The sequence below is a fragment of the Triticum aestivum genome, chromosome 3A (assembly GCF_018294505.1).
Source record: "Triticum aestivum cultivar Chinese Spring chromosome 3A, IWGSC CS RefSeq v2.1, whole genome shotgun sequence".
Lineage (NCBI taxonomy): Eukaryota > Viridiplantae > Streptophyta > Magnoliopsida > Poales > Poaceae > Triticum > Triticum aestivum.
In genome coordinates, this window is record NC_057800.1 from 9,672,036 (window position 1) to 9,743,894 (window position 71,859).

The 71,859-nt window shown below is 44.8% G+C and overlaps 4 protein-coding genes across 4 annotated transcripts; 2 read left to right on the forward strand and 2 right to left on the reverse strand.

The window, feature by feature from the left end:
• Positions 1 to 3,672: 3,672 nt before the first annotated feature.
• Positions 3,673 to 6,733, reverse strand: LOC123059793 (pentatricopeptide repeat-containing protein At1g63070, mitochondrial). Its single transcript, XM_044482280.1, has 2 exons — positions 6,583 to 6,733; positions 3,673 to 6,159 (listed from the first exon to the last, which is right to left on the reverse strand). Exon 2 carries the CDS (start codon positions 5,989 to 5,991, stop codon positions 3,805 to 3,807), a length of 2,187 nt encoding a protein of 728 aa, XP_044338215.1. The 5' UTR covers positions 5,992 to 6,159; positions 6,583 to 6,733; the 3' UTR covers positions 3,673 to 3,804.
• A 2,874-nt stretch (positions 6,734 to 9,607) lies between these two features.
• On the reverse strand, positions 9,608 to 12,045 carry LOC123059795 (rust resistance kinase Lr10-like). Its single transcript, XM_044482282.1, has 3 exons — positions 11,271 to 12,045; positions 10,907 to 10,930; positions 9,608 to 10,774 (listed from the first exon to the last, which is right to left on the reverse strand). Exons 1-3 carry the CDS (start codon positions 12,043 to 12,045, stop codon positions 9,696 to 9,698), a joined length of 1,878 nt encoding a protein of 625 aa, XP_044338217.1. The 3' UTR covers positions 9,608 to 9,695.
• Positions 12,046 to 12,214: 169 nt separating this feature from the next.
• LOC123059794 (rust resistance kinase Lr10-like) lies at positions 12,215 to 15,669 on the forward strand. Its single transcript, XM_044482281.1, has 3 exons — positions 12,215 to 13,154; positions 13,228 to 13,403; positions 13,487 to 15,669. The coding sequence occupies exons 1-3, from the start codon at positions 12,415 to 12,417 to the stop codon at positions 14,551 to 14,553; spliced, it is 1,983 nt and encodes a 660-aa protein (XP_044338216.1). The 5' UTR covers positions 12,215 to 12,414; the 3' UTR covers positions 14,554 to 15,669.
• A 10,910-nt stretch (positions 15,670 to 26,579) lies between these two features.
• LOC123056583 (protein FLOWERING LOCUS T-like) lies at positions 26,580 to 36,094 on the forward strand. Its single transcript, XM_044479934.1, has 5 exons — positions 26,580 to 26,777; positions 26,885 to 26,946; positions 29,585 to 29,625; positions 29,820 to 30,045; positions 35,689 to 36,094. Exons 1-5 carry the CDS (start codon positions 26,583 to 26,585, stop codon positions 36,092 to 36,094), a joined length of 930 nt encoding a protein of 309 aa, XP_044335869.1. The 5' UTR covers positions 26,580 to 26,582.
• The last annotated feature ends 35,765 nt before the right edge of the window (positions 36,095 to 71,859 follow it).

The following is a 71,859-nucleotide window of genomic DNA, read 5'->3' on the forward strand; positions in this document are numbered from 1 at the left end:
CCCAAAGGGAGCTTGGACGATCCAGGGCTAGGCGTGTCGCTTGTACCTCACCGGAGGTCGTGTGGTCTGTCTGACTCCACAACGCCGTGGCGGAGGCGCAAACCATTTGTTGGCGTGCCGACTCGGATGTAAATGTCCGTAGTTATGACCCGATCGATGGGAACGCTATGGTGTGGCGTGCCCGCCGTGCGAGGCAGAGGGCGTGGGAGGCCGTGACAGCCCTCGCGGCAGAGGCGAGGTGGAGCCCTCGAGGAGATGAACCCCGGAGAGGAGGTAGCGGACAGCGCGAAGCTGGGTGGCTGCCTGAGCGCAAGGCCATCCGCCACAACAGCAGCCACTGAGGCGTTCGGCCGCGATGAGTGAGAGAACAACGCCTCGAAGGTGAAGCAGAGTGCGCCGCCCGGAAGCCAGCGATCCTGCCAGAAAGAGGTGAAGCACCCATCACGGAGCTGCACGCGCATGATGGCCCTGTAGGTGGGAAGGGCAGCCTTCCGTTCGGGTCGTCCCATTACTGAGAAATGTTTTCTGGGCCGTCCCGTTACAGAGAAATGTTTTAAGAAGCTTCTGGAACCTTCCGTTTGGTTTTAGGAAGGTGTAAGAAGCTTTTTTCTTTCCCTTTTTTTTCTGTTTTTATTCTCTTTTATGTTTTATTATAGTTTTCTAGTTTGATTACTTTTTTCTTTTATTTCCTTTTTTACTCAAAAACTCTTCAAAATCAAATCAGAATTTCTAAAAATTCATGTGCATGTTTAAATTTCTGAACATTTTCAAATCTGTGAAAACATATCAAATTGGTGAACATTTTTTACTTCCATTAACATTTTTGATTTTAAAAAAAAACAAATTGGAAAACATTTTTCAAATATGCAAACAGTATAGGTATTTTTTGAACATTTTTAAATTCATCTTTATTGCTTAACTTTTTTGAGCTCGCAAACAAGTTTTCAATTACTCATGAAACTCAATAATTCACAAACATTTTTCAATTTCATGAACATTTTTTTAAACTCGTGAACATTTTGCATTGTGTAAATATTTTTAGAACGGTGAATATTTCATGTATTCCCAAAGATTTTCTAAATTGTGAACTTCTTTTAATTGTGTTTTGTAATTCGTAGACAATTTTTAAATTCATGATCATTTTGAAACACAAATATTTGTGAATTCACAAAGATTTTAATATTCGTATATAAGTCAACTCGAATAAAAAATTATGAATATGTTTTCTGTTATTTGTTACTATATAACCAGCGCTCCGGCGAAGATAACTTGCGCTGGCAGATCGCTTGCCCGTTTTCACTGTGATGGCCAGGTCCATCAAGGAGGAGCTGTAGGCGAGGCTAGCCGTTTTTGCTCGCTTTAAGCGATACATAGCATCACGTGTGAAAAGGCAGCCCAATAGCACACAGGGGGCGTGTGGTGGGCCAGCCAATCTCAGCTTCAGGTTTCTCTGGAGCATTCCCAAATTTCTGCGTGCGTCTTTTTTTCTTTTGGTTTTTCTAATTTCAGTCTTTTTTTGTTGGTTTTCAAAAAACACAAGTCTTCTTTATTTAAGAAAAATTACCATTTCATAAAAAAGTTGGAAACTTAAAATTTTTGAGAAAAATTATGGAAAGACATGAACATGCTAGAACTTCTGTGAACAATTTTTATAAAATTTGTGAACATTGTTTAGAAATTTATAAACATTTCTCGAAAACATGATTTTTTTTTAAATTTTGGACCAAAAATAAAATTGTGAACTTAAAAAATGTATATTAATAAATAAAGGGAAAAAACAAAAGAACATTCTAGAAGGTTCCCAAAACCATTAAAAAGAACAATCAGAATCAGAATCCCTGGTAAGCTAGCTGCATGTGAGTCCATGAGGGACGATGATTGATTGGCTTCATAGCCTTTCATGAGCTGCTTGTCCATTGGATGGCTTTTGATTTATGGCGTTCACTTTTTTGGACCTCGGGTTTGTCTAGTTGAGTACCAATTTGATATGCAAACAGTATCACCATTTCTCCATACCTGCAAGGAGGAGGAGCATGTCAAATGGTAGCAATGCACATAAATGTTATGAACAAGCCAGGAAAGGTTGGCACTCTGGAAATTTGAGAAGGGGCAGAAGCACACAAATATATTCGGTTGCCATCAATAAATCTTCCACACCTTTGTGTAAGCACCTCATGAGCACAAAACAGATATGATTATATATTCCAGTCGTTCCAGAAATTACTCAATTGACTCTAATCACAGTAATCATATTTACATACATAGACAAAACAAGTACTGACTACATCCATGTTACAAGGAGGATTAAGCAAAGAAGGGAAATGGAGAGAAGTTAGGACTCACCTCCTGAGGGGAAGAGAAGGAGCAGCGTCGACAGCAGCACCTATAATGCAGGAGGCGGAAGCTGCGGATAAAAAGGAGAATGCCCCTGTCTCCACCCGGCTGCTTCCCTGGTCGTTGAGGGTGCTAGGAAACAGTGGCGTGACAAGTGGCAACCACGGTCCTCGTTGAGCGAGAGACGAGCAGGTTGCATGGGTGGGGAGGAAAAATGTTTGTATGTGTTGGTGTGGGCGTGGCTTCCTTGGTTTGGGAGCAGGATGAAGCTTCCTTGCTGCTCTTCCCTTCGTCTTCTCCTCATGAGCGACCCGACATGGATAGCCCCAGCTAACGCCCCTTCTCTCCTGGTTACTTGCATTAATCAATCCATCCACGGGCTGAAGCATTTCAACAGAAGGGTGGTATCTGAAGCTTGATCAACAGTTATCTGCGGCACCAGATGTTTCTTTAGATGCACTGAAAGAAGTTCCATTGTTGAATATGTACAAGTGAGTGTACACCTAAACAGTGCAGATGATGCTAAATGGAGACAGATAAACAGCAAGACCTGTCTCGGCATCTTCACATTCTGAAACCTGCATACTAACTGAACTTTCAGCATCCGCAGTCAAAAAGCTACATGACTGAAAGTCTGCTGACCCAAAAAGCTTGTTTCACGCGACAGAAGCTTTTGTTTGCACCCTGATATCATTTCACCTGAAATATGAGAGAAGGAAATTGATTATTTATAACATCAGACTAATCTAGTAATAAAGGCACCACAAAAAGGTCAAGCAGAAAGCTATTCCCCTATAAGAAAAATGTTGGGACTTTTCGGCAGCAGAATGTACTTCTAAACAATCATTAGAATTTATGTGAAGTTCATAACAGAATGATCAGTGCAATAAAGTCCAGGGCAGCTTACATCATGCATATTTTTGAAACAAAAGCAGAGCAAAACTAAGAATAACATCTAACGATACAAATCAGATTTAGGTTGTCGTATTTTTACAATATCTAGCATGCGATAAATTGATGCCCTGCCTCTTCATCTAACTTGAGGAGTATCTTCCAACAGTACAAAAAATAGCTTTGGTTTTTCCAGCTGAACACCTAGCCTTGCACAGAAAATTGTCAAAATCAATCATAAACTTGTTGCCTAGCAGAAAAAGAGGCCCTAATAAGATAAATCTGACTCAAAATGTGCATTTTTATATGCAGTTGGCAGTCCTAATATCCTACTTGATTGTTTGCATGAGCCAATATCTAACCTGTAATTATCTATCACACCATCCAGGTATTGAATAGGATGACATCATCAACGTGAAAACTTTGACCTGTTTCTTCCCTCCCTTGTCCAGATGATGGCAGTGGCGGAAGCAAAGGGAACAGATCGAACTAATACTTGATGCAACAATACCATGAGGCTCATCACCTTATGGAATAATTCTGTTGACCAAGTTACTGTAGCTCTGTGATAACCTATGACTATGATACATCCTTATCTTCCTGAGAATCACCAAAATCATCCCCATCATTACCAAGGCCCAATATACAGCTCAGCTTGGCATCCGGCGTAATGCCTGCCTGCAGCATACTGTTGTACATCGCCATAGCTTTTTTCTCATCTCCAATTTTGAAGTATCCAATTATGAGGTCTGTATAAGTTACTACAGTAGGTGTAAGCCCCTTGTTTATCATTTCTTCCATAAACAACTGTGCACCATCCATCGCAAGCACTTTACTGAAGCCACCAATTAAACAAGTGTAGACAAAAGAATCTGCTGACAAACCCTCTGTTTCCATCTCTCTAAAGATTTCCAGAGCGGCCTTCATGTTTGAGCGCTTACAATAGCACGCAATCAGAGACGTATACAGAATTCTGTCTGGTGTCAGCCCCTCCCCAATCATATGCTTAAGCAATGTCATAGCTTCAGGAAGTTTATCATCATGGCACAAACCATTTATGAGGCTGGTATATGTAAAGATATTAGGCTTTGTCCCCTCATCGACCATTTTATAATACAACCTGAAAGCCTCCTGCAGATCCAAAGCCTTCACAAAACCATCGATAATAATACTGTAAAGCACAGTATCAGCAACATAGCCCCTTTTTATCATGTCTGCGAAAATACCCCACACGTCATTAGGTTTATTGACCTTGCACAGGCCATTGATGATAACTCTGTATGTACAGAGGTTGGGGACAACCCCAAACTGGCGTACTTTATCCAGGAACAGGAAGGCCTCACCAATCAGCCCTTCGTTGCTGAAGCCGTGAACAAGAATTGTGCAGGTCACGATGTTGGGGCATATCCCATCACTGACCATGAGCTCAAACACCTCCAATGCTTCTTTCAGTTGCCTATGCCTACAGTATGCATATATCAGACTACTGTAATTGTAAGCATCTGGAACAAAATTATGACGAACCATGTCATTCCAAAGGTCGTAGCAAATCTCTAGATCTAGATGTTGACAACAACCATGAAGAACGATGCTGTAAACTATGTGGTCATGCTTGAATCCTTGATCTTTCAGCCTCTTAAAAAGCTCAAACGCCAATTCAACCCTTCCAGCTCTGCAAAGACCATGCAAAAGCGAACTATAACTCACCAGATTAGGAGTGATTCCATTCCTTGCCATTTCAACAAGCATGTAATAGCCTGTCAAAACATCCCCTTGTTTACATAAGCCATCAACTAATATGCTGTAGCTGTGAACATCTGGGACAAACCCACACTTCTTCATCCCATCAAACACTTCTATGGCCTTGTGAACCTGACCGTCATGGCAGAAACCATGAATAACTGCATTAAAACAATAGCTGTTGCAAGGGTAGCCTCTCTGACACAGCATTTGAAGGAAGTTCCATGCAGATTTCACCTGTTTGGCACGGCAAAGCCCATAGAGGTAAGTGCCATAGGTTGCAGCATTTGGCCTCACACCTTCCGTTTCCATTTCAGAAAGAAGCTCTAGAGCTTCCTCCAGGCATAACTTATCTCCATGTGTATACATACTCATCAGAACTGAATAAGAGTAGACATTTGGTGAAGGACCAGAACTCTTCATATCTTGAAACAAACTCCTTGCATACATGATCTGATTCCTCTCAACTAAGCGCTTCAGCAAGAAGTTGCATACCTGCAACTCAACTCCAACCTTCTTGGCCTCGACATAAGTGAGGAGAGCATCCTCAAACATCGACAGCTCTACAAAAACCCGGATGATTGTGGCATAAACCTGTACCAACGTCATCGACCCACCCAAATTGCTAGCCAACAAGGACGCCAACTCAAACAACTCAGGCCCGGCATTCCCAAAGTGGTCGACGACGCTCTGAATCAGGCACCGGACCTCTCTAATCCTCCGTGGCAAGAACGACTGCATAAGCAACGCAAACAGACCGATCGACCGGGGTAGCCCATACACCCTGACACACTCCCTGAAGCTGATCTTCCTGGCATCATCCCAGCTCGATGTCCGGATTGCTCGTGTGATCACAGGATGAAAATACTGGCGTCTATCCTCATTGCCAACAGAGCGCTGACTGGGTTCCTCCTCCTCATCATCCAAGCTCTTGGCGCAACAGGCCAGAGAAGAGAGGCGTGGATCCAGGGGTCGATGTCTGTTCAAAAGGGCTCGACGCAGACACCCCGGCACTGCACGGCGCATAGACGAGGGACGCAAACCCCCTCCTCCTCCTTACACTGACCACGCCATTCGAGTAAGGGTGAATCCACGCAGGAATCACACCTCATGGACCAGGCTTCCTTAATCAGCTTATTGAGAGGACAGCCCAAGAAAGAACAGCACAAGCTTGCGAATTCGCATCAGAATATCCTGCAAGAAACGATAAAGAAAACAGTCATTGCTGCAGCTGTTATCCTGAATCTCAAGCCTCAGTTGGGGCAACAAATCGAAGCCCACCAAGCACCATAACAAGAACGAAAATGGTGGGTGATTCGCAGAGTACAGCCAGTGGGAAGCGAGAACAAGCACTCTAGTGTTTAGAACACTGCCGGCACGGGGGCATGGCAGAGGGCAGCTCCACGCCCCCAAGATAAACAGCTAACCGGCTACAGCTGACGCTAATGGGTAGCCAGGCGGGGGCGTAGCATAAGCAAAGCAGAAAGATTGGCATGTAATATGAGCTCCATTGATAGCAACACAGCCAAGTAGATAAATTTGGGAGCGGATTGGAGAGCTTGAGCAGGTCAGGGCGAGAGAGAGAGAGAGAGAGAGAGAGAGAGAGAGAGCACGTACGGGTCAGCAGCCGGCGGTGGAGCCGCGACGCTGCGGGGGAGGCGGGGAGTCGGCCGGCGTCGGAGGTGGAGGTTGCGCCGGCGTCGAAGAGGGGATGGGGAGGGCGCCGCCAGGACGGAGGAGGGGGGAGGGAGAGCGAGCTGCTTTTCCTGGGAGGGGCCGGGCCGCGGGATATCCATGGCCCAATGTAAGTAGTGATTTTCTTGTTCCCCTCGAAAAAAAAGCACTCTAGTGATTTTCTTGTTCCCCCCTTAATAAAAAGTAGTGATTTTTTTGTCTGAGCACACACAAAATCGCCAGCGCCATTGCTTTAACCAAGCACAAAATGGAGTCTACCATGACATCTTTAACACTAATCAACGACCATATCCCTTAACCCTAAACACGAAATCGCCACGGCCATGGCTTTAACCCTAGCTAAGCACCGGATCACCACGGGCATGGCTTTAACCCTGCGCACGAAAATAGCCACGGCATGAGCTCGCCTTGTCGCGTCTGGAGCCGAGGGGGAGCTCGTCGTCGTCGTCATCATCGCCTCCTTCACCGGCGCCGAAACCCTAGAAACATGATGAACGTGACTAGATGAGAATTCCCATGTGTCCTTGAGAACGCTTTGCTTTATATAAAAGAACTTTCCGGCTTGTCATTTGTTGTAAAAAGGATTGAGCCACCTTGCTGCACTTTGTTACTATTGCTACTTGTTACTCGTTACGACTTTATGAATTACCTTGGAGAGAATACCTTACTGAAAATCGCTTATCATTTCCTTCTGCTCCTATTGGGTTCGACACTTTTACTTACCAAAAATACTATGATTGATCCTTTATACTTGTGGATCTTCATCAAACCCCATGACCCTTGTTGATCCCACACCATATGGAATTTGATCAATAAAACTTGATTAATAACCCCTGAAAAAGTAAAACGGGCGCGTGAAGCCCTAAATAGGGATCACCACCGTTAAGTGCTCCCAGAACACCTGATGTGTAGGGGAGAGGCGACTTGTCTTGCTCATCATGAGATGAAAGAACCCCTCGCCTCTGACGCCACCTAAACAAGCCTTCCCATCACGGGAGAGGGTTGGCTCCTAGCACACTTTTTGAATTTTTTGTTTTATTACTATTATTTATATTTTTCAAATGGAAATATATTTTACTTTAATCTTAAAAACGTTCATTTATCATTTAAAAATATTCATGCGGTGTAAAATATGTTCACACTGCTAAAAATATGTTCTTAGCATTCGAAAAGAATGCTCACGGACTTCGACAAAAGTGTTTGTGATGTTAAAAAAAGTTTGTACGATGTAAAAAGTATGTTTTCATAATTTCAAAAATATCATCCGTGCCATTCAAAAAAATGTACATGGCATTTCAAAAAAATGTTCACGTGTCTCAAAAATATGTACTCAACATTTATAAAAATGTTTATAAAATCTAAAAAATTGTTCATGTAGTATAAACAAATGTTGAATACCATTCAAAAAATGTATGTGACATTTTAAAGAAATATTCAATCATTTCAAAAGAATGGTTCTAACATTTCAAAATATTAATACAATATGAAAAGGCTTTTTTATCATTTATGAATAGTAGTTTCAACTGCTTAAAATGCCATCGCTCAGTAGGCGCATGCTAAAAAATGCCACTAGACACCATTACTGCCAACCCAAAGCCCGTTTACTATGTTACATGGCCAACATCCTCATGGACCAACATGACAACTCATCTTACTACCGTAAAGTGTGAGTCCCACTCGATCCCCACAATTTTCTTAGTTTCCTCTAAATTATTCGCTTGCTTGCTTGCTGACAAGTGGGGCCAACCTTATCATTATGAGATAGAGAGAGCTGACATGTGGGTATTTCGGTCATATAACATGATCAATGGATTTGACCTGGCATTAGTGATGTCTGATGGTGTTTTAGCAAACATCTAACGAATGATGAAATTTCAAGGTGCACTTTTTAGCAAGCATCTCATGAAACAATACAATTTTTATGCGGTTGTCACTTCTAATGGCAAACTGCATAGTGAGACACAACTAGCGGCCTAAATGATAAAATCTCTATAAAAAAGTTCACATAGTTAAAGTAATGTTTCATGTCATTAAAACAATGTCCAATGTGTATTTGAAAAATGTTTGACATGTAGTACTGATATTTGAGAAAACGTATAGGATATATTTGAAAATGTTCCATGCGTACCAAGAAAATGTTCCACTGTGTACTATATGTACGACGTGTACTAAAACATTAGACATGTGTTAAAAATAAAAATAAACAAAGAAAAAAACTGAAGAAATGCTGAAAAACTTAAAAAAAACAATAAAGAAAGACAGAGAAAAAAACTTGAGGCCTACTTGGATCTACACCCGTCCCCTTCGGCCCCACATTTCACAGAAGAATAAAAAAAGAGCTGCTTTACTCCCGTCCCCTGCCGCCGCCGGCCGCCCCGCCATACTCCCCGACGGAGCTCCGGGGGGAGGCGGCGATCTAGACCGCCCCCCGCCCCCCGCCCCGGACACCCTCGCGCTCCCATGGCGCCAGCCGCTCTCCCGTGCCTGAGCATTTTCTTCTCCCGCAGCCGCCACCGCTGCCGTCTCCGGTAGCTCGCCGCCGCACCGGGAAAGGTAAACCTCCTCCTTTCCCTTTCTCTCGTGTGCATTACCATCTCGTGTGCCTACTTAATTACCTTGGCATGAGTAGGATTCCTTCCGAGCAAGGATCCGGCAAGGAGACGAGGACGAATTTCAGTGAGGCTGAAGTCCGGCTAGTACATGGTAAGCGACAACTATTTACCATGGCTTGTACACTACCAGTTTGCAGTCTGTTGTGGAATCGGATGTCATGCCCTGGTAATACACTACATGGTGACAGTAGCAAATTAGCTAACTGTAAGTCGAGCGGCAATTTCTGAAACACGGTGTGCCGACCACCACATTGCAGACGATTGCGATGTTTCATATGAAGGGATGCCGTACAGTTTACCATTAGACTGCTTATCGAGCTGAAAACCAAGTGTCATACACAATACAATAGGCATTTATTACTGCAGCAAATTAAGTCTCAGTGTCCAAAAGAAATACATTCAGAGTCGCAGTGAAGCAAATCTCTAGATTTGCGGCATGGGGTGGCCCGGAGACGAAACAAATGGCTTGGGGGGCATCGTTAGACTCTGCAAGGTTCCTGTCAGCATGTTCAGCACTTTCAGCATGGACGGGCGATTTTTTGGGTTCCACTGAATGCACCAGAGTGCCACAATGGCCAGCTTTCTTGCTGTATCCTTCTCTTCTTGCGTCATGTCCCTTGATGATTCCAGTTCTTGCTCCGTGCTTATTTTCTCATATATCCATTCTGGGATGTAAACCTCGTTTTGGTTCTCAATCCATGGATCTGAGTTCCTTCTTCCGCTAACCATTTCCAGCACCAGCATGCCAAAGCTATAGACATCGGACTTGCTGGATATTCTCCCAAAGTTTCGAGAATACAGTTCTGGTGCAATGTAACCCATTGTTCCTCTAGCTGCAGTCAGTGTGACGATGCTATGGTCCCTTGTACACAGCTTCGCAAGCCCAAAATCAGAAATCTTTGGACTAAATCTGTAATCTAGCAAGATGTTGTGAGGCTTGATGTCAAAATGGAGGATCCGCTGATTGCACCCTTGATGCAGGTATTCTATTCCCCGTGCAATGCCTGATGCTATGTCCAGCATTTTATTAGGTGCTAATAGCTCTCGATAAATATCTGATTCATGTGCGAATATATACTTCTCGAGTGATCCGTTAGGCATGAATTCATAGATAAGAGCACGCCTTGTTCCTTCTGAGCAGAATCCCAAGAGACGGACCACATTAGCATGGTGGATTCTACCAATGGTTGCGACTTCATTCATGAATTCTTCTCCATTGCTCTTTGAATTCTCCAGCATCTTTACTGCCACAGGTACTCCATTTGCCAGCTGACCTTTGTATACGCTTCCAAATCCACCCTGACCCAGTCTATCTTTGAATCGCCTTGTTACTTTTTTAACTTCAGAGAATGTGTACCTTGTTGGTTTTGATGTGCCATATGCCTTGAGAAACATTTCGATTTTCAAACGCACCTCTTCATCGACCTTTGATTTTAGGGATCGATAGAGTGCTGTGGCTGCCGTCAACAAGAGAACCACAAATGTGGCTACCGATGATGTTGCTGAAAAACAAGAATGCAGGCAAACAGTGAGTTATACTTGGACTAAAACAATCTTGCTTTCATGTCTTTCCTCTTATATATGGGTAAGATGCAAGAATAAGAGTAATATACAACAAAATGTATGCATAATACCTGCAATGACTTTCACACGTGAACCTGCATGTAGGAAATAAGCGATTTAGATTTTTTGTGCAAAATAATACTCATGCCTGAACAAAGTGATACTTTTCTAGTAAGAATTTAACTATAAAATTGGGTTACTTTTAATGTTGTATATGCTATCTGTATGGGGGAGTATCAGAACCATGCGAGTGTGAAATATTTACTGGACTCAGATATGCTGGTAAACAGAGACATATTTGCATATATAGCAAAGGTTGGATAAAAAGAAGTGGTCTTTATTTCGATCATTTAGGTACTCTTGTCAAAAATATTTAAGGCATGCAATTTATTCAGAACAAATCCTTCGATGCTTAAGAATTACTAGAAACAATACCTTGGCGCTTGCAGAATGCTTGCCTGCGTTGTGAGCTGAATCCGCAGGAATGCCCGTTTCGCTCGCAGTCTAGACAAATGTCGGTTATGTTAGGAACTGACCAAGTCAAGGTTGTCTCACCAAATGCAATGACCCTTCTGGCTCTTTCAGTGAATAACACATCATTGATATCATAATCCCACGGCGTTGAAATACCATTTGAAACCACTTTGCAGTCTAAGGGAAGAATATACATTGGTTCACTACCGTCCATCAAATATATGAACTGGCTTGTGTTGCTCAGGCAAGAGATTGGGCCAACAATACTGTCCCCCATACCTGGTGTCGTACCGGCCTTCTCTGTTGGTATCAACTCTCTTGAACAGCGTACCAGGATTGCAGTTTCACCCCCGTAACTGTCAGGTATGTAGACACTAGTTGATAGATTGGTGGCAGAGATCTTCTGAAGCGGGCACCTAGTCCATGATTCTTCAAGCGGGATGACATTCAGGCCACCAAATCTGTAGTCAATTGCAGTGACCTTGCATAGTCCAAGGATTGGGTGAAGTAGGATGGTATCTGCTTCCATTGAGCATGCTAGCTCCAAGCCAGGTGCTCCACAGGATGGGGGGCTGGTTGCTGGGCGGAATGGAAATCGGATCTCTATTGTGCCCTCTTCGCTGCACCTGGATGGTGCGCAGTTATGGAAGAAATCTCCATCACCACTTGCTGTGGCTCTGTTGATTCCATAGTTAAGAACAGAGAACAACAGAGCTACAACCAAAGCTTCAAACATTTCTGTGAAAAATGAAGATGAGGAGGAAATGAGATGAAGCTGTGCCTACAAAAACTGAGCTTCTTTTGTAATGTTGAAATCATAAAGAAGAAATATCTTGGCTACCTTGAATCAGTTGGACGGATTCCAACCTTTCTTCCTTATCTTCCTGGATGTTGCCTTTGACAAGTCAAAGCCTATCTTCCTGTACACTAGTTTGACTAAGAAAACCAGCAATCAGGTGGCACACCAGGCTTGACTATTCTTCCTCTTGTGTCTCCATCAATCCATATGCACCAGAAAATTCGTATATTAATCTGAGACCATATTAGCCTTCTTCTTAACTCTAGTACCAGCTTCTATGCCTGATCCTGCATCTGTAAAGCTCTCATGACATACTCCGTTGCATTTCCACGTTCTGTTATACTCCAAGCATTAGCAATCTCCTCCACAGTTTCAGTTTTTCTAACAAAGACTGGAGCGGAAGATACTCCGGGGCAAGCAGTTTGCCCCTCTTTCTCCTGTGGGCATCTCCAAGACATCCACCATCCTTTTCGATTGCGAGGGGATCCACCTGGTTGTGGTGTTCAAGAATACGAGCTTGTTTGTAGCGATGACCAGGCTATAATTCAAGTCAATACGGGAAGGTACTTCGTCACCAACATCTCCTACCCCGACTCTGTTTTCTGGGTTGTTGATGCCAGTTTGGATAATAGCAGCTGCCCTATTCCTGAGAGGAATCAACATCCTTATATCTATGGATTGAGATCAGATTACATGTTCTTGTTACATATGCGTACGGTTAAATGGGCTGCCTTTGTCAGTTGTTCAAGGATGATGAAAGATAATCTTATTTATAAGCCTGTCGCTTGCCGGAGTACGAACACTTCTTTTGTTTATGTGTTGAGTACCACGCAATCTTATCTGGTTCAGAATGTTGAGCCTTCATGTGGATACTTGGCCATGACTCCTTTGGGAAGCTGGGGTCTGGGGCCAAATGATTATTCAACTTATGATTATGAAGATATTGTAAAATTTATGAGGGATGGGTTTGCTTTTAGATTTCCTTTCCCAGCTCCAGAATGGACATATCCTTGGATCCTCAAGACATGCCTGAAAAATTCAAGGAGGTGAGTCTCTATGCTCTCTGGTTGCATTTTTCACCTCAAATGGGTTTGTCTTACCAAAAAACTGTTTATGCAGCGACTTCCATGAACAGATGTCTAGTTCAAGCATCCAAAATAAGATTTCTGTGATTTTTGCCATCGACGTGCGTTTCTTGGGATGTGTAAAAAACAACTCCTTGTCTGACTACACTAAATTATATTGGGCTGTGTTGGTCATAGTATCTGCGATAAGTATCATGAAGCTCATTATCGGTATGACAGAATCATCTAATCCTTATTATTACAGCTCCATAACTTTATACATGTAACTCATGTCTGTAATCTTGTTTATGCAGTGTTGACAGTACTATCCAGGTTAGTCTTTGCACCGTTGTCCGTATTGATCTTCCTTGCCTACAAGTACTGGAAAACAAAGGTAGTAATTGACGCAGTTGAGAAGTTCCTCCAGATGCAACTAGCCCTTGGCCCAACAAGGTTCGCTTACACAGACATCACTGCGATCACTAGCCACTTCAGAGACAAGCTGGGCCAAGGAGGCTATGGGTCCGTGTACAAAGGTGTGCTTCCCGGTGACGTCCATGTTGCCATCAAAATGTTGGTCAGTTCCATGTCCAATGGAGAAGAATTCATCAGTGAGGTGTCCAGCATCGGAAGCATTCACCATGTCAACGTAGTGCGTCTGGTGGGTTTCTGCTCGGAGGAAATGAGGAGGGCTCTTGTCTATGAGTACATGCCTCATGGATCTCTTGAGAAGTACATCTTCTCGCCCGAGAAGAGTTTCTCCTGGGACAAGCTCAATCAGATTGCTCTGGGCATTGCCAGAGGGATCGACTACCTGCACCGAGGGTGCGATATGCAGATATTACACTTCGACATCAAGCCGCACAACATCCTGTTGGACAGTGACTTCACCCCAAAAATCGCTGACTTTGGGCTGGCAAAACTGTACCCCAGGGACAACAGCTTTTTGCCGGTGAGCGCTGCGCGGGGAACAGTCGGCTACATAGCTCCTGAGATGGTGTCCCGTAGCTTTGGCGCCATATCCTCCAAGTCTGATGTCTATAGCTTCGGGATGTTGCTGCTGGAGATGGCTGGAGGGCGGAGGAACGTGGACCCACAAGCGTCAAGAAGCCAGACATACTACCCGTCATGGGTGTACAATCAGCTGTCTCGGCAAGAGGCTGTTGGTATCCATCAGGTGGAGAGGAAGCTGTGCGTCGTTGCGCTTTGGTGCATCCAGATGAAGCCAGGCGATCGACCGGCGATGAGCGAGGTGATAGACATGCTCGAAGCTGGCATCGATGGCCTGGAGATGCCTCCTGAGCCCTTCTTCTGCGGGGACGAGTACGCTCCTGCTGCAGATTCTTCAGTATTATCAGAGATAAGTACATTCTCAGAGTGAAATACCTATAAATCGTAGTTTTGGACCAAATTTTATCCTCTACCCACCTCAGGTGCGCTCAGCAAGTCAATATTTGTTTTGGAAGGTTTGAGAGTGTAAGATTATCCTTGGTTAGATTTGGACCTACCTACCACAGAAGGTTCTGTTGTGTGCAATGTGAAGAAGATACTCTTTTTTCTTAATACGAAGAGAAGACGTTGAAAATGATGATGCAAATTGTAAATGTGAACCTGGAGAGAACCGCTTTCTGTAAAATAATGATAATCCCGTTGGCGCTGTTGTTACTGTTTCTGTACAACATCGATCACATTCAGTTGAATATTTGAATGGCAGCGCATTGTGGGATGCTGTAGTATTTGTTTACTAAAGTGTATTCTTTTATGGGTGTAATTGCACAAAATTTGCATGGATTTGTGGTGTTCTTGGCAGGAAGAGATGGCGTGATGATCATGCCGGGGTTTCATATCCTGCGAACGGATATGAAATGTTCTGCCGGGGTTTCATACCTTCATCATTTGCACTTACCTTAACTGAAACTCCATAGAAGGAGCATATCATCAACAAGAAGAACCAAAGGAGAGGTTACTGAAAGCTTTGCCATTCTTCTTATGCCCTGCTTGTTATTAAGTTACACACTCACACAACCTGTGGCGTCGCCCATAGGCTTCTCTCTTCCCTCCTGCGACGCAAGGTTGATTTGCCTCTCAAACATTCACACAGAAGGATCGGAGCTACTCCTAGCACATGTTAATTAGGAAGTTCAGGAACTCTGTTTCAAACAAAAGTTCAGACAATGAGGCAGGGATATATATAGGCAGAGTGCTGTGCTGTGCTGTTTGTTGCTGGTTCAGAAAAGATCATAATCTGCCCTGTTTGTCGTCGTCGGTCGAGGTAGCTCCGGTGAAGGGTCGGGAGCAGCGGGAGCAGGGTAAGAGTGAGGAGGGAGCAGCAATATCTTCGCTGCTGCTGCTGTTTCGCTTTCATCCCTCTCAAGTGTTCTGACATAATAGAGTAGCTACAGAACCGGTAGCGTGCAGTACGCCACGGCAGGACACAGTGGTCCGGCGAAGTGGAGGCCTGGTGAGGGTCCCCGGCACGGCAGGGGAACGGATGCCGTGTCGACCTCCCAGTGACTTCTGGCCTGCAAAGTTGAGATCGTCATCGAAACATTCAGGAAGAAGAACACAGAGCTACTCTTGCACAAGTGCTAGCTACAGAACTGGGCTACTCCATCATGGTTCTTGAAGCAGAAACAAAGCATGTCGCCTCCATCCTTGAACTCTCAAGTGTCAACTGAACCTCTGCCAAATCCTGTACACGTAGTTACAAACCTATCCGCCTTTATTTTTTCTGAATTTTGCCATGATCTGGTCTAACATCAAGTAAGGCGCATTTTATGTAGCTCAAATCCTGACCGTCGACTTTGTTGGTCGCGGCAATGGCAGAGGCAACCTCAAGTGCCAAGTTTGCTCCAAATTCAGGCATGACACGCTACAATGCCGCAACCGCTTTAATCATGTGCTCCAGCCCGAGGATCATCGTGAGCGTTCCGGCGACGCCGCACCACTGGTTTGTACACTATGGACATGAACTGGTACACATGATTAAAGTGGTTGCGGCACTATGTCTGAATGAATAGGGACCAAACTTGGGACTTGAGTTTGGTTCTGTTGATGCCGCGACCGCAGCATCTTGCCTCTGTTACCAGCTCAAACACAATGCTTTTTTGTGAGATACCCCGTAGGGATTTTCCTTGTATTTTTACATGGATGACACTTGATCGTTAAGGTTACAATTGATTATAGGACAAATCAAACTCTACAAATAATGTCTTATCTAGGCATCGTGATAGATACAAATCACAACAATATATGTTAGGTCGAACTCAATTGATTCGATTAGGACCACGCACATTAAAAGTATTTCTCCACGTGATTTTTTTGGTAATGCTAGTCTAATAATAGGTTTTCTAGTAACCCCTTACCAGATCTTAAACAATTGTAGTGAGATAAACAATCTACATGGTGCTAGCAAAGTTAAGTGACCAAAATAAACCACAAGTAATGAGTTAGGGCTAGAGATAACCGGAAACACCAAAGATGATGATGTATCCCGATGTTCACTTCTTTGAAAGAAAACTAGTCACTGTTGGAGGGGTGGGTGTTACCATGAAGGCACACCAACACCATGAAAGCTGACCCTCTTCTCGTTGAGATATCACCAAGAAGGTGATTCCCAACCACTGGTAGTATACCTCGAGGCGGACTCCAAACCTTCACAAGCGACGGGAAAAATCACAAATCATTTTCTCACCGAGGACACCTACCACCCAGGAGTCTCCAATCTGCAAGAGTAACAAGATCCATCAAAGAAACAAGGGGGAATCAACTCTTTCTTTGGTGGGAGTATAGATCAGGCACTTGTCTTTCAGTCCCCAAAAATCAACAAGTTTAAGTGAAAGGGGAGGAACATCTCTGAAAAAATTGAGTTACAATCAATGAAGAAGTTACCACACATCCTGGTCATGGGAAGAAGGGGGCTATTTATAGCTAGCCCCAAATCGAACCGTTACCACACATTTCTGCATGGTCTGAAAGTTTCAGGCAGGCCCTGAAGTTTCGGGTCCTGAAAGTTCTGGTGAAGCGTAGATAGTTAGCTTCCTTTCAGGGACGCCGCAGTGAGCGGCGCTATAGCCGGAGGAGAGCCAGATGCGAGCAGTTGAGGAAGAATAGGCGAGTGGTTAGTATAGTGTATGAAACCTTTTTAGCGTGTTCATGCAAGGGAGTCCACGTAGCATGTGGGCATGCTCAATACGGTTTGCACGGTTACACGAAGTCCCCATGCTCAATACGGTTTGAACGGTTACACGATGTCCACATTACCCCAAGGAAATCAAATATATATATATATATATATATATATATATATATATATATATATATATATATATATATAGGATATACATGTGATGTTTTGTTATTTATGATTCATGGTTGCTCCTAGTTTATTCAATCCCCAAAGCTAGGAGCCTTTCAACCAACCAGTTGCTTCCCCATCCGCCCGATCTCATTTAAGTGTGTGATCTTGACCGTCTAATCCATGCAATGTATAATCCCTAACGCAATATTGTTTTCTACATATATTCAACATCATCGCAACATTTTTCTTCATGGTGCACAAAAAATGGGCACAATTTAGGCACCTCATATAGCAAAATAATAATAATAATCAAGGTGTCCATTGCAACAAATCCCCTTTCCTTGCAACAGCATTTGAAGGAAGTTCCATGCAGATTTCACCTGTTTGGCACGGCAAAGCCCATAGAAGTAAAGTTCCATAGGTTGCAGCATTTGGCCTCACACCTTCCACTTCCATTTCAGAAAGAAGCTCTAGAGCTTCCTCCAGGCATAACTTAGAGCATCTCTGGCCATTGCCCCCCCCCCTCCAGGAGGCATAAAAATCGCCGCCTGAGGTCGAGCCGGCGGTATAATCGGCTCTGGGGGCGGTTGGGCACCCAACTGTTGCCCCAGGCGCCGATGTCGGCCCATTTTTCGGCTCACTTTCGGCGAAAAATAGCCCAATATCAGCGCGAATCAGCCCATATTCGGCGTGGTTCGGCGTGAATTCTCAACATAAATAATTTTTTTATCACATAGTTCATCGCAGAAAATCAATAAAAGTCAAATAGTTCAACAAAAATAGTTCAATACAAATTATACGGTTCAACAAATAAAAACTCATATTTCATCACACGTCGAGCTAGGCGTCGTCCTTGATCCTCCATAGGTGCTCCACCAGATCCTGCTCAGTTGTTGACACCTGTGGGTCTCGGATCTCTTGACGCATATTGAGGTAGGCAGTCCAGGTTGCCGGTAGCTGGTGATCAACTTGGGTAAGAGGACCCTGCCTGTAGTATGGTTCAGTGTCAAACACTGACTCTTCCTACTCGCTCTCAATGATCATATTGTGCAAGATGACACAACAAGTCATGATCTCCCACATTTGATCTTTCAACTAGGTCTGAGCAAGGTATCAAACAACAGCAAATCAAGATTGGAGCACACCAAATACTCGCTCGACATCCTTCCTACAAGCCTCCTGAACCTTGGCAAAGTGGGACTTCTTGCCTCCTGGCACAGTGTTTGAGATAGTCTTCACAAATGTTTTGACCATCTCGGATAGATGCCATCAGCTAGGTAGTACCCCTTGTTGTAGTGCCGCCCATTGACTTCGAAGTTCACCGAAGGAGAATGACCTTCAACAAGCTTGGCAAAGACAGGGGAGCATTACAGCACGTTGGTATCACTGTGAGTTCCTGGCATACCAAAGAAGGAGTGCCAAATCCAAAAAGGGTCGAGCTGGCGAATTTCGGCGTTTTGGGGGCGCAACTGGGGCGTTTTTTGTGCGCCGACGCGTAAAAAGTCGCCGGGGGGGGGGGGGGGGGGGGGGGGGAGGGTTGTTGGGGACGCGGCTGGAGTTGCTCTTAGCTCCATGTGTGTACATGCATACTCATCAAAAGGGCTCGACGCAGACACCCTGGTACTGCGCGGTGCATAGACGAGGGATGCAAACCCCCTCCTCCTTACACCGACCATGCCATTCGAGCAAGGATAGATCCACACAGAAATTGGCTTCCTCAGCTGATGGAGAGGACGACCCAAGAATGAATTCGCGTCAGAATCTCCTGCAAGAAACAATATTGAAAACGATCATTGCTGCATGCAACTGTTGGCCTAAATCTCAAGCCTCGTCTAAAAGGACTCACGCACACCCTACCCCTATGAGCATCTTCGAAAGACTGAGCTGTCACTGACGCCTTCGTAGTCAACGAGAATGTCTCCTCCCATTGAACGCGCATCATTGAAATGCCTAGAATAATCAAGGGAAATACAAGCGCCAATGTCAAGTTTAAAACTTGAACTCTGAAAGGTAGGGGATACCACTGTCCTCGTAACTATCTAACCACATGTTGGTCCTTAATTATATATATTGCTCGTGGAGGATGGTTATGAGTTGTGAATTTATTTAGTACTTGTTGAAGTACCATGCGAATTAAGCTAAAAGCACTATTCCAGAGCTTGTATAGGAATTTCTTAAGCATATCAAGTACATCATAACTTGTAAAGATATAATTATTTGGGTCATGGTTCTCTATGTATTCATCTTTGAGTTATATTGCAAGTGAAATGGATCAATTATTTTCCGATTGTTCCATGCTATTTTTTTGATACATTTGAAATTTGATATGCATATATTTATAGGTGCAATCGGAATATGAAATTTGGTATGTATTGTATTCATAGGAGTAATCAAAAAAAGTCCTGTGGCAAGGGCGTTCTATTAGTAAGAAGTAACATGTCAATAGAAAACCTATAACTACACCACTGTTACTAAAAAATGATGTATAGAAATATTGTTAATGAGTGTGATCCTAACCGAATCAGTAGAGTTAAACCTAACAGATATTGTTGTGATTTGTATCGATAGTGATCCCTAGATAAGACATGACTTGTAATTAAAGATTGATTCGTTGTGATCCTGTAATCAATTGCTACCTTAGCGATCAAGTGTCGTCCATGTATAAATAAAATGCAAATCCCTAGCAGGCATCTCACAAAAAAAACATTGTTTTTGAGTTGGTATCATAAACAAGATCCAAAGTTTCCCTCTCGGCACGATGACACAGAGCATTGGTGATGCAATATGGATGGCCAGCGAGGTGGCAGGTGTGGCGGACAATGTGGTCATGGCCGCGGTCCCGACAAGTATAGAAGCAACCTCAAGTCCTAAGTTTGATCCATATTCAGACATGGCGCCGTAACCACTTCAATCATGCGTACTAGTTCATGTCCAAAGTGTATAAACTAGTGTTGGCGGCATCGCCGAAACGCTCATGATGACCATCGGGATGGAACACATGATTGAAGCGGTTGCGGCATCGTAACATGTCATGCTTGAATTTGGAGCAAACTTGGCACTTGAGGTTCATTCTGCCATTGCCGTGTATGCGCCCACCATGGCCACGACAGCCTTGTCTTCACCTCTTCCACCACGCTGACCCTCCATATAGCCTAGCTTGCTGCTCGCGGGCAAGTTTGGTGCTGATGAAGAGTACATATAAGTTGCTAAATCTGATGGGCTCGTCGCATGTTGTGATTGATGACACCAGGGTCTCGAATTCTGGACCTGATCAATGATCATGTACCACCAAGGAGGCGTTCATGCAGTGAAGTGTCAACTAGACTACCCTAGTGGTGGTGCGCTGCATCATCTGGCCAAAACGGGTGTCCTGACCATGTTACGAGGATCTCGACCAGAGCAACATCCACAAGGGTTATGGCAGGAATGACCCGATACATACCGCCAATAGAGCAGGTTTGTCTATTTTCCCATGGTGGTTACTCAACTATTCGAGGCTCATCTAAACCAATATATGTTTGTAACATCCCACATGTTCCTTGTGCTAACAGACCTTTAGTATTCGTGCACATTTTAGTTTATGAGAATGATGTTTTTGCTTAGTTTCACCTCCATTTGTTTTATCATAATAAGGACGAACAACAAGATATTGTGGTGGTCCACTGGCAAGCTTCAAGCTCTCGTCCTTCCTGTCTAGTCCTTGAGCTCTCTCCCAGTCCGAACTCTTGCTAAATCTATGGCATCAAAGATTACGTCATCCGTCCAAATGTGTCATTGAGTCAGCCCTTCGGTTAAATAAATTTGCACGTGCACCTCTCTTGATGCATGTTAACGTGCAAAAGTTTACAATTGCATTTTTGTGATTCAACTCAGGTTACCCATGTGCCGCTTGAACTTATTGGCTTACTTGTATGGGGTCCTGTGATTACTTTTATTGGTGGTTTCAAATATTGAGTTTCGTGGATGATTTTAGTTGTTTTACATGGATCTATCTTCTAAAATGCAAATCTGATGTCAAGCAAGGCTTTTATACACTTTCCAGTAGCATGTTGAACGCATGCTAAACACCAAGATTGAGGCCATATAATCCGGCGGGGGGAGGGGGCTGCAATTGTCTATCTAGGTATTTCAAAAGGAAATATATCACACATCATGTATCATGCACTCACATGTCGAGGTTGATTTTCACTTTGGGAGAGAGAAAGTAGCTATAAGAGTTGTTGAAGTACGATTTGTTTCCTTGATATATCAAGTCGTGGATGTATTCACCAAGCAGAGCCGACACTGGTCTCAACCTAGTTGATATTGCGCCAGGGAGGGAGGGGGGGGGGGGGGGGGGGGGGGGTCAACGAGCATGAGCCTAACCAAAATCGGTGGAGTTAAACCAAACACTTTTTTTAGCGGGTTAAACCAAACAGATATTGTTGTGATTTGTATCTACTGTGATCCCTAAATTAGATGGTATGTGGATAATGATTCATTGTGATCCTATAATCGATTGTGACCTTGGAGATCAAGTATACCCCACGTATGAGACTATGAGTACAAGGGAAATCCCTCCCGTGTATCTCAGCATGTAACCAAAATTGATGGAGTTAAACCAAACAGTTTTTTTAGCGGGTGTGGAGGTGATCTGTCATTTTCTTTTTTGGTGGCTGCTATGGTGGTGCCAGAGGCAGGTGACGGGCGTTGGTGTCAAGCTCAGAGGATTTTCCAGTCTTGTTTGTAATTTTACATATTGGCTGGTGTTCCTATGTGCAAAGGCTAGCGTTCTACTGTCTTTTTAGTTTTGTCAGGCTGGTATGTACGTGGCTTGTACTATGATCTTTATGATATAAATGAGACATGGATTACCATGCAAAAAAAATCAAACCATTTTAGCAGGTTAAATCAAACAGATATTGTTGTGATTTGTATCTGTCATGATCCCTAAATTAGATATGATATGTGGATAATGATTTTTTGTGATCCCATAATCAATTGTAACCTTGGAGATCAAAGCCTCGATGTACTAAAACCCTACTGTGTATCTCACAGCAATACTTTGTGCTTGACTATCGGATATTCGGTTAAATTATTGGACTTGTTTCGGAGACCTCGCTACAAGAAAATAAATACTTCAACAAATTAAATTTGCACACTAATTAAAAAATATGAACCATTTTTGTTTGAAGTCAAGGGGAAAACAACACGGGGTAGTCTAGAGTGGCCAAGGGAATATAATTTTTTTAGGGCAGCCCAAGGGCCAGGTAATAATAAGTCAGAGCTACTAACTAGCACATCACTTGCAGGCCTATGGCTTGGATCCCGGTCACAGCTAACGGTCAGGATTTGAGCTTCATAAAATTTGCTGGACAAGGCCTTATTAGATGCTAAACTAGGTCACGGCAAAATTCAGAAGAAAAAAAGGCGGGTAGGTGTGTAGCAATGAGTACAAGATATTCAACGGAGGTTCACCATGACACTTGAGAGTTCAAGAAGGAGATGGAAGTGAAACTCCATGAGCGCCCAACTCTCGGTCGAGTTTAAAAATCAAGGAGGCACATATGATGATGTGGTGGTGGCGGGGGCAGAGAGTGGAGAGATGCAGTGGTGAAGAGCAGATGGAGATGGAGGCAGCCGCAACGACGGTGCTCGAAGAGGAACAAAGGCAACCCGGACGACAGCATGCGAATATGAGCAAGGGCGGCCATGGTGCCGGTAGGAGGATATGAGTGTGGTGACAACGACGAAGCAGGAGGTACACCGGGGAGGAGATGCGTGATGGTGCAGCAGAGGCGGATGGGCGGCGAGCGGCAAACCTAGCACGCACGGAGAAGGAGAGAGGGCGAGGCAAAGGGTGTTGTGTGGCCGTGCGAGGGCGAGCGCCCAACGAAACCAGACGCCAACCGAGAACCGACTATACCGGGCCCATTGGTACCAATACATACATACACTTTCAAATGGGCCCACCAACACCATCCAAAGCCTCCATGTACTAAAACCCAGTAATTCCTGGGAGCTTAGAATATGTACTGATATATGGGGTTGCCTTCATCAAACAACACAAACTAGTTGGTATTACAGTGGTTTGCTAGACCCTTGCCAACGCCCAAGGACTTGGGTTTCAATCCTAGGAAAGACAATATTTTTTTGGTTTCTTTTCCTCCATATGCTCTTAGCATGGTTTGTGAGAAATAGGGCAAGTATGCAATTAGATCCCTATATAAACAATAGTAAGCTCACGAGAAGTCTAGAGAACGTTGGCGTGGCAGCCACATGGCTGTTTTTTTTCTCTTTCAGGTCGGTTTTGGTCTTATTTGATCAAATTAACGAGTTTATGGCCTAAATCGACCATTTTCTGAGTTGTTGGCTGGGCATTCAGTTTGAATTAATGGACTACTGGCGCATTTCAGTACTCCTTTCTTCTCCATTGATATTTTTAGCATTCCATATATTTTCTCTTTTCCGCTTTCTTCACTTTTAGTTAATATAGTATTAGCTAAATACGCTAATATTTTTAGGCGGCTTATATTTTGGTATAGGGAGACTCTTCGACTAAGGGTAAGTACGGATCTCCTCCCCCACTCTCAAGTCGGCAGAGTTTGAAGCTGAAGAGCTTCCAAACAGACTCTAAATGTTCATGCATGAACTCAAAAATTAAACTTAATCAAGAACATTAACTATAAAAAAACCACTATAACCGGGAGCAGAAGGACACTCATTGTCTTGGTTTCCTAGTTCATGTTTGTCAAACTAAGTCTACTTTGGACTAGAGCTCCTGCGTGCATGTGTGATCGATTTGTCACAAACTTCACAGTTTGGTTGAGATGGGCCGAAAGAGATGGAAGGACCCTTTCAAGAAAAAAAAAATAAAGGGAGAGAGGAAGAGACATGTACGCTAAGTGAGGCGAGAGGTAGAGAAATATCCTAGCATGGTCCACATATTTTTTTCCTCTCGAAAAGAGGGGATATCACTCAACCTCTGCATGGAGTTATGCACAATACCTTTTATTGATTACTTGAAAGGTCATCATCTGATCACAACAAATTTGAACAGAAAAACCGGCACACATAACTGCCCCAAGGGCAAAACAAAAAAGAAAACGTAGAAAACGGGCCTCATTCATCACAAATCATACTTGTAGCCCATCAACCAAATCAATTGAACAAATCCTAAGAGACCGTGTCCCACCGATTGCACCCAAAAATTGTGGGTCCTTGCATAGTAACAACCATGCATGTACGGATCTAGTTGATGACCTTAAAGGTAACCTACAATTTTTTTATAATGTTGTTCTATTAAACATATAATCATTTGGGTGTTTCAAATGGCCAAATTAAAGCGCAAATTCCCATACAGATAAGAGACTTCAACTTGGGATGCACCCGCACTAACCAGTTTCCAAACATATTCGTACTACTCTGAGACTAAAATCTATATGGACACATCCCCATAATAACTTGGCAAGTTGGCAGTGAAGGAATGGATCCTGAATCGACTCCTCATCCCACAAAAGCAACATCTAGTGCATCATTGCCAATTCATTTTTTTTCAGATTATCTTAATGTGCGATCTAAATACAACCAAAATATTTTTAGTTTCAACCAGGATTTAATTTTGCAAATACATTTGTGGTGGAAAGGTTGCCAGTCATTGATGCTGCCAGTATACATGGATTTGACCGTGAAGGAACCAGAAGTAGTCAACTTCCAACGAAACGTGTCTGATTCTTATGAACAAAGTTTAACCGGCATGTCCATTTGTCACCGATCAGTGTTCTTCGGAAGGCAACATTCAACGGTACCTGGCCCATCACAGAGCCGACAAAGACATAATTCTGCTACAAAATAGGATAGAGACATGGCGTCGCATTACTCGTGGTGTGTGCCCTAGCCATGCATCTTTTCAGAACCTAGTAGTTAGGCCATTGCCTACTACAAGTGTCCCTCTGCGAAAAAGTCATTTTGGACACACACGAGGCCTTCCCTGAAAGGCGAATCCATTGGTTTTGCCTGAACCTCATAGACGTTTTAGAATGGAGGTACATATTCCTAAGTAATTTTTGCCAAACTCCGTCCTCGGTAAGTATCTTATATTGCCATTTGTTCGACATACACTTAATCTCGAGGTCTTCGAGCCCTAGATGTCCTTGGACTTTAGGGTGACATATCGCGCGCCATCTCATTTGGTGGTATTTATGCTTATGTTCATTAGACTGCGAGAAAAACATGCATTTGTAGTAATTAATCTTTTTTCTAACCCTTCAGATATTTGAAAGAAAGATAACATAAACATCTGTAAACTTGCGTAAACAACGATGAATAGGTTAAGCGGTGCCTTATACTAAGACATAAGCTTACCAATAGAATGAGTCAAGTTTTGCTCAAAGCGGTCCTCAATACCTTTCCATTCGTCATTAAGAAGTTTACGGAAATGAATTGAGATACTAAGGTATCTAAATTGGAAAGAGCCAGACTCACAACCAGACCGTTGTTTATACTGATTCTCTACTTCTTTGCCCTTTCCGAGGGAGAAGAGTTTGGTCTTGTGGAAGTCTCGAGACCAGACAACATATCCAACATACAAATAAAAGTTTCATATTTTTTGCATGGTCCACATATGTGCTGTCATCGCCTGATTGGATGGATCACGTGGGGGTACACATGGAGAGGAAATCTGTTGCAATCTCCAGCACGTGAAGGGTTCAGATTCTGCCCACTAGTACTACTAGTGTACCACAACTACTTTAGGCTGAACTTATTGGGATGGACCTTTACAGAAAGTTTGATTCCACAAAAGGGGCGATGAAGCGTACACTGATGCATCTTCATTAAGTTCAAATTCTCTGGCCGGCGGCAACACATTGGCCATCCGATCAGAAATCAGGCAACCTACGGCAACATATTCCATGAGATGTCACATGCCATCACATGTTAGTGTCGTCCATTGGGTCTTATAATTATATTACTGGAAAACGTCACACCATCTTTTGAACCATATAGTCACACTCAAGATGATTGCGTGGGAATTTCACTGCTGGGAAGCATATAAATAGCAGTCGGGTCGGTGCACATATATAGCTCATACCATATATAGCACCAATCTAAGAAGCATACGTAGTGGGAGCATGTTGAGGTCGAGGGATCCGCTAATCATCGGGAGGATCGTTGGCGACGTCGTCGACTACTTCGACGCCTCAGCGCGGCTGAAGGTGTCGTACGGCAACCGCGAGATCACGGTCGGGTCGGAGCTGAGGCCGTCGCAGGTGGCGAACCAGCCCACGGTGCGCATCACAGGAAGGGCGGGATCACTCTACACGCTCGTGAGTGCATACGCGTCCACGTTCCGGTCATATGGTTTCTCTTAACCAACGAGTTACACAATGTTATTTGTTCATAAGTAATGTGTCCCATGTTAATTTGTTGCCAGGTGATGGTAGACCCTGATGTACCTGGACCAAGCGACCCTTCCGAACGGGAGTACCTCCATTGGTACGTGCTAAATTAAGCTAGCTTTACTTTTTCTACTTCGGTTATTCGTGCACTTTGCGGACGAATTAATTGTCAGCACTAATCTTGATGACGGCGTCGTGCGGCAACCTGGCAGAGTCATGTTCGTGCGTGATCGAGTAGCGGCCGGGATTGCATCTGCATGCATGGCTGGTTAGTAAGTGGGCTGGCTACAAGGCTGGGCGTGAGCGATTCTGCATGCTAACCGAGTTAGTTAGTGCATGGAGGTACTGGCTGGTGTGGGGTCGTGGTAGTTGGTACTTGAAGTGGCCGCGGTGGTGCTGTGTAGAGGAAGCCTGAAGATGAGATGTAGTCTTTAATGGTTAGTGCGTGTGTGTCCGGAGAGAAGCTAGGAGAGTTGTAGTCTTCAGTAGTGTCCAGTCTCCCGTGTGTATTTGTGACGGTATGAGCCGAGCCAAGGTATGTGCCCAGTCTAAAGAAAAGTGAGGCCGTTCATGCGGCCGAGGCGCCGTGCGTGCGGTGGAGGCGTGTATGCGCCGGAAAACTGTGTGCTCCTTGGTTCATCTTCGTCTGAGCGAGAGTGAGAAAGAGAGATACCCGAAGTTTAATAAGCCAGAGCATATTATAACTTAGCGTACGCTCCGGCCAATCGACCCCAACCGGCCATCACGTGCTAATTAGCCCGAAACAACCTGATGTACCGCCCTTCGTGGAAACTCCATCGTAACAACTTCATAAAATTACAACCAGATCCTGGCCTTCGTGGAAACTCCATCTAACGACTTAATAAAATTACGACCAGATACTGATCCTCGCTGCATAAATCTCACTACGTGCAACTTGCATCTAGTAATGAAGTGATGGAACCTAGTAATCCAACATGCATCTAGTAATGAAGTAACAGCACCTAGTAACCCAACTTGCATCTAGTAATGAATTAATGGAACCTAATAACAGATAAGTGTAACTAGTAAACATATTAATAGTACGATCTCAATTACCGAGAGCAATTTTGTGCAAATATAGTAAACCAAAACATGGTCTGTTGTAAATGGAAAATAACCTTGTGATTTCTGTGAAGGCAATTAGGCCCAAGGGTAATTCGACTATAATTTTTACTAGACTTTCATTTGCGTCTTAGTTGCTAAAGAAAAATTAAGTTATACCATATAGTAATGTAATTACTAGGCACTGCAGCCATAAAACCAAGGATCCGAAATAGTAATGCAATTACTATACACTAGTGGCTGTGTATATGGGCATTACCATCTATTCTATACCCATTACTACCAATGGTTAGCGACCTCAGAAGCGGCATGTTGACATACGAGCATCGATGATAACCAAATTAAATTCCGTTACTAATTCCTTCAAACACCTTTACCCTCAACTATTTAGGAGCGGTGGAGAGGCCTACTTCTGTGGTGCGACCCGCCCACCAAATTAGGCCGGAGCGTAGGCTAAGCGATTCTACGCGCTAGCTCATAATAGGACGCCAGTATGGGACACCTAGGTGCTCGGGCACTTTGCCTAAAAACCGTTGGATGACACTAAGATGTGTGCACGTGTAATTAGTATTAGCATTAATTGACAAATTAATTAGTTTTGTATTAGGAAAGAATTTTTGCCAATTATTGCTTAATATAGACACTTAATACCCACCAAATTAAGCCCATGCATGTCTCGTACGTCACGTAGCCGGGTATTCTTTTGCGTATAATGGATATCATATTTTTTTATTTACTCGCTTTTATTTTTCACCGAGTATCTAATACCTTGAATAAATCATTAGGTATATACATATATAACCCAAAATATCTTAAGTATGTTTTTGTACTCGAAATATGTTGGGTATATATTAGATAGACGTACATCATGTAGCCATATTTATTTTAGGTATATACGTCGACTGATTATGTATAATATTTTTTATGTTTTTTTCGTACAGCCAGGTATACAAGTGTGCCACTTAAAGTATATTATTAGATGTATAATATTTTCCTACACTTATTCACATAGTCGGATATATACGTCGACCGGGTATATACAATATTTTTATACCCTTTTTCATATAGCCGGTTATATACGTCAACCGGGTATTACAATATTTTTGTCAGTAGGTATTATATAACCGTATTGGATAGTTAGGAAATAAAAATAAAATGCAATTAATCTACAAATAAATTATTGTGTATATACATATCCACGTACGTACATACATTCGTTAGTAAGTATATGATACCCATTTTAGATAATTAGAAACAAAAAATGTAATAGTTGAAAAAAATAAATTATTGAATACATACATACATGCGTATGCATATAATTTCATCGGTAGGTATTAGATACACGTATTAGATAATTAGGAACAAAAATACGCACATTATATACCTGCAATAATTCAAAAAAAGTCAACATTAATAGTTTTATTCTATGGCAAGTCTTGCATGTCCAATTGTTAGAACCAAAAATAAAACATAAGCATGGAAAGTCTTGCATGAAGAATAGTTGGGAAATGAATTAAATATATCACAGTTTTCAAAACGATCAAGGTGCCCCATCTATTTTACCTATACACACACACACACACACACACACACACACACACACACTTGTTAAGTAAGCTATAATTGATTCAGTTTATTTCCTGCGTGCATAGGTTCGTCACAGACATACCAGAAGGAGGTGATGTGGGCCATGGTAAGAAATCAATTTACCGATACGAATACTACATGTGTCATGTCAACTAGGTACCCTCTCCAACTGTCTTCTTTCTATTCCCTCGAAAAGAAAAGTCTTCTTTCTTTCCCCCGCAAAAATACAAAACTGTCTTCTTCTTTCATAAAGGAAAAAAGGACCACATTGAGGAGCATTTGTTGGGTGCATGCATGTAGGCACTGAGGTGGTGGCATACGAGAAGCCGCAGCCGACGGCGGGGATCCACCGTTTGGCATTCGTGGTGTTCCGGCAGGCTGCGCGGGAGGCCATCTATGCACCAGGGTGGCGCTCCAACTTCATCACGAGGGACATGGCCGAGTGCTACAACCTCGGCGCTCCGGTCGCCGCCGCCTACTTCAATTGCCAGAGGGAGGGCAGCTGTGGTGGCCGGAGGTGGCAGGGGTGAAGCAAGCCGGCTAAAATATGTGTCGCACGTTCGCACCATCGCGCCATCCAGTGGGATGTGTCGCACAAAATAAATGAATAAAGAAAATATCTGTAGGCTAGCTAGGTCCTTGTGTGCTGGCTAATTGGCTATCTCGATTGGCCCTACTTGTGGCCGAATATACTGTTCATTTCGTGCATAGCCTAAATATTTAATAATCTTGTATATACTCTTTTTAGGGGAATAATCTACTAATTTCTAATAAATATGGGCCCCCGTTACCTTATTTCTTTTGACATGCAGCCTATCCACTGCAACATAGGCTACTATTTCTTCTAAATCCTAGCGGGGTGCAGCGAACGGTGAACGAAAGGTGCACTAGCTTTCGTGGGAGAAGATGTGTATGGCAAAGATGAATGGAGGGTTCGGATTTCGAGACCCAGAGGCATTTAACCAAGCATTGTTGGCTAAATAAGCTTGGCGAATCATTCAGTTTGCATCCTCTCTTTGTGAAATGGTTCTGAAAGCTCGTTATTTCAAGGATGGGTCGATCTTGAACGCGACATGCCTAGTGGTTGATCCTTTACTTTCCGTAGTATCTTACTATGTAGCGGAGACCTACTCCGAGAAGGTGCGGTGCGGAGAATTGCTGATGGTACCTTAATTAATGTGCACCACGGGAACTTGATTCCATGGAGTGGCAGCCTCAAACCACTTGGGCAACAATAATGTGTAAAGTGATTTACTAGCGGCCGGGGGATCACAGTGGGATGTACAGAAACTTGAAACAATGTTCACACCGGATGATGTACCGGACATAAAACAAATTTCCATAGGAGGTCCGGGGCGCTCTGACTATGCATGGAACTTTACAAAGAACTTTACAAATTTCTTTGTGAGGTCTGCCTATCATCTGCGTACGAGCATGAAGGGTTTGAAGTCCGGACGGCCGGGATCTTCAAATACAGTGGCGCAGCACAAAGGATGGCTGGCGCTTTGGGGCACTAACGCGCCAAGCAAAGCCAAGATTCACACCTGCTGGCGACTTATTAAGAATGGACTTGTGATTGGTCCTGAACTGCATAGACGACGGATCAAGCCGGGAGTTTTTTGTGTAGCTTATGGGCGAGAAGAAACTAGTTATCACATTCTGCGATGGTTTGGAAATGGAAGCTACACGCCGAGGTGAAGGGAGCTCCAGTGGTACTACAGCCACCAATGGGGGGAACCCAACAGGTGTGGCTGCAATGATCAATGTTCAAGAGTGGCTCTCAGTTCTTCCACGGCATTCGTTTTCGATGGGACCGAGATTCGTTTTCGTACGTTCGACCAGTCGTTTTTCGTTCGTCCCGATCTGTTTCTGCCAAAAAATTCACGCACGCACACACACGAGCCGCGATGGGCCGGCCCACTAGCGGATGCTGTACCAACAGCTAGCCCGAGTGAAAAAAGGCAAAGAAAAAAATTAAGGGCCACGAAGACGCGAACCCAGGTGCTCACGCTCAACGTATCAGAGTGCTAGCCACTAGACTGAACCTTACATCATGTTTATGTTGCAGCGCGACATCCTAAATTAGCGACCAGCAGCGCCAGACCCTAAGAGCAAAAGGAAAAACATTTTTTAAGTAGATATATTTCAGAACGCAAATAATTTAGTAAATTTCTAAACAAAAAATTGAAACTCGAGTATATGTTTCACAAAGAACAATATTCTATTTTTAATTTTTTTTGAAACCTGAACCATTTTTAAAACACAAAGATTTTTTGAAAACTAGGAGGTACTATAGCGAACATTTTTCCGAATTTGAGAACATTTTCTAAAAACATAACTATTTGTTTGAAATTTAAATTTTAAAAAGCAAACATTTTTTTCAAAATATGAACAGTTTTTGAAAATTGGGAGGTACTGTATCTAGCACTTTTTAATTTGTACCTACTAATAAAGAAATGTGTGGTTCTCTGATTCGGTTTGTCCATCGCATAGGATTTTTCGTCCGTCTCGCACAAGGGCCACACAAGTGAAAGAAAAAAAAATGCCTTTTCTTCCCTGTGAAAGAAAAACGCTTAGTTCTTTTTTATTCCTCAATGTGTTTGTTTTTATGAATGTCTCATGTGACTCGCTGGGCCTCAATCTGTGTTGTGGCCTAGCGAAGCCGGGCCAAGGCAGGCAAGGCAAAAATATTAGTTCTCGTTTGGAATCAAACTAGCGACCTCCCTCCCCGTGCAGGTAAATTCATCGTAACCGATTGAGCTAGATCAATGTTTGTGTTTAGGTGAAGGTTGTTCTGTCTATTAAATAGCGTCAACTTGGTTGCTTCCAGATAATCCCTCCAGTTGATATACCATTTTGAGTTTTAAGGTATCAAGGAGCTGACTTGGGAAGCAATAAGCCAAGGGTAAGGAATGACGTGACAAAAAAATAAATGAGGGAAATTTATTTGAGACAACTACATGTCAAATGACATGAGACCTGCCAAGGGAATGAAGAACTAGGAGAGAGAGAAATAAAAAGGAAGAGGAGAACTTTTTTTTAGGGCTAGGAGGAGGAGAATTAGACCTGAGATGGAAGGAAGATACATGGTGGATTATTAATAGGTGATGGGCTGGAATTCAAACATACACGTGACATGGAAAGATACATGGTGGACCAAACGGTGATGGGCTGGAATTCAAAACATGAGACATGGCATAGAAATAAAAAAGGAAGGGAAGAATTAGACCTGACATGTTCTTAAAAAAACTAGACGTAACATGGAAGGTTTCATGGTGGGGGGCTGGAAGGATTCATGAGACTACGTACTAAAGGAGGAATATGTATTGGAAGTGCCGATAAAATACCGGTAAAAGGAATTTAATCATAAAAATGTAATTTTTAATAACATTATTATGAGGATTAAGAAAATAAAATGCCCACAGATGTATTGTTTTAGTTCAATTTATTAAACTAGGGATCTGGTACGAACCTTTTTCTCCATCACGTTTTCACGTACGACTAGCCTAGCTCAGCTCAGTGACACCGATCATAATGTATGAGGAGTCCAACTAAGGATTAACGGTCAATCTAACACAAACTACTCAATTTATATGATAACACGGACATATATTAGGTCTAGTGCTTTTCCCTATTATATTAGATGAATGTAAAAATCTGTGTTCAACGGTCTATATCTCGCAGGACATGAAGGAGGCCCAATGATGCAGCTATTGGACTTGGCCACCATTGGTTACTGACAACTGGTACCGTGACCACTTGCGACGAGGACAACAAAGAGGACAAGCGGGAACATGGGTTTGATGTCATATTGAAATGAAGAATGTGGACCTGAAGGTGAGATATTAGTCATGTTTATTATGTTAGGGCATAAGGGTGAGGCCTTTAGGCATATTCAATGGGCAAGGGCGAGTGGGGGTTGTTTTCTCTCGTTGCAACGCACGGGCACGTTTCCTATATGCCATAAATATTGCACATCTAAGCGTATGCTATTGATCCTACACGAAAATTTCTGTGGGTAATTTCATTTTTCTTTTTCTTTTTATTTTTATGCTTGATTGCATCATTTAGATGTACAATAATTTAGTCACATCTAGATTGATTGATTGATTGATTGATTGAATCACTTAGATTGCCGGTTTACTCAAGCACAACCCCTTCATTTTATCCGCTGTTTTATTTATGTTTTCACTTCCGCGTAGTTGTTTAGTCAAAATCACCCTTATTATCGATTCTCCTAGTAACTGATGAATAGACTATTTTCATATAACACTTTGGGTGAGAACGTAGCCGTGTTAGTGATGAAGTAGCGACAAGATTGGTAGTTACCTATGCAATCGCTCCCTGTGGGATCGACATACTCTACTTATCAGGAATTGCAATAGCTATGTGCACTTGCAGGTCATCAGCGGCGCGGCTTCAGCTCACTCAAGTGCTTGTAGTCGTCGCTAGGTGGTCTAGGATCTGAATTTAATATTATTATTTCTGGCGTTCGTTGTACTGCCATGATTGATGATGAATAGATTGGTAGTTTTCCGATAAAAAACTCTTTAAAGGCTAGTGTTACTAAAAAATCATGTACACAAATATTGTTAATGAGCATGATCCTAACCAAATCGGTGGAGTTTAACCAAACAGATATTGTTATGATCTATATCGATCATGATCCCAATATAATACGTGGTCTATAGAGATTGATTCGTTGTGATCCTATAATCAATTGTAACCTTAACAATCAAGTGTCATCCATGTATAAATACAAGGCAAATCCCTACGGGGTATCTCATAGCAAAACATTGTATTTGAGTTGGTATCAGAGGGAAGATCCAATGTTTCCCACTCTTTATGACGAGAGAGAGAGAATGGGTGGCGCAACATCGATGGCCATCGAGGTGGCAGGCACGGTGAGCAAGGTGGCCATGGTCGCAGTTCATGTCCATAGTGTATGCATCGGTGTTGGTGCCTGTGTCGGAATGCTCACATTGATCGGCGGGCTAGAACACATGATTGAAGCGGTTGCGGCACCATAGCGTGCCATGGCCGAATTTGGAACAAACTTGGCACTTGAGGTTGCTACTATCATTGCCGCGTATGTGCCCGTCGTGGCCATGACTATCTTGCTTTCCCTATCTGCCACCGCGCTGACCCTCCATATAGCCTGCAACAATATTGGTGTAATAGTGTGTGACGCCCGGATAATTAAGCTATAGTAACCTCTGCTAATGATGCCATGTCACTTCGATTATTGTCGCTAATCCCGCGTTAGTTCGAAACCGATTCAAATTCAAAGTCAAAATCAAGCAAACAATAAAAGTTTTCAAATATCAAAACTAAAATGTTCATCATGTGGCAAATAATCCCTAACTAGTTTTGGTGGTGGAACCAACCTTTTACAAAGTGTTTAAATGCCCTAAACTATTTAAAAACAGTGACTAAAATAATAATTTAATTGCTTTTGAAAAATAAAAATATATTAAACTAATTTATTTTGGGTCCAAACTAGGTTTGGCAGTGGCCTATTTTGATGATACTAATTTAGGTGCTAACTTGGTATTTTAAAGAAACTAAAATAATTAGGAGCTAAAAGAAAACAGAAAAGAAAAATAAGAAAAAGTAAAACAAAACAAAACAAACAAACAAAAGAAGAAGAAAGAGGAACCCCACCACTAGGCCAGTTGGCCCAGCTTCTAGCCAAACCGGCCCAGGTCGCCCTCCCCACTCCCCATATCCCCCACCCTGGTCAAACCCTAACCCGTAACCCCCCCACTCGCCCCCACTATGCTCCCCCTCGATCCAATCTGGATCGGGACTTGCCTCGTCGCCGCCCCACTGGTTCCTGCCGCTCCGACTCGCCAGGGCCACCTCGCCGCTCGCCGAACGCCTCCCGTTGCGCCCCGACGACCACGCCTCGCCGCCTGGCGCTGCTCGACGTCGTCTTCGCCGCACCCGTCGCCGGATCGCCAAGCGCCGTGCCTCCTCATCACCACCTCGCCGGCGCTGCCCCGCCTCGTCGCCGGAAATGGATCTCCGGCCCCTCCCCGAGCTTACCGTTGCACATCTACAGGGCCTTGTGAGCCCTCTTCCCCTCCCCCTCTCTCCCATCACCGGACCTGGCCATCGGCCCCGTGCGTTCTCGCCACCGCAGCCTGCCGCTGCCACTTCCCTGCAGCTACTCGCCGCTCCCGCGCGTGCTCCGGGCGCATCCCGCCCAGCACCCACAGCCGCCAGCCTCTCCCTGCCGGACCGGCCCCCGCCGCGCCCTCCGCAGCTGCTCGCCGCGGCCTCCTCCCCCGCACGCGCTGCACCGCTCCGGCCGCGCCTCCACGCGCGTGCCCGCGCCTCCACGCGCGTGCCCGCGCCTCCACGCGCGTGCCCGCGCCCTGCCTGGCCGCACCGTGGCCGCACCATGGCCCCCTTTCCTTCCCCGGCGGCCGCGGCCGCCCGTTGCGATGGCCGGCGACGCCTCGCCGTTCCCCCCTGTTGGCCTGGGCGGGCGCTCATTCGGGTTGGCGCCCGTGCGCCCGCTGCCCGGCACCCGTGCACCCAGCGCCCGCTATGGCCCCAGGGGCCTATGACAGTCGGGCCCCACCCCCTAAAACGTTTTATATAAAAAAAGAAGAGAAAATAAATAAATAAATAAAATAATAATTAAAATAACTAATTAATTTATTAATTAATTATGTTAATTAATCATGTTTAAATTAATCTAATTAACTAGTTAGTTAATTAAACAGTAATTAGATTAGCTAAGTCCTAATTAACTAAAAGTCAATGACAGCTGGGACCCACACGTCAGCGACCCAGTCAACACCTCTGTTGACTGCTGATGTCATGCGGATGTCGTGCTGACGTCATGATGACGTCAGCAAACACTGATTTGGATAATGTTGAATTAAATTAATTAAATAAATTCTAAAAATGATTTAAACTGTAGAAAATCAATATAAAATAAACCATAGCTCGGATGGAAAAACTTTGTACACGAAAGTTGCTCAGAACGACGAGACGAATCCGGGTACGCAGCCCGTTCGTCCGCCACACACCCCTAGCATAGCAAACACGCAACTTTCCTCCTCCGGCTCCTTTGCCCGAAAACGCGCAACACCGGGGATACTTTCTCGGATGTTTTCCCCCTTCACCGGTATCACCTCATACCGCATTAGAACACGTCTAGCTCTGCCTGTTGTCCTATTATGCACTTGCTTGCTATGTATTTACTGTTTCTCCCCCCTCTTCTCTCCGGTAGACTACGAGACTGACGTCGCTGCTGCCCTGATCGACTACGGTGTTGACGACCACTCTCTCTTGCCAGAGCAACCAGGAAAGCCCCCCCCTTTGATCACCAGATATCGCCTACTCTTCTCTATACTGCTTGCATTAGAGTAGTGTAGCATGTTACTGCTTTCCGTTCATCCTATCCTGATGCATAGCCTGTCCTTGCTACTACTGTTGTTACCCTTACCTGTAACCCTAATGCTTAGTATAGGATGCTAGATTATCATCAGTGGCCCTACATTCTTGTCCGTCTGCCATGCTATACTATCGGGCCGTGATCACTCGGGAGGTGATCACGGATATATACTATATACTTTATACATGATACATGTGATGACCAAAGTCGGGTTGGCTCAAGGAGTACCCGCAGTTGATTCACGAATTGGGGGCTGGAAGGACATACTTTCCCGATGGCCCTCTGTGTGGATCTTTGTGGCGAAGCGACAGGGCAGGTTGAGACCACCTAGGAGAGAGGTGGGCCTGGCCCTGGTCGGCGTTCGCGGATACTTAACACGTTTAACGAGATCTTGGTATTTGATCTGAGTCTGGCCACTGGCTTATATGCACTAACCATCTACGCGGGGACAGTTATGGGCACTCGACATCGTGGTATCAGCCGAAGCCTTCGTGACGTCAGCGACTCAGTGGCGCGCGCCGGATTGTACTGGAACGCCTACTAGGCTAGGTCTGCTTCCGGCCGCGTTCGCAACATGCAGGTGTGCAAAGGGCGATGGGCCCAGACCCCTGCGCCATAGGATTTAGACCGGCGTGCTGACCTCTCTGTTGTGCCTAGGTAGGGCTGCGACGTGTTGATCTTCCGAGGCCGGGCATGACCCAGAAAAGTGTGTCCGGCCAAATGGGATCGAGCATGTTGGGTTATGTGGTGCACCCCTGTAGGGAAGTTAATCTATTCGAATAGCCATGATCTACGGTAACAGGACGACTTGGAGTTGTACCTTGACCTTATGACAATTAGAACCGGATACTTAATAAAACTCACCCTTCCAAGTGCCAGATACAACCGGTGATCGCTCTCTCACAGGGCGACGAGGGGAGGATCATCGGTTAGGTTTATGCTATGCGATGCTACTTGGAGGACTTCATTCTACTCTCTTCTACATGCTGCAAGACGGAGGCTGCCAGAAGCGTAGTCTTCGAAAGGACTAGCTATCCCCCTCTTATTCCGGCTTTCTGCAGTTCAGTCCACACATAATAGCCTTATTCCAGTTGATACCAATGCATACATATGTAGTGTAGCTCCTTGCTTGCGAGTACTTTGGATGAGTACTCATGGTTGCTTTCTCCCTCTTTTCCCCCTATCCCTTCTACCTGGTTGTCGCAACCAGATGTTGGAGCCCAGGAGCCAGACGCCACCGTCGACGACGACTCCTACTACACCGGAGGTGCCTACTACTACGTGCTGCCCGCTGATGACGACCAGGAGTAGTTAGGAGGATCCCAGGCAGGAGGCTTGCGCCTCTTTCGATCTGTATCCCAGTTTGTGCTAGCCATCTTATGGCAACTTGTTTAACTTATGTCTGTACTCAGATATTGTTGCTTCTGCTGACTCGTCTATGATCGAGCTCTTGTATTCGAGCCCTCGAGGCCCCTGGCTTGTAATATGATGCTTGTATGACTTATTTTATTTGTAGAGTTGTGTTGTGATATCTTCCCGTGAGTCCCTGATCTTGATCGTACACGTTTGCGTGTATGATTAGTGTACGATTGAATCGGGGGCGTCACAAGTTGGTATCAGAGCCGACTGCCTGTAGGAATCCCCCTTTCCAACTCTTTGGCCGAAGTCGAGTCTAGACATTGCAAAACTTTTACTAACATGGCTGTGTGTCTTACGGGTACACGTCGCCATCGGGTGGTAGTAGGATCTTTTTATTCCTCGACCTTTACTCTGGGACTCTGAACTCTCTTCTATTCGGGTTAAGTGATTTTGCTAAAATCTAACTTTAGGTTCTCGAAAATACTTCCTCCCGGAGAGCCCCTTCAGGCCAGATGATCGCCTGCTGCAACAGAAGATTCTGACAATACTCTCCGATGTTTCCCCGAGACCTTTGTGTCCTTCGCCGTTGCAATTCCATACCACCGATAAGTCCATATGGAAAGCTACATACACTTGTCGTCCATAACTTCATTCCCAGTTAATCTTGTTATTACAAGATACCTCGGAAATTCTCTCTATTTTTCCGAGAATACTTTGTGCCTACTGCCTTGCAGTTCATTATCCACATTGTGACGCCCCCGATTTAATTGTACACTAATCATGCACGCAAATGTGTACGATCAAGATCAGGGACTCACGGGAAGATATCACAACACAACTCTAAAACATAAATAAGTCATACAAGCATCATAATACAAGCCAGGGGCCTCGAGGGCTCGAATACAAGTGCTCGATCATAGCCGAGTCAGCGGAAGCAACAATATCTGAGTACAGACATAAGTTAAACAAGTCTGCCTTAAGAAGGCTAGCACAAACTGGGATACAGATCGAAAGAGGCGCATGCCTCCTGCCTGGGATCCTCCTAAACTACTCCAGGTCGTCATCAGCGGGCAGCACGTAGTAGTAGGCACCTCCAGTGTAGTAGGGGTCGTCGTCGATGGTGGCGTCTGGCTCCTGGACTCCAGCATCTGGTTGCGACAACCAGAAAGAAAGGAAAGGGGAAAAAGGGGGGAGAAAGCAACCGTGAGTACTCATCCAAAGTACTCGCAAGCAAGGAACTACACTACATATGCATGGGTATATGTGTAAAGGGCCATATCGGTGGACTGAACTGCAGAATGCCAGAATAAGAGGGGGATAGCTAATCCTGTCGAAGACTATGCTTCTGGCAGCCTCCGTCTCGCAGCATATAGAAGAGAGTAGATTGAAGTCCTCCAAGTAGCATCTCCAAGTAGCAACTCCAAGTAACAACTCCAAGAAGCATCGCATAGCATAATCCTACCCGGCGATCCTCTCCTCGTCGCCCTGTAGAAAAGCGATCACCGGGTTGTCTGTGGAACTTGGAAGGGTGTGTTTTATTAAGTATCCGGTTCTAGTTGTCATAAGGTCAAGGTACAACTCCAAGTCGTCCTGTTACCGAAGATCACGGCTATTCGAATAGATTAACTTCCCTGCAGGGGTGCACCAACTTACCCAACACGCTTGATCCCATTTGGCCGGACACACTTTCCTGGGTCATGCCCGGCCTCGGAAGATCAACACGTCGCAGCCCCACCTAGGCAAAACAGAGAGGCCAGCACGCCGGTCTAAACCTAAGCGCACAGGGGTCTGGGCCCATCGCCCATAGCACACCTGCACGTTGCGTGGGCGGCCGAAAGCAGACCTAGCCCCTAATAAGGCAGCTTCCAGTTCCAATCCGGCGCGCGCCGCTCCGTCGCTGACGTCTGAAGTGCTTCGGCTGATACCACGACGTCGGGATACCCATAACTACTCCCGCGTAGATGGTTAGTGCGTATAGGCTCGTAGCCGACTCAGATCAAATACCAAGATCTCGTTAAGCGTGTTAAGTATCCGCGAACGCCGAACAGGCCAGGCCCACCTGTCTCCTAGGTGGTCTCAACCTGCCCTGTCGCTCCGCCACAAAGTAACCGTCGGGGACCGTCGGGAACCCAGGCCCACCTCTACCGGGATGGAGCCACCTGTCCTTTCAGCCCCCAACTCCGAACAGTATCACAGGTAATGTAATAGTGTAAGATATATAGTATATGCCCGTGATCACCTCCCGAAGTGATCACAGCCCAGTAGTATAGCATGGCAGACGGACAAGAGTGTAGGGTCACTGATGGAACACTAGCATCCTATACTAAGCATTTAGGATTGCGGGTAAGGTATCAATGACTGTAGCAGCAATGACAGGCTATGCATCAGAATAGGATTAACGGAAAGCAGTAACATGCTACACTACTCTAATGCAAGCAGTATAGAGAAGAGTAGGCGATATCTGGTGATCAAAGGGGGGGCTTGCCTGGTTGCTCTGGCAAGAGAGAGGGGTCGTCAACTCCGTAGTCGAACTGGTCAGCAGCAGCGTCGGTCTCGTAGTCTACCGGAGAGAAGAGGGGGAAGAAATAATGAATACAGAGCAAACAAAGCATCACAAAATATAACAAGGCAATACGCGGTGTTCGGTGTGCCCTAACGCGGTAGTAGGTGATACCGGTGAAGGGGGGAAAACATCCGGGAAAGTATTCCCGATGTTTCGTGTTTTCGGGCAGAGGAGCCGGAGGGGGAAAGTTGCGAGTTCGATAGGTTAGGGGTGTGTGGCGGACGAACGGACTGCGTATCCGGATTCGTCTCGTCGTTCTGAGCAACTTTCATGTTGAAAATATTTTAATCCGAGTTACGGATTAAAAGATATGATTTTCTAAATATTTTATTAATTTCTAGAATTTAATTAATTATTTAATTTAACCCGAAAATGGAATTATGACATCAGCATTATGTCAGGGTTATGTCAGCAGTCAACTAGTCAGTTGACCTAGTCAAACTGACATGTGGGTCCCACTGTCATTGTGTGTTAACTAATTAACCATGTTAATTAGATTAATTAACAGATTAGTTAGGTTAGTTATTTAATTAGGTCTATTAAACATAATTAATTAAGTTAATTAATTAATTAATTAATTTAATTTAATTATATTTTTATTATTAATAATATTTTTTTCTATCTCCCTTTTTTTGTTTTGGGGGCTTGAGGCCCCACTTGTCATAGGCCCATAGGGGCCTAACGGATCGGGTGCGCCCGATCGGGCGGTTTTGGGCGCAGGGCGAAGCCCCCAGGGCTGCGGCGCGGGCGCACGGCGACCGTGGCCGGAGCAGCGGCACGGCGGGGCCAGGGCGGAGCCGAGGCCGAGAGGGCGCTCGCCCGCAGGGACGGCGAGGCCATGCCCGCGGCTGGTGACGGCCTCAGGGCGGGTGGTCGCCGGCAGGGTCGGTGCGACCGAGCCGCGGCCAGCGAGAGGGGCCGGGAGGACAGGGGATGCGCGGTGCGAGGGGGAGCGGACGGCGTGGGTGGGCGGTGCGCGGTGAGCGCGCAACGGGTGGCGCCGGAGCGCGTCAACCGCGGGCGGGGAGGGCGGTGACCGTGGCGACCTAGGGAGAGAGGGGGCGAAGGGGGAGCTCACGGGGGGGGGGGAAGTAGGGTCAGGGCAGCGGGGCTCGGGGTGGATGCCGGGGACGACGTGCGGCGGGGAAGCAGGCCGGCGGGGGAGGGGCTCCGGTGAGGCGGCGTTCTCCGGGCGCGGGGCGGCGAGGTCGTCGCGGCGACGGGCGACGGGGTCGGGGGGGGGGGGTTTGCCCCGGTCCATATCCAACCGAGAGAGGGAGGAGGAGGCCGGGAGGTGATGGGCCGGCGAGGTGGCGTCGCGGAGGAGGATGGAGGCGCGGTGGGTGTGGCGATGGGAGGCGTCGGGAGCGCGGGATCGATCCCGATCCAGATCGGATCGGGAGGGGGGGAGTGGCGACGTGGGGAGGGGGGTTAGGGTTTCGGTGCCCCCCTGGAGGGGTTATTGGCCTGGGTCTGGGCCGGCCTGGCCGACCTGGTGGCCAGCTGGGCCGGTTGGCCCATCGAGTGGGGGTTTCTCTTCTGCCATTTTTTTTGATAGTTTTAGGTTTTAGTTTTTCTGTTTTGTTTTATTTATTTTCTTTATCTATTTTCTTTTCTATTTTATTCTTTTAATTTCTGTTTTATAAAAGATAAATACAACTCCTAAATTAATGTTATAATTTATTCTACTGCCCCAAAAAGTTTGACACCTAATAAAAATAGTTTGCATTATTATTAATTATAAAAGGCATTTAATTAATTGTCACAGCTGCTGTTTTAATTACTCTAGAGCCTTTAAACATATTATAAAATTGTGGTTTCTCCACAATAATTACCTGTGCATTATTTTGTTCACTCCGAACATTTTAGTTTTAAAATTTGAAAACTTTTATTGTTTACTTGATTTTGAATTTGAATTTGAATCGGTTTTTTGAATTAACGAGAGATTAGCAACAGTAATAATGGTGACGTGGCATCATTAGCGAAGGATTACTGTAGCGTAACTATCCAGGCGTCACAATTCTCCTCCACTACAAGAAATCTCGTCCCGAGATTTAAGAGGGGGACTAGGGGGAAAGGTCTGGTTACGAAATCCTAACGAATCTTCTCGTCTTTGGTTGCTCTTCTTGAAGAGATCAATCCATTACACTGATGTCTTCATTCCTCTGCTTCAGGTCATCAGGATGAAGTCGGCATCCTTTCTTCGGGATCTTCATCGTATTTAAGAATAGGTAACGAGGCAGATCAGCAACGACAAAATGCTATAAGGGTAATAATCTAGGATTAACCCATGAATGAGCATATGAGTACCTCTCGAGTTGAACAAAATAAAACACATCGAGAGTAAAGTTGGAAGGTACAATAAGAAGTTTCAAGCAGATAGATAGTTTCTCGAAGTCTGAACCGGAGTGAGAAAGGGTTTCAGAGCAACGAGAGTAAGTATTGCGTCTGATACCAGAATAGAGCATTAGGAAGGTGGCCCGTGAATTAAATATGAAGCCAAGCGTGGGAAATAACCATTAGTAACAGGGCTGTACAGGAGAGTCAGGTTTTGATCCTGTGGAACTGTGGGTTATGGGCCCACCATGTGGGTTAAACGTTGAAAGAGCGGTGACATCTTGCACGGTTATGATAGCAAGGCATGTCAGGGAGTACCATGTCAGCTATGTCGGCAACAACGTTGGTACCAAGGGCGAGGGACGAAGAGAACCATTTTCCTGCTCGTTGAAACGAGGCGGACCAATAGGCAAGGTTCCCGTCCATCGGTGGTTACCGGAATGTCATCAACAATAGTAACAAGGTCTTACTGACAGAGTTGTACATCGAGGTGTTTGCACAAGCGGTGGATTATTACTGCTTATATCATATAGATCATAGAAAAGGTTTAAACAAACCAATGGAAGGAAAATATGATCATCAGATTAAACAGAACAATGGAAAGGAAAATATGTTTAAACACATATTTCGAGGGTATATCCTTCCCAAGGACAAGCAGAGCAAGATATCCATGACAGGATATAAAGTAGAAAACCATTTAGGTAAGGGGGGAGGAATCTCATGATATTACTCATACAACGGTGTTAGGATAATTGATAATTAAAATATAGCATCGTGCTTCAAACGTGCCTGTTGAAAATCGGAGTACCATTGACATGCTTCGAGATAGCAGTGACATGGTCTTCAGGTGAAGATCAGACTTTGGAAACACGAAGGATCCATCAAGAATAACTTGTAGAATAAGTCTTACAATTTCCTCATGGATGAATGGATAACCTTGCTGAAAAGGAATCTATAATGATAGGTCCTCCAGCCGGGGGGGGGGGTGCTAGGCATGACATCATGTTACCGGGTCATCAAAGGATCAACGTCATAACTCTTGGAAAGTTGTCCCAACCATCATATCTGACCGAGATTCAGATCCGATTGGTGTCAGGATACCTGAGACTCAGGATGTCCGAGAAGAAAAGGCGCAACACAAATCGTTGAAATGGCATTGCAAGCTTCTCAGGAAATGAACTATGGGAGCGGGTTTCTGAAGCAATAGTTCACCATTAAACCAAGGAGAGGACAAGGAGGTGTCTGGTGAACTCAACGGCAATTCACCGAGATTCCCAAAAGATGGATTTCCACCATTAAGTGAACAAGGAGATAACATTTGTCAGATCAAATGATATAAGGAAGTATGCTCGAGGAGAACATACACAATTAAACATTGGTTGAAGGGTGCGCCCGAAGTACAGGTTGGGTTGCACGACCAATGTTAGAATGGTGATTCAATTAGCGAAGGACTTAGAATGAACTATCGCCCATTCACTTCAAAGCAATAGGGTTGCTAGAAGTTTTGAATTCACACGTCATAGCTCCATTGTCGGTATTCCGGTTGAAAACAATACGGGGACCAAGGAATGAACGAAGATGGCAAGAAGTATTAAGATATCAAGAATTATTAAGAGGTGGTGAAATTCTCACCACATTCTTGACAAAAAGTGATGGTAATACTTCCGAGGTAAGGAAGATCAACTGCTGGGTAGCAGTGATCTCAAGGTTTACACAAAACGCGAACAAGTTGTGTTGAACGGAAGGCAATAAAGTGGTCGATGAGAACAGGAATCATCGAGGGGCAAGGATGGTATTACCCATCATGAATTCAATTGAATTCCTGGAAGAGCTCATAAGGTTGATGATGATCACGACACAATTGTCGAGAGATTTCATGCAGATGTAGTCAATCAGCAACGACATCAAGTCAAAGGAATGATGAAGCAAGAGGTTATTGGAACCACAGTTACGACACAAACTCAAACTCAAGCTTGTTGTTTAAGGTGAAAGGGTATGACGAGGAAAAATCGACGTAAGGTTAGTTCATCGTCGAAAATTGGTGCTCCGAGAATAAGGACCAGGTAGCACCGTTAGAATCGTCACGACAATGATATAGCCAAACAGGCTAGAAATGGCGTGATCGGGTACAAACTCGTACTTATAGAAGCTTACTGAAGAGTTGTTGAACCGTAGAGCGGACTCGGTTCAGTTATCGGTGTCTTTGAGTGTTCAGTAACACAGAGCCCGCGAAAAATTGGAATCAGTGGGAAGGTAGCACTTGATGAAGAACTCATAAAAAGTTATGCAGTTCCATGATAATCTCGAGATACCAGGGGGGTAATACCCGACACAAGATCAAAGTAAGGTTGGACTGGTGTATGATCCATAGAAGACAATTGTTTTAACTTGTCCGAGAAATGGAATCAAAGAAGAACAATCATGGTTGGAACCACGGTTGCAAGGGATCAATTCACAGATACCATAGGTTAGTTATCAAGGAAATAGTTATTGTTACAAGAAGCTTTCATGATAGGATATATATCGCGTCCATGGGCATGAGCACAAGGTTCAAGGTCGACTCCCACTTCTCCAATGCATAACCTTTCATTCACTTCTCACGTTCGATGAAGTTGCAGTGTTGAAATTTTATCTGGTGAAGCACCAGAAGAGTATGACTCGTGAAAACTTTCGGGTTCACACGGTTTAGAGAAGGCATATGTTCAACCCATAGGGGCTTCTTAGAAACATATACCACAAGTTTCAAGAGTAAATAACACAAGCCCGAAAGCAGAGCATGGTTGGCCAAGCAGAGGATACAACTTAACAAAGGCATTATGTATCAAGGGAAGAACTCACAAGGTGATCAAATGTGAAGGGCACTATCGGATAACAATCCAACAAAGGACTTGGTGGTCCACAAAGGATCTGATACGAGTATCGGTACTCAACTAGAGGAAGAAGAATGCAAGGAGATCAGATTATAGAAACAACTGACTAACTCAATTGTCAAATGCAAAGGAATTATGGTTTCCAAATCAAGGGATCAAAAGCAATGCTCTGATTAGGGATGGATAAGTTGAATAGCCTTAGGGTACAATCAACGACATTTGGATTAGCCGAGAACCAATTCCAGTTAGAAGAATGGAAGCTCAGCCGGAAAGGTAATTTATAAGGATCAATGATGTTGCGGGTATTCGCAAACATATTGAGTCAACAGACTCAAAATGATAATGACAAGGAATGTCAATAAGACTACGAGACTTATGGGTTTAACCATAATGCAAGCAAGCAAGAATTTCAAGAGTCAAAGGCTCCAGAGGATTTTCGGAAGATCGAATAGTATTTTGAAGACTTTTGTGAAACACATGAACAACTGGGGATGAGCGGATACTCGACAAGTGCGAGGATTTATTTGAAGGGGTATTCATGTGGCAAAGAACTGCTAGGCAGTAGGCACAAAGTATTTTCGGAACAGTAAAGAAACTTCGGGGTATCTTGTAATAACAAGATCAATGGGGGATGATCGTATGAATGGCAAGTGTAAGTAGTTATCCATACGGATTTATCGGTGGTCAGGAATAGCAAAAGTGATGGGCACAAAGTCTCGAGAGAACATCAGAGAGTATCTTCGGAATCTTCTGATGTAACAGGCGATCATCTGAAGTGAGGGGCTCTCCGGGAAAAAGTACTTGCGAGAACCTAAAGTTAGTTTTGTTTTTAGCAAAATCGTTTAACCCGAATAGAAGAGAGTTCAGAATCCCAGAGTAAAGGTCGAGGAGTAAAAGATCCTAATACCACCCGATGGCGACGTGGGCCCATGGGCCACACAGCCATGTTAGTAAAAGTTTTTCAAGTCTAGACTCGACTTCGGCCAAGGAGTTGGAAAGGGGGATTCCTACAGGCAGTCGGCTCTGATACCAACTTGTGACGCCCCCGATTCAATCGTACACTAATCATGCACGCAAATGTGTACGATCAAGATCAGGGACTCACGGGAAGATATCACAACACAACTCTAAAACATAAATAAGTCATACAAGCATCATAATACAAGCCAGGGGCCTCGAGGGCTCGAATACAAGTGCTCGATCATAGACGAGTCAGCGGAAGCAACAATATCTGAGTACAGACATAAGTTAAACAAGTTTGCCTTAAGAAGGCTAGCACAAACTGGGATACAGATCGAAAGAGGCGCAGGCCTCCTGCCTGGGATCCTCCTAAACTACTCCAGGTCGTCGTCAGCGGGCTGCACGTAGTAGTAGGCACCTCCAGTGTAGTAGGGTCGTCGTCGACGGTGGCGTCTGGCTCCTGGACTCCAGCATCTGGTTGCGACAACCAGAAAGAAAGGAAAGGGGAAAAAGGGGGGAGAAAGCAACCGTGAGTACTCATCCAAAGTACTCGCAAGCAAGGAACTACACTACATATGCATGGGTATATGTGTAAAGGGCCATATCGGTGGACTGAACTGCAGAATGCCAGAATAAGAGGGGGATAGCTAATCCTGTCGAAGACTACGCTTCTGGCAGCCTCCGTCTTGCAGCATATAGAAGAGAGTAGATTGAAGTCCTCCAAGTAGCATCTCCAAGTAGCAACTCCAAGTAGCAACTCCAGAAGCATCGCATAGCATAATCCTACCCGGCGATCCTCTCCTCGTCGCCCTGTGGAAAAGCGATCACCGGGTTGTCTGTGGAACTTGGAAGGGTGTGTTTTATTAAGTATCCGGTTCTAGTTGTCATAAGGTCAAGGTACAACTCCAAGTCGTCCTGTTACCGAAGATCACGGCTATTCGAATAGATTAACTTCCCTGCAGGGGTGCACCACATACCCAACACGCTCGATCCCATTTGGCCGGACACACTTTCCTGGGTCATGCCCGGCCTCGGAAGATCAACACGTCGCAGCCCCACCTAGGCAAAACAGAGAGGCCAGCACGCCGGTCTAAACCTAAGCGCACAGGGGTCTGGGCCCATCGCCCATAGCACACCTGCACGTTGCGTACGCGGCCGAAAGCAGACCTAGCCCCTAATAAGAGCGGTTCCAGTTCCAATCCGGCGCGCGCCGCTCCGTCGCTGACGTCTGAAGTGCTTCGGCTGATACCACGACGTCGGGATACCCATAACTACTCCCACGTAGATGGTTAGTGCGTATAGGCTCGTAGCCAGACTCAGATCAAATACCAAGATCTCGTTAAGCGTGTTAAGTATCCGCGAACGCCGAACAGGGCCAGGCCCACCTGTCTCCTAGGTGGTCTCAACCTGCCCTGTCGCTCCGCCACAAAGTAACCGTCGGGGACCGTCGGGAACCCAGGCCCACCTCTACCGGGATGGAGCCACCTATCCTTTCAGCCCCCAACTCCGAACAGTATCACAGGTAATGTAACAGTGTAAGATATATAGTATATGCCCGTGATCACCTCCCGAAGTGATCACAGCCCAGTAGTATAGCATGGCAGACGGACAAGAGTGTAGGGTCACTGATGGAACACTAGCATCCTATACTAAGCATTTAGGATTGCGGGTAAGGTATCAATGACTGTAGCAGCAATGACAGGCTATGCATCAGAATAGGATTAACGGAAAGCAGTAACATGCTACACTACTCTAATGCAAGCAGTATAGAGAAGAGTAGGCGATATCTGGTGATCAAAGGGGGGGCTTGCCTGGTTGCTCTGGCAAGAGAGAGGGGTCGTCAACTCCGTAGTCGAACTGGTCAGCAGCAGCGTCGGTCTCGTAGTCTACCGAAGAGAAGAGGGGGAAGAAATAATGAATACAGAGCAAACAAAGCATTACAAAATATAACAAGGCAATATGCGGTGTTCGGTGTGCCCTAACGCGGTAGTAGGTGATACCGGTGAAGGGGGGAAAACATCCGGGAAAGTATTCCCGGTGTTTCGTGTTTTCGGGCAGAGGAGCCGGAGGGGGAAAGTTGCGAGTTCGATAGGTTAGGGGTGTGTGGCGGACGAACGGACTGCGTATCCGGATTCGTCTCGTCGTTCTGAGCAACTTTCATGTTGAAAATATTTTAATCCGAGTTACGGATTAAAAGATATGATTTTCTAAATATTTTATTAATTTCTAGAATTTAATTAATTATTTAATTTAACCCGAAAATGGAATTATGACATCAGCATTATGTCAGGGTGATGTCAGCAGTCAACTAGTCAGTTGACCTAGTCAAACTGACATGTGGGTCCCACTGTCATTGTGTGTTAACTAATTAACCATGTTAATTAGATTAATTAACAGATTAGTTAGGTTAGTTATTTAATTAGGTTTATTAAACATAATTAATTAAGTTAATTAATTTAATTAATTAATTTAATTATATTTTTATTATTATTAATATATATTTTTTATCTCCTTTTTTTGTTTTGGGGGCTTGAGGCCCCACTTGTCATAGGCCCATAGGGGCCTAACGGATCGGGTGCGCCCGATCGGGCGGTTTTGGGCGCAGGGCGAAGCCCCCAGGGCTGCGGCGCGGGCGCACGGCGACCGTGGCCGGAGCAGCGGCACGGCGGGGCCAGGGCGGAGCCGAGGCCGAGAGGGCGCTCGCCCGCAGGGACGGCGAGGCCATGCCCGCGGCTGGTGACGGCCTCAGGGCGGGTGGTCGCCGGCAGGGTCGGTGCGACCGAGCCGCGGCCAGCGAGAGGGGCCGGGAGGACAGGGGATGCGCGGTGCGAGGGGGAGCGGACGGCGTGGGTGGGCGGTGCGCGGTGAGCGCGCAACGGGTGGCGCCGGAGCGCGTCAACCGCGGGCGGGGAGGGCGGTGACCGTGGCGACCTAGGGAGAGAGGGGGCGAAGGGGGAGCTCACGGGGGGGGAAGTAGGGTCAGGGCAGCGGGGCTCGGGGTGGATGCCGGGGACGACGTGCGGCGGGGAAGCAGGCCGGCGGGGGAGGGGCTCCGGTGAGGCGGCGTTCTCCGGGCGCGGGGCGGCGAGGTCGTCGCGGCGACGGGCGACGGGGTCGGGGGTTTGCCCCGGTCCAGATCCAACCGAGAGAGGGAGGAGGAGGCCGGGAGGTGCTGGGCCGGCGAGGTGGCGTCACGGAGGAGGATGGAGGCGCGGTGGGTGTGGCGATGGGAGGCGTCGGGAGCGCGGGATCGATCCCGATCCAGATCGGATCGGGAGGGGGGGAGTGGCGACGTGGGGAGGGGGTTAGGGTTTTCGGTGCCCCCCCTGGAGGGGTTATTGGCCTGGGTCTGGGCCGGCCTGGCCGGCCTGGTGGCCAGCTGGGCCGGTTGGCCCATCGAGTGGGGGTTTCTCTTCTGCCATTTTTTTGATAGTTTTAGGTTTTAGTTTTTCTGTTTTGTTTTATTTATTTTCTTTATCTATTTTCTTTTCTATTTTATTCTTTTAATTTCTGTTTTATAAAAGATAAATACAACTCCTAAATTAATGTTATAATTTATTCTACTGCCCCAAAAAGTTTGACACCTAATAAAAATAGTTTGCATTATTATTAATTATAAAAGGCATTTAATTAATTGTCACAGCTGCTGTTTTAATTACTCTAGAGCCTTTAAACATATTATAAAATTGTGGTTTCTCCACAATAATTACCTATGCATTATTTTGTTCACTCTGAACATTTTAGTTTTAAAATTTGAAAACTTTTATTGTTTACTTGATTTTGAATTTGAATTTGAATCGGTTTTTTGAATTAACGAGAGATTAGCAACAGTAATAATGGTGACGTGGCATCATTAGCGAAGGATTACTGTAGTGTAACTATTCGGGCGTCACACACATATACACCCCTACGGATAATTCTCGCACTTATCGGGTATCCGCTCATTCCCAGTTGTTCAGGTGTTTCGCCAAAGACTTCAAAATATCATTCGATCTTCCGAAAATCCCGAGCAGCCTATTGCTCTTGAAATTCTCGCTTGCTTGCATTATGGTTAATCCCATAAGTTTCGTAATCTTATTGGCCTCCCTTGTATTTATCATTTTAAGTCCGTTGATTCAATATGTTGAGGATGCTCGCATTCCTCAGTCGAATCCTAGGATTCATCCTTCCGGCTCAGACGTCATTTGGATATGAGCTGGTTCTTGACCAATCAATGCCTTGATCGTTTGTGCTTCCAAGTCTGTTGAACTTATTCATTTTCGATTAGAACGATTGCTTCTGATCCCTTGATTTGGAGATCATAAAGTTTCTTTGCATTAAGCTTTGAATTAGTTAATTGTTCCTATAACCCGATGCTATGGCATTCCTTCTTCCCTTGATTGAGTACCGATACTCACATCAGCCCCGTTGTGGATCGCCATACCCATTGTCGGGTTATTATCCGAAAATGTCCTTCGCAACCAAAATTCTTGTGAGTTCTTTACCTGATACATAATGCCCTTGGTAAATGGTATCATATACTTGGCCAACCATGCTCTGCTTTCGAGCTGGTCGTATTAACTATTGAAGCTTGTGTTATATGTTTCCACGATACCCTGACGGGTTGAACCTACGCCTTCCCTAATCCGCGTGAAACCGAAATATTACACGGGTCATACTTATCTGGTATTACACCAGGTAAAAACTTTCAACAACTAATGTCATTTTCGAAATACGAGAGGTGAATGAAAGGTTATGTGTTGAACAAGTGGGAGTCGACCTTGAACCCTGTGTTCATGCCCATGGACACGATGTATACCTTATCATAGAAGCTTCTCTTAAAATAATTATCCCCTTGTTATAAGTTCATCTTGTATCCGTGGACGTGGTTCCGACCATGATTGTTCTCCTTTGATTCTATTTCACGGACCAGGTAAAGCACTTGTCCTCTGCAGAGCAATACCCTAGTCCAACCTCTACCTTGATCTATCGTCGAGTATTACCCCCTGGTATCTCGAGATTATCATGGAACTGCATAACTTCTTATGAGTTCTTCATCAAGTGCTACATTCTCATTGATCCAATTTTCCACGGGCTCTGAGTTATTAGTCACTCGAGAACACCGATAAGTGAATCGATTCCGCACTCCGATTCAATAACTCAAGTAATTTTCATTGCTTATGAGTTTAGTAATCCTTCAAGTCATTCCTAGCCTGATCGGCTATATCATCGTGCTAAATTTTAACTATGCTACCTAGTCCTTATTCTCGGAGCACAACTTTTGACGATGAGCTAAGCTTACGTCGATCTTCCTCACCTTATCATTTCGCCTTGAACATCAAGCTTGATTTCGAGTGTGTGTCGTACCCGTGGTTCCAATAACCTTTCGCTTCATCATTCCTTTAACTTGATGTCATCGCCTATCGATTACATCTTCATGGAATCTCTCGACAAATGTATCATGATCATCATCAACATTCTGAGCTCTTCCAGGATAGCAATTGAATTCATGATGAGAAATACCATCCTTGCCCCCGATGATTTGTGATACCATTGACCACTTTATTGCCTTTCGTTCAACACAAACTTGATTGAGTTCTGTGTTATACCTTGAGTTCCTTGCTATCCAACATTATTCTTCTTTACCTTGGAGTATTACCATCTTTTTTTGTCAAGAATGTGGTGAGAAATTTCACCACCTCTTAAGAATTCTTGATATAATAATACTTCTCGCCATCTCCGTTCATTCCTTGGTCCCCGTGTTATTTCTAACCGGAAAACCGACAATCGAACTATGATGTGCGACTTCAAAACTTCTAGCAACCCAATTGCTTTGAAGTTAATGGCCGGCCGTTCATTCTTAGACTATTGATTGTTGAATCACCATTCTGACATTGGTCGTGCAACCCAACCCATATGTCGGGCGCACCTTTCAACCAATGTTTAACTATGTATGTTTTTCTCGAGCATACATCATTATATCATTTGATCTGACTAATGTTATCTCCTTGTTCACATAATTGTGGAAACCCATCTTTTAGGAGTCTCGATGAATTGTCACTGAGTTCATTAGCTACCACCTTATCCCTTCGTTGGTTTAATGATGAGCTTTTGTTTCGGAACTCGCTACCGTAGTAAATTTCCCGAGAATCTTACAATGTCAACTCGTTAATTGTGTTTCACCTTTTCTTCTCAGGCATCCCGAAAGGTATCTTGCCAATCTGATCTGAATCTCGGTCAGATATGATGGTTGTAACTTATTTCCAAGAGTTATAACATTGGTCTTTATGTGACCCGGTAAGGTGATGTCGTGCCTAGCACACCTGGCCGGAGGCCCTATTGTTATAGATTCCTTTTTCAGCAAGGTTAGCCATTCTTCCATGAGGAAATTGTAAGACTTATATAAGTTGTTCCTGGTGAATCCTTTGTATATCCAAGTCCAACCTTTGCTTGAAGACCATGTCAATACTATCTCAAAGCATGTTTTTGGTACTTCGAATTTCAATAAGAGCATTGAAAGCGCAATGCTAAGTTTTCTTTATCCATTATCCAAACACCGTTGTATGGATAATGCCATGAAAATTCCTCTCCCATTACTTAAATGGTTTTCTACTTTCTATCATGTCATGGATATCATGCTCTGCTTGTCCTTGTGGAGGATATACCCCTGAAATATGTGTTTAAACACATTTTCCTTTCCATTGTTCTGTTTAATCTGATAATCACATTTTCCTTTCCATTGTTTTGTTTAACCTTCTTGAGGTTTATATGATTTAAGCAGTAATAAGACACTGCTTTTGTAAGCCCCTCGGTGTACAACTCTGTCAGTAAGAACCTGTTACTATTGTTGATGACATTCCGGTATCCACCGATGGACGGGAACTTTGCCTAATGGCCCGCCTCGTTTAACGAGCAGGAAAATGGTTCTCTTCGTCCCTCGCCCTTGGTACCAACGTTGTTGCCAACTTAACTGACAGGCTACCCTCTGACATGTCTTGCTATCATGACCGAGTAAGATGCCAACGGCCTTCCTACTTTTAACCACATGGTGGGCCCATAACCCACAGTTCCACAGGATCGAAACCTGACTCTCCTGTACACCCCCAGTTTCCAAAGTTATTCCTCGCGCGTGGCCTCGTATGTAATTTACGGGCCACCGTCCCAAGTGATCTATTCGGGTATCAGACGCAATTCTTATTCTCGTTGCTCTGAACCCCTCTCACCTTCTGATTAGGCATCGAACGCTTGCCTATCCGTTTGAAACTTCTCATAGTACCTTATTGCTTTGCTCTCGACATCTTCTTAAGTTTCAATTCGAGAGATACTTATGCTTCTCCCCCTGAGTTAACCGTCTGATGCTCGATCTTGTTAGAATCCGTCCTATAGGGTTTTCCCTTCTCACCCTTTCGTAAGTACGGTGGAGATCCTGAAGGAAGGACGGCAAGTTCATCGTGATGACCTGAAGCAAAGGAATGAAGACGTCAGCGCTATGGATCGACCACCTCGAGAAGAGCAACCAAGACCGAGAAGATTCATTAGGATTTCGTAACCAGACCTTTCCCCCTTATTCCACCTCTTAAATCTCGGGACGAGATTTCTTGTAGTGGAGGAGAATTGTGACGCCCGGATAATTAAGCTACAGTAACCTCTGCTAATGATGCCACGTCACTTCAATTATTGTCGCTAATCCCGCGTTAGTTCGAAACCGATTCAAATTCAAAGTCAAAATCAAGCAAACAATAAAAGTTTTCAAATATCAAAACTAAAATGTTCATCATGTGGCAAATAATCCCTAACTAGTTTTGGTGGTGGAACCAACCTTTTACAAAGTGTTTAAATGCCCTAAACTATTTAAAAACAGTGGCTAAAATAATAATTTAATTGCTTTTGAAAAATAAAAATATATTAAACTAATTTATTTTGGGTCCAAACTAGGTTTGGCAGTGGCCTATTTTGATGATACTAATTTAGGTGCTAACTTGGTATTTTAAAGAAACTAAAATAATTAGGAGCTAAAAGAAAACAAAACAAAAGAAGAAGAAAGAGGAACCCCACCACTAGGCCAGTTGGCCCAGCTTCTAGCCAAACCGTCCCAGGTCGCCCTCCCCACTCCCCATATCCCCCACCCTGGTCAAACCCTAACCCGTAACCCCCCCACTCGCCCCCACTATGCTCCCCCTCGATCCAATCTGGATCGGGACTTGCCTCGTCGCCGCCCCACTGGTTCCTGCCGCTCCGACTCGCCAGGGCCACCTCGCCGCTCGCCGAACGCCTCCCGTTGCGCCCCGACGACCACGCCTCGCCGCCTGGCGCTGCTCGACGTCGTCTTCGCCGCACCCGTCGCCGGATCGCCAAGCGCCGTGCCTCCTCATCACCACCTCGCCGGCGCTGCCCCGCCTCGTCGCCGGAAATGGATCTCCGGCCCCTCCCCGAGCTTACCGTTGCACATCTACAGGGCCTTGTGAGCCCTCTTCCCCTCCCCTCTCTCCCATCACCGGACCTGGCCATCGGCCCCGTGCGTTCTCGCCACCGCAGCCTGCCGCTGCCACTTCCCTGCAGCTACTCGCCGCTCCCGCGCGTGCTCCGGGCGCACCCCGCCCAGCACCCACAGCCGCCAGCCTCTCCCTGCCGGACCGGCCCCCGCCGCGCCCTCCGCAGCTGCTCGCCGCGGCCTCCTCCCCCGCACGCGCTGCACCGCTCCGGCCGCGCCTCCACGCGCGTGCCCGCGCCCTGCCTGGCCGCACCGTGGCCGCACCATGGCCCCCTTTCCTTCCCCGGCGGCTGCGGCCGCCCGTTGCGATGGCCGGTGACGCCTCGCCGTTCCCCCCTGTTGGCCTGGGCGGGCGCTCATTCGGGTTGGCGCCCGTGCGCCCGCTGCCCGGCACCCGTGCACCCAGCGCCCGCTATGGCCCCAGGGGCCTATGACAGTCGGGCCCCGCCCCCTAAAACGTTTTATATAAAAAAAGAAGAGAAAATAAATAAATAAATAAAATAATAATTAAAATAACTAATTAATTTATTAATTAATTATGTTAATTAATCCTGTTTAAATTAATCTAATTAACTAGTTAGTTAATTAAACAGTAATTAGATTAGCTAAGTCCTAATTAACTAAACAGTCAATGACAGCTGGGACCCACACGTCAGCGACCCAGTCAACACCTCTGTTGACTGCTGATGTCATGCGGATGTCGTGTTGACGTCATGATGACGTCAGCAAACACTGATTTGGATAATGTTGAATTAAATTAATTAAATAAATTCTAAAAATGATTTAAACTGTAGAAAATCAATATAAAATAAACCGTAGCTCGGATGGAAAAACTTTGTACACGAAAGTTGCTCAGAACGACGAGACGAATCCGGATACGCAGCCCGTTCGTCCGCCACACACCCCTAGCATAGCAAACACGCAACTTTCCCCCTCCGGCTCCTCTGCCCGAAAACACGCAACACCGGGGATACTTTCTCGGATGTTTTCCCCCTTCACCGGTATCACCTCATACCGCGTTAGAACACGTCTAGCTCTGCCTGTTGTCCCATTATGCACTTGCTTGCTATGTATTTACTGTTTCTCCCCCCTCTTCTCTCCGTAGACTACGAGACTGACGTCGCTGCTGCCCTGATCGACTACGGTGTTGACGACCACTCTCTCTTGCCAGAGCAACCAGGAAAGCCCCCCCCTTTGATCACCAGATATCGCCTACTCTTCTCTATACTGCTTGCATTAGAGTAGTGTAGCATGTTACTGCTTTCCGTTCATCCTATCCTGATGCATAGCCTGTCCTTGCTACTACTGTTGTTACCCTTACCTGTAATCCTAATGCTTAGTATAGGATGCTAGATTATCATCAGTGGCCCTACATTCTTGTCCGTCTGCCATGCTATAGTATCGGGCCGTGATCACTCGGGAGGTGATCACGGATATATACTATATACTTTATACATGATACATATGATGACCAAAGTCGGGTTGGCTCAAGGAGTACCCGCAGTTGATTCACGAATTGGGGGCTGGAAGGACATACTTTCCCGACGGCCCTCTGTGTGGATCTTTGTGGCGAAGCGACAGGGCAGGTTGAGACCACCTAGGAGAGAGGTGGGCCTGGCCCTGGTCGACGTTCGCGGATACTTAACACGTTTAACGAGATCTTGGTATTTGATCTGAGTCTGGCCACTGGCTTATATGCACTAACCATCTACGCGGGGACAGTTATGGGCACTCGACGTCGTGGTATCAGCCGAAGCCTTCGTGACGTCAGCGAATGAGTGGCGTGCGCCGGATTGTACTGGAACGCCTACTAGGCTAGGTCTGCTTCCGGCCGCGTTCGCAACATGCAGGTGTGCAAAGGGCGATGGGCCCAGACCCCTGCGCCATAGGATTTAGACCGGCGTGCTGACCTCTCTGTTGTGCCTAGGTAGGGCTGCGACGTGTTGATCTTCCGAGGCCGGGCATGACCCAGAAAAGTGTGTCCGGCCAAATGGGATCGAGCGTGTTGGGTTATGTGGTGCACCCCTGTAGGGAAGTTAATCTATTCGAATAGCCGTGATCTACGGTAACAGGACGACTTGGAGTTGTACCTTGACCTTATGACAATTAGAACCGGATACTTAATAAAACTCACCCTTCCAAGTGCCAGATACAACCGGTGATCGCTCTCTCACAGGGCGACGAGGGGAGGATCATCGGTTAGGTTTATGCTATGCGATGCTACTTGGAGGACTTCAGTCTACTCTCTTCTACATGCTGCAAGACGGAGGCTGCCAGAAGCGTAGTCTTCGAAAGGACTAGCTATCCCCCTCTTATTCCGGCTTTCTGCAGTTCAGTCCACACATAATAGCCTTATTCCAGTTGATACCAATGCATACATATGTAGTGTAGCTCCTTGCTTGCGAGTACTTTGGATGAGTACTCACGGTTGCTTTCTCCCTCTTTTCCCCCTATCCCTTCTACCTGGTTGTCGCAACCAGATGTTGGAGCCCAGGAGCCAGACGCCACCGTCGACGACGACTCCTACTACACCGGAGGTGCCTACTACTACGTGCTGCCCGCTGATGACGACCAGGAGTAGTTAGGAGGATCCCAGGCAGGAGGCTTGCGCCTCTTTCGATCTGTATCCCAGTTTGTGCTAGCCATCTTATGGCAACTTGTTTAACTTATGTCTGTACTCAGATATTGTTGCTTCCGCTGACTCGTCTATGATCGAGCTCTTGTATTCGAGCCCTCGAGGCCCCTGGCTTGTAATATGATGCTTGTATGACTTATTTTATTTGTAGAGTTGTGTTGTGATATCTTCCCGTGAGTCCCTGATCTTGATCGTACACGTTTGCGTGTATGATTAGTGTACGATTGAATCGGGGGCGTCACAAGTTGGTATCAGAGCCGACTGCCTGTAGGAATCCCCCTTTCCAACTCTTTGGCCGAAGTCGAGTCTAGACATTGCAAAACTTTTACTGACATGGCTGTGTGTCTTACGGGCACACGTCGCCATCGGGTGGTAGTAGGATCTTTTTATTCCTCGACCTTTACTCTGGGACTCTGAACTCTCTTCTATTCGGGTTAAGTGATTTTGCTAAAATCTAACTTTAGGTTCTCGAAAATACTTCCTCCCGGAGAGCCTCTTCAGGCCAGATGATCGCCTGCTGCAACAGAAGATTCTGACAATACTCTCCGATGTTTCCCCGAGACCTTTGTGTCCTTCGCCGTTGCAATTCCATACCATCGATAAGTCCATATGGAAAGCTACATACACTTGTCGTCCATAACTTCATTCCCAGTTAATCTTGTTATTACAAGATACCTCGGAAATTCTCTCTATTTTTCCGAGAATACTTTGTGCCTACTGCTTTGCAGTTCATTATCCACATATACACCCCTACGGATAATTCTCGCACTTATCGGGTATCCGCTCATTCCCAGTTGTTCAGGTGTTTCGCCAAAGACTTCAAAATATCATTCGATCTTCTGAAAATCCCGAGCAGCCTATTGCTCTTGAAATTCTCGCTTGCTTGCATTATGGTTAATCCCATAAGTTTCGTAATCTTATTGGCCTCCCTTGTCTTTATCATTTTAAGTCCGTTGATTCAATATGTTGAGGATGCTCGCATTCCTCAGTCGAATCCTAGGATTCATCCTTCCGGCTCAGACGTCATTTGGATATGAGCTGGTTCTTGACCAATCAATGCCTTGATCGTTTGTGCTTCCAAGTCTGTTGAACTTATTCATTTTCGATCAGAACGATTGCTTCTGATCCCTTGATTTGGAGATCATAAAGTTTCTTTGCATTAAGCTTTGAATTAGTTAGTTGTTCCTATAACCCGATGCCATGGCATTCCTTCTTCCTTTGATTGAGTACCGATACTCACATCAGCCCCGTTGTGGATCGCCATACCCATTGCCGGGTTATTATCCGACAATGTCCTTCACAACCAAAATTCTTGTGAGTTCTTTACCTGATACATAATGCCCTTGGTAAATGGTATCATCTGCTTGGCCAACCATGCTCTGCTTTCGAGCTGGTCGTATTTACTATTGAAGCTTGTGTTATATGTTTCCACGATACCCTGACGGGTTGAACCTACGCCTTCCCTAATCCGCGTGAACCCGAAATATTACACGGGTCATACTTATCTGGTATTACACCAGGTAAAAACTTTCAACAACTAATGTCATTTTCGAAATACGAGAGGTGAATGAAAGGTTATGTGTTGAACAAGTGGGAGTCGACCTTGAACCCTGTGTTCATGCCCATGGACACGATGTATACCTTATCATAGAAGCTTCTCTTAAAATAATTATCCCCTTGTTATAAGTTCATCTTGTATCCGTGGACGTGGTTCCGACCATGATTGTTCTCCTTTGATTCTATTTCACGGACCAGGTAAAGCACTTGTCCTCTGCAGAGCAATACCCTAGTCCAACCTCTACCTTGATCTATCGTCGAGTATTACCCCCTGGTATCTCGAGATTATCATGGAACTGCATAACTTCTTATGAGTTCTTCATCAAGTGCTACATTCTCATTGATCCAATTTTCCACGGGCTCTGAGTTATTAGTCACTCGAGAACACCGATAAGTGAATCGATTCCGCACTCCGATTCAATAACTCTAAGTAATTTTCATTGCTTATGAGTTTAGTAATCCTTCAAGTCATTCCTAGCCTGATCGGCTATATCATCGTGCTAAATTTTAACTATGCTACCTAGTCCTTATTCCCGGAGCACAACTTTTGACGATGAGCTAAGCTTACGTCGATCTTCCTCATCTTATCATTTCGCCTTGAACATCAAGCTTGATTTCGAGTGTGTGTCGTACCCGTGGTTCCAATAACCTTTCGCTTCATCATTCCTTTAACTTGATGTCATCGCCTATCGATTACATCTTCATGGAATCTCTCGACAAATGTATCATGATCATCATCAACATTCTGAGCTCTTCCAGGATAGCAATTGAATTCATGATGAGAAATACCATCCTTGCCCCCGATGATTTGTGATACCATTGACCACTTTATTGCCTTTCGTTCAACACAAACTTGATTGAGTTTTGTGTTATACCTTGAGTTCCTTGCTATCCAACATTATTCTTCTTTACCTTGGAGTATTACCATCTTTTTTTGTCAAGAATGTGGTGAGAAATTTCACCACCTCTTAAGAATTCTTGATATAATAATACTTCTCGCCATCTCCGTTCATTCCTTGGTCCCCGTGTTATTTCTAACCGGAAAACCGACAATCGAACTATGATGTGCGACTTCAAAACTTCTAGCAACCCAATTGCTTTGAAGTTAATGGCCGGCCGTTCATTCTTAGACTATTGATTGTTGAATCACCATTCTGACATTGGTCGTGCAACCCAACCCATATGTCGGGCGCACCTTTCAACCAATGTTTAACTATGTATGTTTTTCTCGAGCATACATCATTATATCATTTGATCTGACTAATGTTATCTCCTTGTTCACATAATTGTGGAAACCCATCTTTTAGGAGTCTCGATGAATTGTCACTGAGTTCATTAGCTACCACCTTATCCCTTCGTTGGTTTAATGATGAGCTTTTGTTTCGGAACTCGCTACCGTAGTAAATTTCCCGAGAATCTTACAATGTCAACTCGTCAATTGTGTTGCACCTTTTCTTCTCAGGCATCCCGAAAGGTATCTTGCCAATCTGATCTGAATCTCGGTCAGATATGATGGTTGTAACTTATTTCCAAGAGTTATAACATTGGTCTTTATGTGACCCGGTAAGGTGATGTCGTGCCTAGCACACCTGGCCGGAGGCCCTATTGTTATAGATTCCTTTTTCAGCAAGGTTAGCCATTCTTCCATGAGGAAATTGTAAGACTTATATAAGTTGTTCCTGATGAATCCTTTGTATATCCAAGTCCAACCTTTGCTTGAAGACCATGTCAATACTATCTCAAAGCATGTCTGTGGTACTTCCGAATTTCAATAAGAGCATTGAAAGCGCAATGCTAAGTTTTCTTTATCCATTATCCAAACACCGTTGTATGGATAATGCCATGAAAATTCCTCTCCCATTACTTAAATGGTTTTCTACTTTCTATCATGTCATGGATATCATGCTCTGCTTGTCCTTGTGGAGGATATACCCCTGAAATATGTGTTTAAACACATTTTCCTTTCCATTGTTCTGTTTAATCTGATAATCACATTTTCCTTTCCATTGTTTTGTTTAACCTTCTTGAGGTTTATATGATTTAAGCAGTAATAAGACACTGCTTTTGTAAGCCCCTCGGTGTACAACTCTGTCAGTAAGAACCTGTTACTATTGTTGATGACATTCCGGTATCCACCGATGGACGGGAACTTTGCCTAATGGCCCGCCTCGTTCAACGAGCAGGAAAATGGTTCTCTTCGTCCCTCGCCCTTGGTACCAACGTTGTTGCCAACTTAACTGACAGGCTACCCTCTGACATGTCTTGCTATCATGACCGAGTAAGATGCCAACGGCCTTCCTACTTTTAACCACATGGTGGGCCCATAACCCACAGTTCCACAGGATCGAAACCTGACTCTCCTGTACACCCCCGGTTTCCAAAGTTATTCCTCGCGCGTGGCCTCGTATGTAATTCACGGGCCACCGTCCCAAGTGATCTATTCGGGTATCAGACGCAATTCTTATTCTCGTTGCTCTGAACCCCTCTCACCTTCTGATTAGGCATCGAACGCTTGCCTATCCGTTTGAAACTTCTCATAGTACCTTCTTGCTTTGCTCTCGACATCTTCTTAAGTTTCAATTCGAGAGATACTTATGCTTCTCCCCCTGAGTTAACCGTCTGATGCTCGATCTTGTTAGAATCCGTCCTATAGGGTTTTCCCTTCTCACCCTTTCGTAAGTACGGTGGAGATCCTGAAGGAAGGACGGCAAGTTCATCGTGATGACCTGAAGCAAAGGAATGAAGACGTCAGCGCTATGGATCGACCACCTCGAGAAGAGCAACCAAGACCGAGAAGATTCGTTAGGATTTCGTAACCAGACCTTTCCCCCTTATTCCACCTCTTAAATCTCGGGACGAGATTTCTTGTAGTGGAGGAGAATTGTGACGCCCGGATAATTAAGCTACAGTAACCTCTGCTAATGATGCCACGTCACTTCGATTATTGTCGCTAATCCCGCGTTAGTTCGAAACCGATTCAAATTCAAAGTCAAAATCAAGCAAACAATAAAAGTTTTCAAATATCAAAACTAAAATGTTCATCATGTGGCAAATAATCCCTAACTAGTTTTGGTGGTGGAACCAACCTTTTACAAAGTGTTTAAATGCCCTAAACTATTTAAAAACAGTGGCTAAAATAATAATTTAATTGCTTTTGAAAAATAAAAATATATTAAACTAATTTATTTTGGGTCCAAACTAGGTTTGGCAGTGGCCTATTTTGATGATACTAATTTAGGTGCTAACTTGGTATTTTAAAGAAACTAAAATAATTAGGAGCTAAAAGAAAATAGAAAAGAAAAATAAGAAAAAGTAAAAGAAAACAAAACAAACAAACAAAAGAAGAAGAAAGAGGAACCCCACCACTAGGCCAGTTGGCCCAGCTTCTAGCCAAACCGGCCCAGGTCGCCCTCCCCACTCCCCATATCCCCCACCCTGGTCAAACCCTAACCCGTAACCCCCCACTCGCCCCCACTACGCCCCCCCCCGATCCGATCTGGATCGGGACTTGCCTCGTCGCCGCCCCACTGGTTCCTGCCGCTCCGACTCGCCAGGGCCACCTCGCCGCTCGCCGAACGCCTCCCGCTGCGACCCGACGACCACGCCACGCCGCCTGGCGCTGCTCGACGTCGTCTTCGCCGCACCCGTCACCGGATCGCCAAGCGCCGTGCCTCCTCATCACCACCTCGCCGGCGCTGCCGCCGCCTCGTCGCCAGAAATGGATCTCCGGCCCCTCCCCGAGCTTACCGTTGCACATCTACAGGGCCTCGTGAGCCCTCTTCCCCTCCCCCTCTCTCCCATCACCGGACCTGGCCATCGGCCCCGTGCGTCCTCGCCACCGTAGCCTGCCGCTGCCACTTCCCTGCAGCTACTCGCCGCTCCCGCGCGTGCTCCGGGCGCATCCCGCCCAGCACCCACAGCCGCCAGCCTCTCCCTACCGGACCGGCCCCCGCCGCGCCCTCTGCAAGCTGCTTGCCGCGGCCTCCTCCCCCGCACGCGCTGCAACCGCTCCGGCCGCGCCTCCACGCGCGTGCCCGCGCCCTGCCTGGCCGCACCGTGGCCGCACCATGGCCCCCTTTCCTTCCCCGGCGGCTGCGGCCGCCCGTTGCGGTGGCCGACGACGCCTCGCCGTTCCCCCTGTTGGCCTGGGCGGGCGCTCATTCGGGTTGGCGCCCGTGCGCCCGCTGCCCGGCACCCGTGCACCCAGCGCCCGCTATGGCCCCAGGGGCCTATGACAGTCGGGCCCCGCCCCCTAAAACGTTTTATATAAAAAAAAGAGAAAATAAATAAATAAATAAATAATAATTAAAATAACTAATTAATTTATTAATTAATTATGTTAATTAATCCTGTTTAAATTAATCTAATTAACTAGTTAGTTAATTAAACAGTAATTAGATTAGCTAAGTCCTAATTAACTAAACAGTCAATGACAGCTGGGACCCACACGTCAGCGACCCAGTCAACACCTCTGTTGACTGCTGATGTCATGCTGATGTCGTGCTGACGTCATGATGACGTCAGCAAACACTGTTTGGATAATGTTGAATTAAATTAATTAAATAAATTCTAAAAATGATTTAAACTGTAGAAAATCAATATAAAATAAACCGTAGCTCGGATGGAAAAACTTTGTACACGAAAGTTGCTCAGAACAACGAGACGAATCCGGATACGCAGCCCGTTCGTCCGCCACCCACCCCTAGCATAGCAAACACGCAACTTTCCCCCTCCGGCTCCTCTGCCCGAAAACACGCAACACCGGGGATACTTTCTCGGATGTTTTCCCCCTTCACCGGTATCACCTCGTACCGCGTTAGAACACGTCTAGCTCTGCCTGTTGTCCTATTATGCACTTGCTTGCTATGTATTTACTGTTTCTCCCCCCCTCTTCTCTCCGGTAGACTACGAGACTGACGTCGCTGCTGCCCTGATCGACTACGGTGTTGACGACCACTCTCTCTTGCCAGAGCAACCAGGCAAGCCCCCCCCTTTGATCACTAGATATCGCCTACTCTTCTCTATAGTGCTTGCATTAGAGTAGTGTAGCATGTTACTGCTTTCCGTTCATCCTATCCTGATGCATAGCCTGTCCTTGCTACTACTGTTGTTACCCTTACCTGTAATCCTAATGCTTAGTATAGGATGCTAGATTATCATCAGTGGCCCTACATTCTTATTCGTCTGCCATGCTATACTATCGGGCCGTGATCACTCGGGAGGTGATCACGGATATATACTATATACTTTATACATGTGATGACCAAAGTCGGGTTGGCTCAAGGAGTACCCGTAGTTGATTCACGAATTGGGGGCTGGAAGGACATACTTTCCCGACGGCCCTCTGTGTGGATCTTTGTGGCGAAGCGACAGGGCAGGTTGAGACCACCTAGGAGAGAGGTGGGCCTGGCCCTGGTCGGCGTTTGCGGATACTTAACACGTTTAACGAGATCTTGGTATTTGATCTGAGTCTGGCCACTGGCTTATACGCACTAACCATCTACGCGGGGACAGTTATGGGCACTCGACGTCGTGGTATCAGCCGAAGCCTTCGTGACGTCAGCGACCGAGTGGCGCGCGCCGGATTGGACTGGAACGCCTACTAGGCTAGGTCTGCTTCCGGCCGCGTTCGCAACGTGCAGGTGTGCAAAGGGCAATGGGCCCAGACCCCTGCGCCATAGGATTTAGACTGGCGTGCTGACCTCTCTGTTGTGCCTAGGTAGGGCTGCGACGTGTTGATCTTCCGAGGCCGGGCATGACCCAGAAAAGTCTGTCCGGCCAAATGGGATCGAGCGTGTTGGGTTATGTGGTGCACCCCTGCAGGGAAGTTAATCTATTCGAATAGCCGTGATCTTCGGTAACAGGACGACTTGGAGTTGTACCTTGACCTTATGACAATTAGAACTGGATACTTAATAAAACTCACCCTTCCAAGTGCCAGATACAACCGGTGATCGCTCTCTCACAGGGCGACGAGGGGAGGATCATCGGTTAGGTTTATGCTATGCGATGCTACTTGGAGGACTTCAGTCTACTCTCTTCTACATGTTGCAAGATGGAGGCTGCCAGAAGTGTAGTCTTCGAAAGGACTAGCTATCCCCCTCTTATTCCGGCTTTCTGCAGTTCAGTCCACACATAATAGCCTTATTCCAGTTGATACCAATGCATACATATGTAGTGTAGCTCCTTGCTTGCGAGTACTTTGGATGAGTACTCACGGTTGCTTTCTCCCTCTTTTCCCCCTATCCCTTCTACCTGGTTGTCGCAACCAGATGTTGGAGCCCAGGAGCCAGACGCCACCGGCGACGACGAGTCCTACTACACCGGAGGTGCCTACTACTACGTGCTGCCCGCTGATGACGACCAGGAGTAGTTAGGAGGATCCCAGGCAGGAGGCTTGCGCCTCTTTCGATCTGTATCCCAGTTTGTTCTAGCCATCTTATGGCAACTTGTTAAACTTATGTCTGTACTCAGATATTGTTGCTTTTGCTGACTCGTCTATGATCGAGCTCTTGTATTCGAGCCCTCGAGGCCCCTGGCTTGTAATATGATGCTTGTATGACTTATTTTTTTTGTAGAGTTGTGTTGTGATATCTTCCCATGAGTCCCTGATCTTGATCGTACACGTTTGCGTGTATGATTAGTGTACGATTGAATCGGGCGTCACATAGTGTATCTCGTCTGCCGAGTCTTGCTGCTTGAGGGAAAGTTTGGTGCTGAGTAAGAAAGCATATAATTTGCTCAATCTAATGGGTTAGTTGCATGTTGTAATTAATGCCACTAGGGTCTCGAAATCAGGACCAGATCAGCGAGCATGTACTTGAGAACTTCATCACATGTGAGTGGCTTGTCGATCAATGCCATAACATCGATCGCCGACGCCATTCATCTTGTGGTAATACTCAATTGTGGTGATATCCTTATTCTTTGACGTTGCAACGCCGGTACCGCAGATGCATATCGGGTGCTATGTTCTAGGAGGTTAATGATACGTCTCCAACGTATCTATAATTTTTGATTGTTCCATGCTATTATATTATCTATTTTGGATGTTTATGGGCTTTATTATACACTTTTATATTATTTTTGGGACTAACCTATTAACCCAGTGCCCAGTGGTAATTTTTCCTTGTTTTAGAGTATCGCAGAAAAGGAAAATCAAACGGAGTCCAATTGACCTGAAACTTCACGGAACTTATTTTTGGACCAGAATAAGCCCACGGAGTATCGGAGATGGACCAGGAGAGTCTCGGTCTGCCCACGAGGGTGGGGGGCGCGCCCACCCCCCTGGGCGCGCCCCCTGCCTTGTGTACAGCCTGGAGATCCACTGACGTAATTCTTCCTCCTATATATACCCATATACCCTAAAAACTTCGAGGAGCACAATAGATCGGGAGTTCCACCGCCAGAAGCCTCCACAGCCATCGAAAGCCAATCTAGACCCGTTCCGGAACCCTGCCGGAGGGGGAATCCCTCTCCGGTGGCCATCTTCATCATCCCGGTGCTCTCCATGATGAGGAGGGAGAAGTTCTCCCTCGGGGCTGAGGGTATGTGCTAGTAGCTATGTGTTTGATCTCTCTCTCGTGTTCTTGAGGTGGTACGATCTTGATGTATCGCGAGCTTTGCTATTATAGTTGGATCTTATGATGTTTCTCACCCTCTACTCTCTTGTAATGGATTGAGTTTTCCCTTTGAAGTTATCTTATCTGATTGAGTCTTTAAGGATTTGAGAACACTTGATGTATGTCTTGCCGTGCTTATCTGTGGTGAAAATGGGATATCACGTGATCCACTTGATGTATGTTTTGGTGATCAACTTGCGGGTTCCGCCCATGAGCCTATGCATAGGGGTTGGCACACGTTTTCGTCTTAACTCTCTGGTAGAATCTTTGGGGCACTCTTTGAAGTTCTTTGTGTTGGTTGAATAGATGAATCTGAGATTGTGTGATGCATATCGTATAATCATACCCACGGATACTTGAGGTGACATTGGAGTATCTAGGTGACATTAGGGTTTTGGTTGATTTGTGTCTTAAGGTGTTATTCTAGTACGAACTCTATGATAGATTGAACGGAAAGAATAGCTTCATGTTATTTTACTACGGACTCTTGAATAGATCGATCAGAAAGGATAACTTTGAGGTGGTTTCGTACCCTACCATAATCTCTTCGTTTGTTCTCCGCTATTAGTGACTTTGGAGTGACTCTTTGTTGCATGTTGAGGGATAGTTATATGATCCAATTATGTTATTATTGTTGAGAGAACTTGCACTAGTGAAAGTATGAACCCTAGGCCTTGTTTCAACGCATTGCAATACCGTTTGTGCTCACTTTTATCATTAGTTACCTTGCTGTTTTTATATTTTCAGATTACAAAAACCTATATCTACCATCCATATTGCACTTGTATCACCATCTCTTCGCCGAACTAGTGCACCCATACAATTTACCATTGTATTGGGTGTGTTGGGGACACAAGAGACTCTTTGTTATTTGGCTGCAGGGTTGCTTGAGAGAGACCATCTTCATCCTACGCCTCCCACGGATTGATAAACCTTAGGTCATCCACTTGAGGGAAATTTGCTACTGTCCTACAAACCTCTGCACTTGGAGGCCCAACAACGTCTACAAGAAGAAGGTTGTGTAGTAGACATCAAGCTCTTTTCTGGCGCCGTTGCCGGGGAGGTTATCGCTTGAAGGTATATCTTTAGATCTTGCAATAGAATCTTTTTGTTTCTTGTTTTATCACTAGTTTAGTCTATAAAAGAAAACTACAAAAAATTGAATTAAGGATACCTCATATGCTTCATCTTTTTAATGTCTTTCGTGAGAATAAGGATTCCGATAATTGTGGTCAAGTGCTAGAATAAGAATGCATTAGAATGTTTGGCACTATTCCGATAATTGTGCTCAAGTATTAGAAGAAGAATGCATTAGAATGTTTGGCACTAAATCTTTGAATGATGAGCATGATTGAAATGTTGTTAGTATGAATTCCTTGAATATCCATGATGCTAATGATATGCAAAGCCACAAGCTTGGGGAAGCTATGTTTGATGAAGATGATATTTTTTGTCCCCCAAGTTTTGATGAGCAAATTTATTTCGATGATAGCATGCCTCCTATTTATGATGATTATATTGATGAAAGTGGGTTTGGAAGAGTGTCAACTTTAGGAAGTAATGATCCCACTATTTTGGAGGGTGTTGAATCTTATTGTGATAATTATGAAAGTGGATTTGGAGAGGTCATGACTTTATTTAGTAATGATTCCACTATCTTGGAAGAGGTTCCAATTGATTATGATGAGAACAAAGTTGCTACTTATGATGATTATTGTGATGACACTTATGCTATAAAAAGTAGTGATGATTATATTTATAAAACTTGTCATGATTATGATTACCCATTTTATGAACATTACTCTTTTAATGTGGAAACAATTTATAGTATTCAAGTCTCTTATGATACTCCCACTATCCCGAATGAGAAGAATTTTGCTTATGTGGAGAGTAGTAAATTTTCTATGCTTGTAGATCATGAAAAGAATGTTTAATGTGATGGTTATATTGTTGAATTCATTCATGATTCTACTGAAATTTATTATAAGGGAGGAACATATGCTTGTAGGAATTGCAATAATATCAAGTTTCCTCTCTATGTCCTTAAAGTTTTGAAGTTATGCTTGTTTTGCCTTCCTATACTAGTTGATTATTGTTCCCATAAGTTGTTTGCTCAAAAAATCCATATGCATAGGAAGATGGTTAGACTTAAATGTGTTAGCAATATGCTTCATGATGCTCTTTTTATGTTTCAATTCTTATCTTTTATGTGAGCATCATTGAAATCATCATGCCTAGCTAGGGGCGTTAAACGATAGCGCTTATTGGGAGGCAACCCAACTTTATTTTTATTCCTTGATTTTTGATCCTGTTTAGTAATAAATAATTTATATAGCCTCTGTTTTGGTTGTGTTTTTTGTGTTTAATTAGTGTTTGTGCCAAGTAGAACCGTTGGGAAGACTTGGGGAAAGTCTTTTTAATCTTGCTGTAAAAAACAGAAACTTTAGCGCTCACGAGAACTGCTGCCAATTTTATTTTGAAAGTGATATTTAGTTAATTATTTTTTCAGATGATTAATAGATAAATTCCTCACGTCCAGCAATTTATTTTAGAATTTTTGGGGTTCCAGAACTTGCGTTAGCTGCAGATTACTACAGACTATTCTGTTTTTGACAGATTCTGTTTTCCGTGTGTTGTTTGCTTATTTTGATGAATCTATGGCTAGTAAAATAGTTTATAAACAATAGAGAAGTTGGAATAAAGTAGGTTTAACACCAATATAAATAAATAATGAGTTCATTACAGTACCTTGAAGTGGTGTTTTGTTTTCTTTCGCTAACAGAGCTCACGAGATTTTCTACTTTAAGTTCTGTGTTGTGAAGTTTTCAAGTTTTGGGTAAAGATTTAATGGATTATGGAACAAGGAGTGGAAATAGCCTAAGATTGGGGATGCCCATGGCACCCCAAGATAATCCAAGTACAACCAAGAGCCTAAGCTTGGGGATGCCCCGGAAGGCATCCCCTCTTTCGTCTTCGTTCATCGGTAACTTTACTTGGAGCAATATTTTTATTTACCACATGATATGTGTTTTGCTTGGAGCGTCATTTTATTTTATTTTGTTTTGCTTGCTGTTTGAATAAAATACCAAGATCTGAAATTCTTAAATGTTAGAGAGTCTTCACATAGTTGCATAATTATTCGACTACTCATTGATCTTCACTTATATCTTTTGGGGTAGTTTGTCATTTTCTCTAGTACTTCACTTGTATCTTTTTAGAGCATGGCAGTGGTTTTATTTTGAAGAAATAGATGAACTCTCAAGCTTCACTTATATTATTTTGAGAGTATTTAGAACAGCATGGTAGTTTGCTTTGGTTATGAAACTAGTCCTAATATGATGGGCATCCAAGATGGATATAATAAAAACTTTCATATAAAGTGCATTGAATACTATGAGAAGTTTGATACTTGATGATCGTTTTGAGATATGAAGATAGTGATATTAGAGTCATGCTAGTTGAGTGAATTTGATAAATACTTGTGTTGAAGTTTGTAATTCCCGTAGCATGCACGTATGGTGAACCGTTATGTGACGAAGTCGGAGCATGATTTATTTATTGATTGTCTTCCTTATGAGTGGCGGTCGGGGACGAGCGATGGTCTTTTCCTACCAATCTACCCCCCTAGGAGCATGCGCGTAGTACTTTGTTTCGATAACTAATAGATTTTTGCAATAAGTATGTGAGTTCTTTATGACTAACATTGAGTCCATGGAGTATATGCACTCTCACCCTTCCACCATTGCAAGCCTCTCTAGTACCGCGCAACTTTCGTACCATAAACCCACCATTTACCTTCATCAAAACAGCCACCATACCTACTTATTATGGCATTTCCATAGCCATTCCGAGATATATTGCCATGCAACTTTCCACCGTTCCGTTTGTTATGACACGCTTCATCATTGTCATATTGCTTCGCATGATCATGTAGTTGACATCGTATTTGTGGCAAAGCCACCGTTCATAATTCTTTCATACATGTCACTCATGAGTCATTGCACATCCCGGTACACCGCCGGAGGCATTCATATAGAGTCATACTTTGTTCTAGTATCGAGTTGTAATCATTGAGTTGTAAATAAATAGAAGTGTGATGATCATCATTAATAGAGCATTGTCCCAAAAAAGGAGAGAAAGGCCATATCTATTAATGGGCATCTCCATAGCCCGTTGATACACCTAGTTGATGTGAGACTATCTTCTCCCTTTTTGTCTTCTCCACAACCACCATTCTATTCCACATATAGTGCTATGTCCATGGCTCACGCTCATGTATTGCGTGAAGATTGAAAAAGTTTGAGAACATCAAAAGTATGAAACAATTGCTTGGCTTGTCATCGGGGTTGTGCATGATTTAAATATTTTGTGTGGTGAAGATGGAGCATAGCCAGACTATATGATTTTGTAGGGATAGCTTTCTTTGGCCATGTTATTTTGAGAAGACATAATTGCTTGGTTAGTATGCATAAAGTATTATTATTTTTAGGTCAATATTAAACTTTTGTCTTGAATCTTATGGATCTGAACATTCATGCCAAAATGAAGAGAATTAC

Bases quoted from the DNA above. Each gene is read 5' to 3' on its own strand.
- LOC123059793 (XM_044482280.1), bottom strand. From the start codon at position 5,991: ATGCGCCGTGCAGTGCCGGGGTGTCTGCGTCGAGCCCTTTTGAACAGA.
- LOC123059795 (XM_044482282.1), bottom strand. From the start codon at position 12,045: ATGTTTGAAGCTTTGGTTGTAGCTCTGTTGTTCTCTGTTCTTAACTAT. The intron at 10,931-11,270 runs GTATTGTTTCTA...TCCTACATGCAG, and splicing joins AGCATTCTGCAAGCGCCAAG to GTTCACGTGTGAAAGTCATT. The intron at 10,775-10,906 runs GTATTATGCATA...CTTGTTTTTCAG, and splicing joins ACGTGTGAAAGTCATTGCAG to CAACATCATCGGTAGCCACA.
- LOC123056583 (XM_044479934.1), top strand. From the start codon at position 26,583: ATGTTGAGGTCGAGGGATCCGCTAATCATCGGGAGGATCGTTGGCGAC. The intron at 26,947-29,584 runs GTACGTGCTAAA...CTGCGTGCATAG, and splicing joins GAACGGGAGTACCTCCATTG to GTTCGTCACAGACATACCAG. The intron at 29,626-29,819 runs GTAAGAAATCAA...GCATGCATGTAG, and splicing joins AGGAGGTGATGTGGGCCATG to GCACTGAGGTGGTGGCATAC.
- LOC123059794 (XM_044482281.1), top strand. From the start codon at position 12,415: ATGACATACTCCGTTGCATTTCCACGTTCTGTTATACTCCAAGCATTA. The intron at 13,155-13,227 runs GTGAGTCTCTAT...CTGTTTATGCAG, and splicing joins TGCCTGAAAAATTCAAGGAG to CGACTTCCATGAACAGATGT. The intron at 13,404-13,486 runs GTATGACAGAAT...TTGTTTATGCAG, and splicing joins TATCATGAAGCTCATTATCG to TGTTGACAGTACTATCCAGG.